The following is a 66749-nucleotide window of genomic DNA, read 5'->3' as shown; positions in this document are numbered from 1 at the left end:
GAAAAAAAGAAAAATAAAATAGTTTTTTTAAAAGTTTTGGCCAATTCTTTTAAAGTAGGTTAATCTCAAGGAAGGTCAAAGGTAAAGTTCTTGGTATTCAATAAGGTCTTTAAATTAATTATGAGTAGTGAAAGCCCTTCCTTCCCTGGATGCCCAAAGGTTTTTTTTAAAAAGAAATTGATATGTCAAGATTAATTTGAAGGTTTTGGTATAATGAAGTTTTTTAAAAACATTAAATTTGCAGAAAATGTCCTGTGTAAACTTTAATTGGGCAAATAAAATTTTTAAAAATTTCCAGAAAATTAAAAATTTTCAAGGCAAAAATTAAATTTTACCGAAAGGTCTTGTAAGGTAAATAGTTGAAAAACCCACAAAGATCAAAAGTTATGGGCAAGGTTAAAGTTCTTGAAAAACCAGACGAGGGGAGTCAGGACAGTTCAGTTTGGCGTCAGATTAGTTAATAAGGACAGCAGCAGAATTAACGACAAAAGTATAATGAAATTGATTTACGGGGTTACTAAATACTTCATGTTATTTTATGCTAAAAATGACAAAAATTTTTATTTTTTAAAAAAAGGGAAGCCAGTTTTCTAAAATTCTAAATACTTTATTTCTTTGTTAAATTTGGGACAAACAATTTATTTGTTAAAAACACGGGGGAATTACGTTGTATAGTTATGGAAACAAAGCTTTGTCCATTTAAATGCATAAGATATGCTGCTCGTTTTCTTTACTCTTGAAGCGTTGGTGTTCTAAACTAGACAAATACTACATTTTATTACACATTTTTTTTCAAAGTTAACAACAAACCCTTAAATAAGTTCCTAATCTTTGTATTTTGTTCATAACAACATTTTTTTTACCCCTTATTACATGATCCTAGATTGAGGTTAGCCACTTTGTTCGAAGAAGAATGTAAACATGTATCTGGCGTAAACGTTGGTATTCATTCAACGATTGGTCAGTTGCTTTTGGTAAGATCCTCTGTGTGCATTTATAACAAAAAGCCATATATAAGGCTTACAAAGGTTTGTCATTGTAGATGATATTACACCTATTCATTAACCCGCCTATCGGTCACTAGTGAGCTTTAATTTTCGCCTTAAAGTATAATTAGATATATAATTTGTTATTTTACCCCCCCCCCCCACCCCCTTTAGCCACCATTTTCTGTTTAAAATCACGAAGGTCCTTCAGAAAGGTCTGGAAACACATTTTTACAGGACAAACAGACTATAGCAATTTTCTGTTAACTGCCAATTTTTTTTATAAAACCGGTTCTACCCTTGAAGCTTTGAATAGGTCAACCTTAACCACGTGCCTTGAATTTAAATACAATAACATTGGTAGGGGTGATTATGCCTAGAATATCAAAACATAAACGGGTCAGGCCACTAGATTTTCTGACTCTGAATAAATTTGCATGTAAATTAGATAATATGTTTACTTTACCTACTGCTGAATGAGCCGCAATGCATTGTGGGCTACTACAAGTACCTAGCTGTGTTGAAAATTAAAGGCAACTTGGATTGTGCCTTTGAAAATTATTTTAAATTTTTTTTTTAGATTTGTGAAAGAAATGTTTAAAATGATATATAATTTTCTTTTTTTAAGGCTATATTTACAAAATTTGCTTTATGAAGCCTTATATCAACTTATAATACATCAGCCTAGTATACCATTGTTCAAAGAGACGTATAAGTGCTATCATGTCATAAAACATTGAGTTTTTTCACGTGATATACGTGTACATAGCTTTAGCAGGCAGTATATAGGTCCTTGGATTTAGACAGCAGGAGAAAGTGTGAAATTTTATTTTACCCCTCAATATTATCAGAAAGTGTTTTATGTATATGCAAAAGTAAAGCGTTTGTACTGTATTGAAGTAACTGTTAATACTAATTAAAACCAACTCCAATATTAAATTTGAGCATGGAGTAGTGTCTTTAGAGTATAATCTTTCAATTTCGGTCTAATAAATTGAAAAAGAACTTAAGTTTTCCGGTTACGAGTTAAATTTTGTGTAGTTACAGTGGCTGGAACATTATTGTTGACAAACCAATCTAAAGAATCGTTCGTGTATCGTGAGTGATCGTTCGTGTAATGTGCAAGATCATTCGTGTATCAGACTCAATCATCGTCAATTGAGATCGTGCGTTTAAAATCGTGTAAATTTCGTTTTTTAAGTTTTAATGGGAATATTATTTGTAAAATAAACATTTCCCTTGTTTGTTTTTCTTAATTTATTAATTAAAATTTAAATAAAATGAAAAAGGCGCAATTTACATAATAGAATGCAGAACGAACTAATAATCGCCCGTAAGCAAGCACAATAGTAAGTCTTACAATACTAACTTGTCAAATAGCGCGATCAATATTGTGATAAACCGTACTTAATCTTTAACGCCTTTTTAAAAAATCTGATTTTAATTATTATTTTACTTCTTATTGTGGTCAAGATAATCGTGAAATCAAATAATTGAAAATAAATATATTTTTTTTACAAAGAAATAAACATTTCTCAATGCTTACATAACTAGTTAGTTTATAAATATACATAAAATACACGGCATGGTTTTCGGGAGTTTTGATTATCATGTTTATCTCTTTAGTCTATTTGTAATAAATTAAAGTTGAATAATTGACAAGTTTATCAGACATTGAATCATTGGAAACATAAATAAAATTTGTAATTATGATTTAAGTCATTCCATGCTGCCATTTTTGCAAAAAGTATCCCCCCTTTTTGCATATCATGATATCCAATTCAATCAAATAATACGACCCACATACATGTACATGTGAACGAACAAAATCCTTTTTTTTTTCGGAGAATTACCTTAGAAATAATTATTTTTAATCTAAAATATTAAGTCTTGCATATTTTAGTAACGGAAATATCAGTTTTTTTTTTTCTTCAAAGTCTATGAAATATTATTGATAATTCTTTGAAATCTTAAATATTTCGTTTTGAAAAAATGATTCCTAAATATTTTGAACTAGTTTAAGTGAAGAATCGTGCGTTTGCGTTAATAATCGTGTAAGATCGTGTAACGTGTAGAATCGTGAACGTGAAAGATCGTTCATGTAACAGGTTTAATCGTGCGTTAATCGTACGGAATCGTTCATGTAACGTGATCGTTCGTGTAAGTTGTCAACAATAACGTTCTAGCCACTGTAACCGACGAAAACCACATGTAGCCATTGAATCGTAAACACGTGGTAGACTGTTATGCTTTGGGACTCTTTCCTTGATTGGAGAACGGGTGTGACAAAGACATCGTCAGTGTTGAAAAATTCCTTCCCTATAAGGTAGTGGTCTTGACCTGTGAAAGTTAAATAGTGGAGCAATTTTTTTAAATTTATTCATCAAATATTAAGAGGCAGTCCACTGAAAATCATTGCAAAATCATTGCACATTGCTGTCATGGATTTTTTTATGATTTTTTGCATATAGACTTATTAAAGTTTTTCACATGACAACATCAAAAAAATTTTTAGTGCTCCACTAGTCCTATTTTTGGTAAGTGCTCAATTTTAAGTGCAAAAAAGTCAACATGGGGGTTAAAAAATTACTACATTTTTATTTTGTTTTATATGTACCAGATACGCAAAAACTTGATGTGTCTATCAATATTATTTATACCATAGACTCTTATCTTTAATTTAAGAAATGAATAAAACTCCAATTTATATTTCTTTAGAAAAAATTATGTGTTCCAAAATTGAGTTTAGCAAGTAAATTTTTGAATTCATTATCCAATTTTCATTACGTTATAAAACCCAACACATTACAATGACAGATTTTTTCTCTCATGTTATAATGAATACAAGGTACAAACATTTGAGTCACTCAATAAAATTAGTGGGCACCCGTATATTGAAAGAAATAAAAGGAGTAAAATTAACCTACGTTTTACAATTTTTACAATTAAACCTATCCCATGGAATTTTATAAAGAAGGATATACTATAATTGTAATGTTAAATTTGGCTTATTTTTAAATTTGGGCCAAAAAATTACTTGACTTATTTTTTTACATGTCTCATGGTTGGCAGTTGTCTTTAGTTTTATAACTTTACACATTTTGCATTATTTTCAATCGGGTATCGGTTTAGATTAGTTGCATCGGATCAGTTTTTACCGTAAAACTAGAAATATTCCTTAAAATTTGATTCTGCATTTAATGTATCAGAAAAAAAATTATGCTTGTTATACCCACACTTTCTAAGAAAGTTCGGGTATATTGTTGTTACTCATGTCCGTCCGTCTGTCCGTCCGTCCGTCTGTCCATCCGTCCGTCCGTCTGTCACACTTTTCTTCCCTGAACTCCTCTTACATTTTACACAGTAGCCTAATCATCTTTTGGGAGATGGTTGGTGGTGTCATGCAGATGTGCAGTAAGGTTTCGGAATGTTGATTTTGCCCCGGGGAGTCAAATGGGGGTCAAAAAATGATGTTTTTTTTATGCAAAAAGCCCTGTCTTCCCTGAACTCCTCTACATTTTACACAGTAGCCTAATCATCTTTTGGGAGATGGTTGGTGGTGTCATGTAGATGTGCAGTAAGGTTTCGGAATTTTGATTTTGCCCCGGGGGGTCAAATGGGGGAAAAAATGACGTTTTTTATGCAAAAAGCCCTGTCTTCCCTGGACTCCTCTTACATTTTACACAGTAGCCTAATCATCTTTTGGGAGATGGTTGGTGGTGTCATGTAGATGTGCAGTAATGTTTCGGAATTTTGATATTTCCCCGGGGGTCAAATGGGGGTCGAAAAATGATGTTTTTTATGCAAAAAGCCCCGTTTTCCCTGAACTCCTCTAACATTTTACAGTAGCCTAATCATCTTTTGGGAGATGGATAGTGGTGTCATGTAAATGTGCAGTAAGGTTTTGGAATTTTGATTTTGCCCCTGGGGGGTCAAAGGGGGTCGAAAAATGACGTTTTTTATGCAAAAAGCCCCGTCTTCCCTGAACTCCTCTTACATTTTACACAGTAGCCTGATCATTACTTGGGAGATGGTTGGTGGTGTCATGTAGATGTACAGTAAGGTTTTGGAATGTTGATTTTGCCCCGGGGGAGAAATGGTGTCGAGAATGATATTTTAAAAAGTGAGGTCAAGGTCAAAGGAAAATTCAAGGTCAAAATAGAGTTAGATGTATTAATAGCTCTTAGCAGTATTGTCAGCATATGAAGTTTGATATAAATATTTCTAGAATTGTTTATTCAAAACTGGTCTAGACATTAATTTTAGAAAAGTGAGGTCAAGGTCACAGGAAAGGTCAAGGTAAAAAAGAGTGAAGCATTGTAAAGCTTACATCAGTATGTATCATCATGTGAAGTTTCATTACACAACTTGAATGGTTTCTTTAAAATAAAGCTAAACACTAATTTAAAGAAAAGTTAAGTGAAGGTCAAAAGAAAAGTCAAAGTCAAAAAATATTGCTGCAGTTGGATATTTACATCAGTATGCATCAACATATGAACTTTGATAAAAATATCTGGAAATTTTCTTTGGGCCCAATGGAAAGACAGATGGAAGGGTGGAGGACGGATATGTCAAAAACTATACATGCATTCCTAATATGGTGTGGCATAAAAAACTTGAATCTACATTATATGAGCATGTTTCCGTCTATCAAGATTATACAAGCAAATTCAAAGAATTGTGGTCCTCTGCTTTCTGTGTTTAAGTGAATAAGAATGCATAATTTATGGCAGATTGTGTGTCAAATATGCACCCCTATCATATATCAATTTTTGAAAATTGGGTCAAAGGGGAAAAATCATATCATGCTCTGAAACATTTTGTTGCAGTTAATGTACATGTCAAATATGAAAGTCCTATCTCTTTTGAATCAAAAGTTATATATACAATATAATATTTTTGAAAAGTAGGTTAAACTTCTAGGTCAAGGTCACAGAGTCAAAAGTCATGATATATTTAGAAAAGTCTTTTCACATGTAATAAACATGTATAATTTGAATGCCCTTTCTTTTCTCTTTCAAAATGATCAATTTAAAATGTTATTTTTTGGAAAGTAGGTAAAACTTAAAAAATCATAGTATATAAGAAAGTTTTGTGGTTATGTGCATGTGAAATATGAAAGCACTATCTCTGACATTCAAAAGTTATGACCAAGGTTAAATTTATTGTGACAGATGCACATACTAGCTGTCAATAAGATGGACAGACTGAAAGACAAATGAGATTTAGTGTCCCCTCCCTTTCCCCAAAATGGGGGAGCAAGAATGCCCTTGCTGTTCTTGAGAAGAAGATTTATGATGGAAAAAATCCCCTGCAAATTTCTTAACGCAAATCAATATTGTGTTTTTATGTCATTTTGTTTGTTGTTAAACATCCCTCTCAGGAATTTTTCACTCATATGGAGACACCACCATTTGAAAAATAATAGGACAAGTTAGATTTGAGGTCAACATTCATTTTAGGAGTTTTCAACCATTAAGATGTAAAGAAATATTAACTGAATCCTGCCCTCAACCCCTTCCCAGACCCTTGTATGTTCATGTATGCAAAAAAATGTTTATACAAATAGTTTAATGTGGTCCATCTCTGAATGATTCTCATTCCTAATTCTAGGAAGATATGTTGACACAAAATCATAAATAAAAATGTCAAGTAATCTTATCATTGATGCACTTTAATTTAATGCAGTCATATTGTGAACATTTCCAGCTCATTAGGAGAGTGGGGGATACCTCTTTAGGGGTTCATAACCTTTATACCATTAAATTTACATAACATAATAACACAAGAAACAATATTTTGTATAGTCAAATGGAAAAAGTTTCCTACTATTTAAGAGTCACATGATCATTTGTCATTACAGGGACAGGGAAGTGGATTGGGAGATCGCCCCCTCAGCACCCCCCCTGTCCCCCGGAATTTGCAGGGGTGTAATATATACTGGAGGAAATAAAAATGACTTTGGATGCCCTAAGTGTCCCTCCACCCTAGAAAACAGACCCAACCATAACTTCTTTTTTTCTTGCTTCTCAAGGAAATTCTCATCCGGAACCCACCCACCCCCCGTCCCTCCAGAAAAAAAAAAATTCTGGATCTTGTAACGAAATGTAACGTTGATAACGGGGATAACTCTTCAGAATGTGAAATTTGTCTATTGTAGCATCGGATGACCTTTGATCCTTTAAACTTTAACCTAACCGTTTGCATTTCAGACTATTTTACCCAAATCTATACCAAAACTTGTACTTACCGATTGTTATTATTTAGGCCCTGTCATCTTCATGAAATATAATCCAGTTAAAACACAAAATGAAATAATTCCTACCGACATATATGCAAATATGCACACTAGTATCCTACTGCACGTGCAGTGAAATCTAAAATGATAATGCCAATGGTAAAACTAGTACTTAAGTTGGGTACGTGACGCAAGCCCAATCAATCGGATCACCTCGCCGTTTTCCGTCGCACGCTAGAAAAAAATTTTCTAGCGTGCGACGGAAAAGGGCGAGGTGATGCCGATTGAAGCCCGAATGTGATGCAGGTGTTCAGATACATGTATAGTGCAAGAACAAATTGAAAATTATCATTTACAAAGATGTTTTATTTGTAGCTTTGCAATCTAGGCCTATTTGCAAACATAGACAAATAAGGTGTGTTCGTGTGTGTGTGTTGATGGGAGACGGGTGGGGGTTGACTATTAAATTGATTGTGTATATGGCGGCTTTCAAGAAGTTTCTGCCTTATCAAATATAAATAAACTTTGCAAATATTGAAAAATTAATTAAAAACGCTTAACACTAATTTGAATAATATTATTTGTTGTTAATCTATATGAGAAAATAGATTTAAAAAGTTCCAATTATGTGCCAAATCCCCCCCCCCCTTATCAAACCTAATTTACATCATTAATTTAATTCTGTAGTTTAATTTCCGACTGGTAATGAATTAAGAATATGAAATACCTATAAAATGAAGGCCCATGGGTCTATATGGTCACTAGCTGCAGATCTGTAGCGTTATGGTTTTATATATTAGTCTTCGACTGCAGATCCTGTAATGCAAAAAAGGTGCAATTTACGGCACAATCTTTTTTGCGCATTGAGGGGGAATTTCTCCACTTTCCAGCACCGGTCAATAAACTACTTTTCACTCCCTGAATTCTAGGCACATTATTTAACTAATTCGCATATTTTATCCATCTCCCAACCCTTTATAGTCGTCTCTACAAGTGATAAACTCGCTTGATTAAAATTATTTGTTAGATTGCTGAAAATTAACTTCAAGCGAGTTTATTGCCTGTAGAGATTACTATAAATGGCTGGGAGGTGGACAAAATATACATATTGGCCGAGAGAATGTGTCTAAAATTAGGGAGTGAAAGGTAGTTGATTGACTAATGCTAGAAAGTGGAGAAATTCTGCCCAAAAGTGCTAAAAAAATATTGCGCGTAAATTGCACCTCTTTTGCATATCGGGATCTGTAGCGTTATGATCAAAGACAAATATATAAAGCCAGATCTGCAGCTACATGGTCACCTGAGCATATTATGCTCAATTTGATGAATACATGTATTATGTAAATTATTGAATTATATTGACTTTTTCCTTGGTAAAGCCTAATATGAAGAAGTGTGCATTTAGAGGCAAACACCTTAGTGCGGGTATTATTGTCTCATGACAGCATCTAGTCTTTTATTTCTGTTCAGTTAGTCAACTGTTTTAAAATTATTTTATCCATGAATTCAAATGTTTATACAATGTTTTTAAAATACTAATGTCTTTTACGTACATGAAGATTACAATCATGTATAACATCTGTTCGATTTTTTGATACTCGGTATTAAAAAAACAAGTATTTGTACATGCATTATGCAACAACTGAGAGTAAACAGCATATCTTTATAAAATATCTTATTTGCAACTGAAGTTTTTTTTAATTCTCTGTGAATTAAAGAGTTAAATTCTGTGAAAATATACTTGCACGTACATAAATGCAGAAAATATTAAAAGTGCACAGTCTCGGCTTCATCCAAATTTTTTAAACCTGTCATTTATAAAAGCCGTTTTCCCATATTTTCATCTTATAAAATTTAATTTTATATTAATAAGAAAATAAGTTTATCCATATATAGTATCATTATTTAAGAGCCTACAAATCGCAAGCAAAAAGCTTGGGCGGGGGCGGGGGCGGGGAGGTGGGGGTGGGCAAGGCGGCATATTAAAAAAACAACTTTCGTTTAATAATGGGAAACATTTTAGAATTGGCCAACATGGTCACATGTTTTAACTTCATATTGAATGTAAGTATGTTATTGTTTCAATCACCAAATTAAAAAAAAACCAAACAAAAACAATACAAAACAAAAAAATACACCCACGAAATCTCCCGTTTTAGTGGCAAATTGAAGTGGGGAGTTCAACAGTAATTTTCCTCAATAAATATTTTAAATCTTATTTTTCATTTTTTTAATAAAATGTTTTAATCGTACTGCGGATCGTTTGCATAGATAAATATAATCAAGTTTTTCTTTTTTTTTCTTTTTTCTTTTTTTTTTTTTTTTTACAAAAAGCATGAAATAAACATCTCAACTCCGTTGACTTCAATTAAATGTTGCATAAATCTAAAATATTCATCTTTCCTTGGTAATCAGAAGAAAACAAAATCTCTCATGAGTTCACATTCCAATTTTATAAGAAATATTCAATATAAACAATTAATTATTTTTACGCATAGCCTAGTAAATCAGTTTAGAAAATTAGTTCTCGGACATGTACAACATTACTTATCAAAAGGAACTTCTAGATGAGACGTCGCCCGTGAAAAAATCACATTTAAATAAAAATATCTGAAAATGTAACATGTAGGATAATGCACTCTGAAGAGTAATCATGGTAATTGAAAAGAAAAAGAGAAATTATTTATTTTTAATTGTTTTATTTGCGCTTTTATGCAAAGAATTTACAAACATCTTTGGAAAACTTGTACGAGGGTTGATCCAAAAGTAATGTCACAACTTGGATAAAATTGCTATAAATCGACGTAAAGCAACAAAATTATACATGATGAAAGCTTTATTTATCTCAAATCAGACATAACAAAAATTCAAAGGAACATGATGTTTACTTTCCAAAATATCGGATTTTAAACAATGTGCGTTTATGGTAGTCGCCGCACCTAAATATAACGTCATATGACGGATACGCACCGTCATACTTTTAAGCGTTTCCCTTCGTTTCATTAAAAAAATATTTGTAACTCGCAAACACTTTCACCAGTTTCACTTTTTTAAGAGTTCTCGGTACCATTATACACTCACTCGTTTCATTATTAAGCCCTCTGTCAAAATTATTTGAACAGTAGCAAAGACAAACTTAGAAATTCACATGTGCATGCCACTCTATACGTCTGTCTTTTTTGACGTCAGACACCATTAAACGTTTCCGTCCGATTTCCTATCTTTCGGTCTTTTTGTCCTCTGCTGATCATTCAGTGACCAATAACCCGCCCAAAATTGCAGAAATTGCTAATTAAGATGTCTCTTATTTAGATTCTTTATTCTGTAAGTCTGATTAATTAATGTTATTGTCTCCTGAGATGATTCCCATATTTAGAAGCAACAAATGCATTACAAGTCGTCGAGCCGTTTTTTCCCATTTGGACAATCCTTTTGTTCAATTCAACAGAGTAAAACAACAATGTTTGTGATCACAAATACCAATGCCGTCATTTAATTTTCAATTAAAGACTAGAAAATGGCGTGTCATTAAAAACGCGTCTTTTAAAAAATTTAGAGATTAAGTGCTTTTTTAGAATCTTATGTGTTTGTCTTTTTCATTCTAAAAAATACACTTTAAAACGTGACGTTCCGTTGTGACGCGGCGACACCCCCTATGCTCTATGTTTTAAACATCTATAAAATAAATTCAAATAAACATTATTAAATTAAAATTTCAATGTTAATTAGATTTATATCTGTGCATCTTTTGGTATATTGTTTTTGATACTATGACGCCAAATATAAAAGATATGAACACTGTGACATTACTTTTGGATCAACCCTCGTAACAATTTAATTGTGACGCAATATTATTCAGGTATATGACGTCACTGATACATCAATGGAAACGTGGATTCAACCTGAATAATACTGCCATCTTAATCTAAATATTATGTTTGGAGGCGAAAATGAATTCTAATTTGAAAATAAAGTAGTAATTTTTTGTTTAATAATGTATTTTTGTGTATATATTCTAGATATTGCACTAGGATTTCGATAGTAAGATATTTAGAAGATTTACCGATGCCACGCGAGATAACTCTTACATCGCAAAATTTCATAAAAACGTCCATATATTTTGACAGAAAACTATCAAAAGTGTTTTGCCCACCAATTTTATTTTTGAAACTGAAAGATGAAATATTTATAGATTTAGTTCAGCATGAATAATATTCCTGATAAATATGTATTGGAAATTACAGTTCGTTGTTTCTGACCTAAATTCAATGGTTTATATAGGGGAATAAGAACACAAAACAAAGGAATATTTTACTAAATAAGAAATTTTCAAAAAAATCTTAGATTACATTATTCCATTTGGACTACATTGATATTGTTTTCAATAAAATAAAATTTCAAATATTCACACATTCGATGTGCCGCCTATTAATACAATCCTGCCTGATTTTCGGCGGACTGTCTCTTAATTCATGAATAACTTTTGTTCTTTTTTGTAGAAAAATACAAGCAGTTGTCATCTGAGGAACGCGCTGCTTTATTTCTCCTCCTCTGTAGCAATAACAATACCTTTATTTTAGAAAACAAAAGAACAATAAAAGAAAAATTATATGAAGTTTGTGGGACAAAATACGATTCAAAGAACATATTTGAGAGTATTCAAGCATTGCAATTGAAAGGATTCGTATCCATTGAGAAAGAAAAAGTGACATTTACTTCAGATTGTGTACAAGACGAGACAATGTTTGATTATTTACACACATGTTGGGAGAAGAGCAAAATCAATGACCAGGACGAGGACATTAAGAGGCTATTACTTAATGTGTCACTAGAGAGTTCTGCAAAGTATTTTAGGTCGGAAAATTTCAATGGAAAAGGGAAATTTGTTCGCTTTTCCTTATCTCCTTCTTTTGGAAAAATGACCAGTTATAAGGATTTTTTTACCAGAATTATTTCTAAGCTTGGAAGAGAAATACTCATTCATGACATCTTGGATGATAAATCATTGCATTCAACTATTTCAGGCCAGTGTAAGTACCCAGCCTTTTCTTTTCATGTTATCTCTTTCTTTCTCACTCTCTTGAAATATTCAGAAATATCTTTAAAATCATCTTTTTCAAGAATAACAGCATCAGAATGAATAGAAGAATAAAAAATTATTACTATTAAAATGTAAATCATAAGTTGTTCACCCCTTCCGCATCAATAGGGGATCAAAGGCTAAGATGGGTTGATTACGGTATTTAGCAATGTAGGGATCCTGGTTTAAAGTTGGAATTGGTTAAATGTATCTCAAGATTCACATAATGTAAATATATAGAAAAATAATTTCTTCTTCATAGCTGAACTTGCAAGCCATGTTAGTTAGAGCGAAAAATCCCACTTTGCATAGATTTAGCAACCTATAAAATAATAATACATGTTTTGGGACAAAACATAAATCTGTTTGTTTAACTAATTTTTTTCTAAATAATGGGATTTAGATGCCCGAATTCGGTACTTAGAGTACTTGAGAAAGGGAAAAACACTCATATATAGAGCACGGGCAATGATAGTTGGTTGTGCGGGAGCTGGAAAAACAACTTTATTAGAAAGACTGCAAGGAACATCACTGGAAGATATACAGAAAATCAAGTCTACTGTGGGACTAGATGTGCACAATGATATTTTTGTAGTACTGGAAAAAGAAGGAAAACTGGAAGGTGAAAAATATTATATATGCATGACAAATCAGTTGTGTTAATAGAGAATTCCCACGAAAAATTAAAATCCAGGCTTTTTGATATCATTGACAGCTGCTTCTTCAATGCAAATGGAACTTGTAATCTACTTACCTCGTCATTGGTCATTTGCAAAATTATTTTGGTAAAACAGATTATGATTGCACTAATAAGTACTCTGAAGTTGACATCAAGAAGATGCTTGAGTTTCTGATTGACAATATCTATGTCGTTTTTGGAGACAAGGTATTCCAACAGTCTATTAGAATTCACATGGGTACAAATTGTGCTCCATTATTAGCAGACTTATTTTTATATTAATATGAAGCAGAATTTACGCAAAATCTTATGCGTGAAAGAAGAAAACACTTGCTGTGGCATTCAACTCGACATTTAGATATATCGACGACGTATTGTCAATTAATAACGGTAATTTCCATTCTTACGTCGATACGATATATCCTAGTGAGCTTGAGATAAAAGATACCACAGAGTCCGACACTTCTGTTTCATACTTGGATATTTAACTTAAAAAAGACATTAATGGTAATCTAACAACCAAGCTTTATGATAAACGTGATGACTTTAACTTTTCTATCGTTACTTATGCAGTAATTTACCTTCATCACCTGCATACGGAGTAAATATATCTCGGTTGATTCGATGCGCAAGAGCATGCTCTACTTATGAACAATTTCTAATACGAGGTAAATTATTGACAAGCAAGTTGACGAAACAAGAATATCAGCAGTCATTATTTCGTTAGTTCTATGGTCGATACAATGACCTTGTCAGCAAATAAAGTTTATCATTGAGTCAAATGCTCACTGACGTTTTTCATACCAATTGTTAGTCCATTATTTATACACTGAATTGACGACGGATTTTCCCCGTTATGTCCTGATCATGACAAGGAGCACACGATGGTTGTGATCGGTCAGCAGGGGATGCTCACCCCTCCATGGCACCTGATCCCACCTTTGATGTTTCGGGGGTCCCTGTGCGCTCTGCTCTTATTTTGTATTGGTATATGGACTTTGAGAATGAATATTGTTCGTTATCTCTATATCATTCTACAAGCATTTCATTAACAATGAATATTGAAGAAATCAATTTACACACCCCTCCCCAAAAAGAAACCTTTCGATATACTAATATCATATTTACTTTACCATTTATACATGTCTCTGTATAAGTTACTGAGGTTTTTTTTTAATCATATCAAGATAAAAAGACTTAAATTGCAACTGACATTAAAACTAAATAAATTTGTTACCTTTTTTAATTTTATAGTTGCTATGCGTAAATGCGATCCTGCAATCCATATAAAAGAAAATGTTCCAGTTGACGATGCAGAAAAGATAGAGGAGAAAAGACTTCTAAGCATCCTGGATTTCGGAGGACAGTGTATGTATTACGCCTGTCATCAAATCTACCTCAGCAAACGAGCGTTCTAAATTTTGGTAATTGACATGTCTAAAGACCTGGAAGATGTCATAGATGAAGAGCTTTGCGATCAAAAGGATACTATGTTCTCAAAATGGAGCCACAAGGGTAAGAAAAATCTTCAAATAAAATAACAAACCTGAGTGTGAATTTTTAGTTTTATTTGCGGTGAATTAAAAAATAATGACCATATTTGAAATATTTCGAAAATTTCAACTATCCACAGCATATTTTTATTCTTATCATCATAATGTACCTGCATTCCTGTAAAGATTTCTGAAGTTGCAGTAGTATACTCCCAGCCAATAGAAACGCAACACCCACAATTTAGGGTGAAAATTATATACGGTGTATAACTATGTACCAAGAAAGTTGAGATATCTTCTACTTTGCCAAATCAGTTATTTAACGATTGAATGGATTTCTTTCTATTACCGAAAGTTGCTTTTTAGCCCTCTTAACAGCATTCACAATTTTGCATTTTTTATAGAATTTTAAAAATATTTTGGGTTTTCAAGGTTTTGAGGCTGTTACTCATATATATTATACTAAAATCCCAGGAAAAAATCCTTTTTCTTTACCAGATGACTGATAGCAAGAAGGAAGGGTGTTTTAAGAGTTATTTTACCTTCTTAACTTGAATGATAACATTAAAAATGAATATATTTGGGTAAAAAGTGAATTTACAAAAACATTGATGCTTTTTTAAACATTAAATGTTATTTTAAGACCTTAGAAAGAAACAAATACTCGGTAACTCTAAAACATCCCCTTCCTACCATTTAATTAAAAGGTGCTAGTCCGCCATATACAACAAATGCAGCCCGATTTCTACCATGCATTTTGTTTATTTATGTCTTAATCTGAGCGAAATTAATATTCTTGGGCATTTTTGATGCATGTTTTTCAGACACTGCGGTCGAATTTTCTCTAACTTTGCTTAGTGTAGCAACTCTTGGACTGCCGGTCAAGAAACTTTCATTTATATATTTTTTCACACATGAGCCTAATGAGTCGTTATATAGTGTAGATTTGCATCTAAAGCTTTTTTTTCTTTTTTTTGAGAATTTCCAGCATTAGAAATGAACATCAGTCATTTTGAGGAAATATAGGCATCACATCCGGTAAAGAAAAAAAAAATCCCCCGGGATTTTAGTACAATATTTATGATTAACAGGTACAAAACCTTGAAAAACTAAAATATTGTTAGAAATTCTATTAAAAATGCAAAATTTTGATTTCTGTTAGGAGGGCTAAAAAAACTTCCGGTAATATAAAGAAATTCATTCAACCTTTAAATAAACGATTTGGCAAAGTTAAAGATGTACTAACTTCTGCGGTACATATTTATAACCCGTATATAATTTTCACTCTAAAATTAGACTGGGAGTATTACAATCGTGAAAAAAAGTATTAAATATGTGTTGGAAAAGTGCCATGTTATATTTTCCTTGTTAATTTTTATTTCTACCGTAGCGATTTTTTTTTTATTATCTTTTTTTTTTGTTCACATACATGAAGTTTGAAAAATGTCCACCATCTGACTGGTCTAGTGAAACTATAAAAGGTTTTAATTTTTCAATTCCTAATACCTCTAAAACTGCCAAACTGCGGTATATACATGTATCTACGAAAATTGATTAAGTGTATATAAAAATAACAATGTATAAATTTTTAGTATATGTTTTTAGTATATATTCTTGGTAAAATATCAAAGGACCTTTTAGATACTGAATTTAGTCATGCACCATTCTTCAGCTTCATAAATTGTTTACGAAGTTGAAAAATTGTGACATACACTGTACCTCAGGTCATCGCACTGTTTCCGTCTTTGTTTTGTTTTTCTGAACCAAAGGCTCAAAAAAGCTAATGCTATGGCCATTTTTGTGGTGTGCGTTATATGTAACTTTTTAGAATATGGGCCATAACTCAATAACCTATTGGCCAATCATTGTCAAATTTGTCACAGCGTATCCTTGGCCCAAGGGCTACCATTTATACCAAAAAACTAGGGTTAGGACAAACAAGGGGAAATAATCGGAAAATAAAACAAAAAGTACTGGTTGCTGAAACTCTTTTTCTCTAGATCAATCTGGCAGATTATCACCAAACACACATACAAGGATATGTTGAAGATTAAAATTTGCATTGGGGTTTTACCTGGGGTAAAGGGCATTGTCACAATGTCACTTCAAAGTTTTAAAATTACATTTTATAAAAACGTTGATATTTTGCTTATACATATCAATTACTAAAAAACTAAGATCATCAAATCTTGTAAGTTGGTGCATTGATGTAGGTGACGATGACCTTTTTTTTTTTTTTATTTTGTGAGCATTTGATTTCAAATTGATTTGGAAGTATATTTTGGACACTTTAAGGTTTATGATCACTGAAGTTTGTCAGTTGATACATCTTGAGTCCTCAAACGTCCACTAAAACGTAGGTCACTGTGACGTGCCCTGAAAATTTTATAGCTAATCTTTTCTAAAACATTTAATCGCATTTGTTCAGAAACTGAAAGGTTTACAATCATCAAAACTTGTAAGTTGGTGCATTTTTCAACCTTAAAACATATTCATGAAAAAATGGGTAACCTATTTTTTTAATTTTGCAGGCAATTGTTTTCAGATTGTTTTAATGGTATATTTTAATAGTTCAGACCTATTATTATCAAACTTTTTTAATTGATGCACCTTTCAGAAAAGGTGGCATATTTTTGACATTTTATGGTTATATATAAGTACCTCTCGGATACTAGCTAATTGGCTTAGAACAATCAAACTTTGTCAGTTGATACACCAGAATAGTAGGTCATGATGACCTACTTTTTTACCTCTTATCACTATATTAAAGTATTCTGGATACCTATTGACTTAGAATCTTCTAATTGGTCAGTTGATGCATCTTGGGTATCGAAGAATGTGGACCAAAAAGTAAGTCTTCTTGACCTACTACTGAATATCTCAAGTATTACATGTAGTACGTTTTGGCTAAGAATCATCATAAGTTGATTATCATTGACAATTACAGTGTTTCAACTAAACTGTAGGTCTTGATGACGTACATTTGTAATTTCAAGGATTTACTTATATATGCAGGATACTCAGGGGCTTCAAATAGAAGTGAAAGATTGTGCAATTTATCAGAAGAGCGATTTGAGGCCCTTGGACCTCTTGGTGTTTTTTCTTAAAAGCACATTTTTAGAGCCATTAACGTTACATATATATGGCAATCGACTTAAACTTGACCTCGTTAAGGATATCCAATTCTCAGTCAGGAAGGATAACTCCAAAAATTATTATTTTATTTGAATTCCATCAAAATGAAGCTTGAAAATCAATTTTTTTTTCATGCAGCAATTTTCATTTAATAATCTTTATAAATTCAAGGTTTTTGAAACTTGATATTTGTACCCTATAAAATGAAATAAATACAGGTTTTTAGAAATAAGATTTTCTTAAATCTAGCCTTAGATATCAATGTTTATTAGCATGATATGAAATAGGAAGTGATCTGTGGTGTCTTGCAATGAAAGCAAAAGCCTTTTACACTACGTATTATACAATGCATTACGGAAATAAAAGACAGAAAAAATCCCAAATGAGTTTGAAATCATAGCAATTTCTCTGAATACCTGGATACCTATCGTTTTTTAACCTAAAATATATTTGTTTATCAATTTGCAGTTAGAAAATGCATTGCTGATATTTCAATTCGCTTTTTCTGCAAATTTATCGCAGATTTGACAATTTTACCTATATAATATGATTAACTTTAATTTTTAAGAAATACTGTGGATAAATATTTATAACTTTGTGGATATAAAGATACTGTTATTAGTATTTTTGATTACTCAACTGCTTATTTTATAAACCTGAGGGTCGGACTACCTTAAGTGCAGATTCAATATCCCACAATTAACAACGATTAAACTAACTTCAAGTTTTGTTTCTTCATGATTTTTTATTTTTATTAAATGCAAATATATATTAAAAAAAAGAATTACCGAAAAATAACTTTCCTTTAGACCAGATACAGACTGACGCCGAAAATCAGCACTCAATAAAATAAAGTAAATGGTTTGCAAGAAAAAAAAATTGAAATAAAACTGTCATATTAAACAACCAAAACTGAATTAAAAATTTACCATTTAATGATCAGAATAATGTTTTGATTACAAACAATGAATAATAATAAAAGTACACTCAGAAATGTTTGAATTATATATAAAGAAATTTGTGAACAATATTTTTTTGCAGATTATCTTCTATTTTGGTTGAAATCTGTAAACTGTTATTGTGGAAATGAGGCCCCTGTTATTCTTGTAGCTACTCACGCAGAGGGAAAATCGGAACAGGTATTTCAATAGCTGTTTTAGTCACATGTATAAATCATTCATAAAGATTTTTGAAATCATATTTAAAACTAATCGAAGTTCACGAACAATACAGCAAACTATATATGAAACAATATTTTCAAGAAAAGGACGGAATATTACCAAGAACTTATCAAGACGTTTCCTGTGTCTTCGACGATTAAAACACACTTGTGCAGCGATAGATATTTTACATTAAGTCTTAAAAAGCATGATGCAGCATGTATTGAAAGTCTAGATGAATTAGAAAGAAGCATTGTGGAAGTAGTTATGTCACAAAAACAGTGGGGAGAAGAGATACCCCTGGATTGGGCCATATTTGAAAAATTCATTTCAGAGAAAAAAGAAACAAAGCTTCAGAAACTGGACAAATTAAAGAAATCATTTGATGAATTGCTTCCTTTAAGCAGACAGGAATTCAAAGATTTATTACGCTTTTATCATGATATTGGTGTGATTCTATATTTTTCATCAGAAGAACCAATAAAAAATGATGACCGTCAGTTTCAGTTTGGTACTGAAATAGTTATCCTGGATATTCAGTGGTTTGTCAATTCATTCAAATATGTTATAACTGATTCAAAGCAAGCCAGTTTCAATAAAGTAATTGATGCAGCCCCCACTAGAGAGGCGCTTGATACATTTACAACTACAGGAGAAATATCCGGGGCATTCTTACGAGCAATCTGGACAGTTACAAAAAATCAAACAGCAGTTGAATACAAGGATGATATGATGAAATACATGGAACGATTGGGTCTCATGGCGATAGAAGAAAAGTCAGATATATGTTTTATTCCAAGTATGAATAGAATGAAAGTCCCAAAGGATGTTAAATCAAAGATTCATTCCCGTCTTAAAAAATCACCAACTCTGTACTTCAGATTCCCTGTTTTACCTGTATTTCTCTTCTACAGACTGATTGTGTGTTGTTTAAAGTCGCAGTGGGAACCTTTGATGGACGGAAGAAAATGTATCTATATTGACACTGCTATGTTTTATTATCAAAAACACGTTTTAGTTTTAGGAGTCAGTGAGAGTTATATACAGTTGATGCTGTATAATGATGATGATCAGACGCAAGAAGAATTAATACAGAGGACCTTTGGTGATGTTAAAAGAAAAGTAATGAAAATGTTGTATTCTTTAACAAAAACATTTAACATCGACCTTCATTATGAAGTTGGATATAGCTGTACACCTATACAACGGGAACAAATGCCCCCTTCACGCACACGCAGAAGACCATGATGTTAGAACCTTAAGCATATTCTTGGTAAGAAATTCTTGTTTTATCATGGATAACAAAAGACATTTGGACCTTTATGTACTTATCATTAATTTTTTGTTTTGTTTTTTTACTTAAGGGGAGACAGGGCACATTTCACATGACTAAAAAGACATATTACATCATAATGGTGATGATATACATGTTAAACGTTGTTAAATCAACAGTTCTTGAAAAATTTTATTCTAAATTCTAAAATTGTTTTTTAAACATTTAATTTTAGAAATTATTATCAATAAAATTTTTAAAGATCTTGCCATCGTTTAGATATTGTGAAGTTGCCCAATCCACACAATTGTTTCTCTTTACCCTGCAGTATGACGTCAGTGACGTCATAGACGTAGTGTTTGAATTCTCAGTGCAGCAGATGAACTACACACACCCGTCATGATCATTTTATTTCATAATAAACGGGTCACAGTAATGTACCGTGATAAATTTCTGAAGCAGATTTTTTTTAATTATATTTTTTCGTGTTTAGTAGCAAAGATTCTCTCTATTTAGATAATTTTGAATGTTTATGTTTTTCGTGTGACGTCACAATTGATTTCCCGCCTCGGAAAATACAGACGTGAAGCGTTTTTATCATGCTTATGTCTAATTCAACTATGTCCTGTGCAATATTGACGTAAGCTTCACCCTGTGATATTTATGCAGTAAATAATTACGATGAAGGACTGACATTTAATCGTAAATTTCTTTGTGAGTTGATGCATCTTGGGTTTTCGGAGAATGTCGACCAAAAAGTAGGTCACGGTGACCTACTTTTGACATTTTATGGCTATATTTAAGTATCTCCGGTACTTATTGGCTTAGAATCATCAAACTTTGTCAGTTGATGCATCTTGGGTTTTTGGAGAGTGACGACCAAAAATTAGGTCACGGTGACCTACTTTCGATGTTTTATGGCTATTTTTAAGGATCTCCGGTACTTATTGGCTTAGAATCATCAAACTCTGTCAGTTGATGCATCTTGGGTTTTTGGAGAGTGAAGACCAAAAATTAGGTCACAGTGACCTACTTTTGACATTTTATGGCTATATTTAAGTATTTCTGGTACTTATTGGCTTAGAATCATCAAACTTTGTCAGTTGATGCATCTTGGGTTTTCGGAGAGTGACGACCAAAAATTAGGTCTCGATGACCTACTTTTGACATTTAATGGCTGTATTTACGTATCTCCGGTACTTATTGGCTTAGAATCATCAAACTTGTAGTTGATGCATCTTGGGTTTTGGAGATAACATAAAAAGTAGGTCACGATGACCTACTTTGAATATCTCAGGTATTTATTGGCTTAGAATCATCAAACTTATCAGCAGATGCATCTTTGGACTCTGAAAAATGTAACTAAAATGTAGGTCATGTTGACCTACTTTGACTTTTTATGGCTATATTTAAGTATCTCTGGTACCTATTCTTGAATCATCAAACTTTGTCAGTTGATGCATCCTGGGTTTTCGGAGAATTTTGACCAAAAAGTAGGTCACGTGACCTCTTGACTTTTTATGGCATATTTAGGTATCTTAGGTATTTATTGGCTTAGAATATTCAGACTGTGTAAGTTGATGCATTTTGGGTTTTCCAAGAATGTAGACCAAGAAGTAGTCCTAATTGGCCAAGAATCATCAAACTTTGTCAGGTGGTGAAACTTTGGTCTTAGGATACTTAGGGTTAGAGGCTTCAAATAAAAGTGATAGGTTGTACAATTTATCAGAAGAGCGATTCAAGGCCCTTGGGCCTCTTGTCTATCATATTTATCGTTTGTGCTAAAAATTCGCATTATGAACTCCGTTATGGGCCCATAAACATAAAGTATCTAAACTCCATACAAACTCAAAACAGGGCTATTTGTGGGCATATCTTTTAAATAATTCAAGAAATCCCATGACAGGACCATTTTAAAATGTTAAGTACATATTAAATTAGAAACATAATAAATTCAAAAAAATTCATTGACAGGAATTTTTTCAGCAATGGTCCTGTTCCTCCTTAAAAAAGATTCAGCTTTAATAGATTTTAACAGCATAATCTTAGGTTTCTTTGAGTCATTAAATGGGAATATTTGCTTACAAAAATGAACTGCTTTCATGAAATAATCTGATATATTACTCGCTTTTGACACTTCAAATGATGTAATCTTTCGTTCATGATCAATTTGATTAGACACAGGTTTCATGAAATGCTTATTCAGTTTGAAAATTATCACAGATCTAATACAAAAGCTGTTAGTGGGGTACAGTGTATCACATATGCGACAGAAATTTGTACAAAAGTCAATAAGGTCCGACATATTGCAAAGTTTTTCACAAGCAAAAGAATTGCTTATTTAGCTTTTTTAGCTCACCTGAGCCGAAGGCTCAAGTGAGCTTTTCTGATCACATTTTGTCCGTCGTCCGTCCGTCTGTCTGTCCGTCCGTCCGTCTGTAAAGTTTTCACATTTTCGACTTCTTTTCAAGAACCAATGGGCCAATTTTAACCAAACTTAGTACAAAGCATCCTTGGGTAAAGGGGAGTTTAAATTGTTAAAATGAATTGCCAAGTCCCCTTACAAGGGGAGATAATCAAGAAAAGACAAAAATATGGTGGGGTCATTAAAAAATCTTCTTCTCAAGAACTACTGGGCCAGGAAAGCTGAAACTTTTATGGAAGCATCCTTGGGTAGTGTACATGTGAAATTGTTAATATCTTGACCCCCGGGGGTAGGGCATGGCTACAATAGGGAATCCAAGTTTTACATAGAAATACATAGAACAAATCTTTAAAAATCTTCTTCTCAAGAACCACTGGGCCAGGAAAGCTGAAACTTATGTGGAAGCATTCCTTGGGTAGTGAAGATATTAAATTGTTGAAATCATGCCCCCCCCCCCCCCCCGGGGGTAGGGCGGGGCCATAATAGGGAATCCAAGTTTTACATAGAAATATATGAACAAATCTTTAAAAATCTTCTCCTCAAGAACCACAGGGCCAGGAAAGCTGAAACTTATGTGGAAGCATCCTTGGGTTATGAAGATATTAAATTGTTAAAATCATCCCCCCCGGGGGTGGGCGGGGCCACAATAGGGAATTAAGTTTTTACATAGATATATATAGAACAAATTTTAAAAAATCTTCTTCTCAAGAACCACTGGGCCAGGAAAGCTGAAACTTATGTGGAAGCATCCTTCGTAGTGTAGATATTAAATTGTAAAAATCATGACCCCCGGGGGTAGGGTGGGGCCACAATAGGGAATCCAAGTTTTATATAGAAATATATAGAACAAATCTTTAAAAATCTTCTTCTCAAGAACCACTGGACCAGGAAAGCTGAAGTTTATATGGAAACATCCTTTGGTAGTGTAGATATTAAATTGTTAAAATCATGACCCCGGGGGTAGGGCAATACCACAATAAGGAATCCAAGTTTTACATTGAAAAATATAGAACAAATCTTTTAAAATCTTCTTCTCAAGAACTACTGGGCAAGGAAAACTGAAACTTATATGAAAGCATCCTTGGGTAGTGTAGATTCTAAAGTTTTAAAATAAAAAAGGGAAGGGGGTTGTTGGGCATGATAGGTATAGCAAGGGTGGGAATCTGAAAGATTGCATCACCCAAGTTACTCAGTTGAGCGATGTGGCCCATGGGCCTCTTTTTTTCTTTCATAAACTCATCCTCTAAATTAATGGAAACATTTGTTGAAAACAAATATGAATACATTTTGAATTATATAGGTTCTACATTTTAGCATTGCAAAAAACTTTGAACTTTAACGTACAATCTTGGACAAATTTTACTGTGTTCTCGTTATAAGCACAAAAGACAATCGTATATTTCAAATTTTGCAAAGAATCTTTTTTTGCTTTAAATGTTCCAAATAAGATGCAGCTAGATTGTCGATTAAAGCAATGTTTACGCATTTTGATACATATTCTATTTGGAACATCTCCATTAAAAGTACTGTACAGTAAAACTCGTTTAGTACAAAACGGATAATGCGAATTCACGGATATAGCGAAGTTGTCTTGAATCCCCAGCTTTATAAATTTAACAAATTCCATATATTGATATAACGAATTACGGATATAGCGAAGTAATTTCAGAGGTCCCAGCGTCTTCGTTATAACCGAGTTTTACTGTATTTGGAGATCGCTTTTATATAAAAATAAATTGCATAGTTTTATCGCATAGGAGAAATTATTCCAACTCTTGCTATGTATACAGTATTTCATAACCGAAATTTGGAATCGAAATTTATATTCGAAACATAACCAAAGATATTATATAAAATACATGCAGTTACATGTCTTGACAGGCTTAATTACTTTTAACTTGGAAAATAGATAAAAAGTCTATTTAGATCTGCGAGAAGGCAAAAGAGGTTTGAAATCGGCTTGAAACGTCACCTAACATTAATTGAATCCTATTACCGCACAGTAAAAATAAAACCATTGATTATTTCGAAAATGCTAGTTATTGGGTCTGATTTGTCCGGGGGTTTTTACAATATATGTCACACATCTAAGAGGGCGTAATCTGAATTTTGAGCATGATATAAAAAATATCAAAAGAACTACAGGCAAGCATATTGATCTAAAATTATGATATTGCAAAATATCAGGAATATTATTAAATACCATAGAGTAACTAATGATATAATTAGTGATGTCATAATTTCAGCTGTTCTCAAAATGGCGTACAACTTGCAGCAAAAATATGTTTTAAACTTAAATCATATAAACGACATCATAACTATTGTGTCGGGTGTGATGATAAAAAAATCCAGACCAGAAATTTCTGTCTAGGTTTCATATATGAAGAATAATTATAGAGAGTTTAAATAAAATTATAACGTAAAGATGTAAGACAGTTAAATTCTGAGTCCCTACCCCTAACCCCCCCCCCCCCCCCCAAAAAAAAAAAAAAAATCAAGAAGAGATGAGAACAGCGAATAAATCATTGAGAGAACCTCACAAAAGTCAGATCTGAGTTATTGGACTTTGATTGTAACAATGCGAGTAAGTGTATCAAGTGTATTTAGAAATAATAAATTTGAATTTAGTGTGTCTGCATGCATACATGTACAAGATTTCAGCATAAAAAACCAATACTTGATATCGCGATTACTGAATTTAGCGGAACTCTCTCACGATGGAGGTAAGAGCTCTGATGGGTGTGGGCAAAGTGCTATTGAAAACAATGCATGAACGATCATTGTAGAATTTGTAAGGACAGTTAAGTAAAGAATCATGGTGTAATTTCTTGCTAAACAAAATTCTGAACCAGCCTAATCAATTTTTGAGATCCTAAATTGTTATATTTTTTACAAAGCAGACTCTTCTCGTAAAATTTTCATTGAAAATAGTCACATTTTAAAGCAAAGAAATTATTCTAAACTTTCCTTATTCAACAATCTACTATTTGGAGTTGAATTTCTGGCAAAACATTGTGCTTTCAGCATTAAATTGTTCGAATCATTCGATTGTCACTACTGTAAACAATGTCATTTGCCCCCAGAAATGTAGACTTTTCTCGACTTCCAAGCAAAAGAGCGGTAGTAAGCTAGATAACTGCGAGGTACTCATTGGTATTCGCGATAGGGCTCGAGCTGTGATTCGCCATTGTCGCCAAATGCGAATTTTTTATTTCAAAAGTAGCGAAAATAATTTTTTTAGATGTACCATACAAAAGTATGTGTAGTCCTTGCTAGCTCCTTTGTTAATTCAATGTTTACAGATAAGTACCGTTGTTTATATAATGCAGTAAGAGGTGTGAAAACTAAAACCTACATGTAGGGAATCACGTATAAGGATATGGAAATAACGAACAGTATTCAATCTCAACGTCCATTAAACAAATATACAAAACAAGAGCAGAGCAAACACGGACCTCCGAAACATCAAAGGTGGGATCAGGTGCCATGGAGGAGTGAGCATCCCCTGCTGACCGGTCACACCCGCCGTGTGCTCATTGTCATAATCAGGAAATAACGGAAAAAATCCGTAGTCAATTCAGTGTATAAATAATGGACTAACAATTGGTATGAAAAACGTCAGTCAGCATTTCATTCAATGATAAATTGTATTTGCTGACAAGGTCATTGTATCGACCATAAAACTCAGAAAATTATTACTTTAAACAAGACTGCACATATTCTTGCTTCATTAACTTATTTGCCAATAATTAACCTCGTTTTACGTTATACGTAGAGCATGCTCTTGCGTATCGAATCAACTGAGATATATATGCTCCGTATACAGGTGCTGCATAAGTAAGGGAAGTTTACAATTGTAAAGTTCAAGTCATCACGTTTATCATATAGCTTGGTTGTTAATTACCATTTGTGTCTTTTTCAAGTAAAATATCCAAGTATGAAGCAGATGTGTTGGACTCTGTGGTATCTTTTATCTCAAGCTCACCAGGATATATCGTGTCGACGTAGGAATGGAAATTATCATTATTAATTGACAATACGTCGTCGATATATCTAAATGTCGAGTTGAAGGCCACAGCAAGTGTTTTTTTCTTTTCACGCAAAAGATTTTGCATAAATTCTGCTTCAAATGAATATAAAAATAAGTCTGCTAATAAGGGAGCGCAATTTGTACCCATGGGAATTCCAATAGATTGTTGGAATACCTGGTCTCAAAAACCACATAGATATTGTCAATCAGGAAACTCAAGCATCTTTTTTGATGTCAACTTCAGAGTACTTATGTGTACAATCAGAATCTGTTTTAACAAAAAAATTTTTCAAATGACCAATGACGAGGTAAGTAAACTTACGAGTTCCATTTTTGGTCACCTGGTAACTAGGTGACCTTTGCTATCCGTTTTGTCCGTCGACGTGCGTCGTGTGTCGTGTGTTAACATTTGAACATTTTCAGCTTCTTCTCTGAAACCACTGAACCAATTTCAACCAAATTTGGTATACAGCATCTATGGGTGAAGGGGAACAAAAATTGTGAATTTCATGGTCCCCCCCCCTGGGGCCTGAGGGGTGGGGCCAAAACCACTAAATTAGTGCAATCTTTAAAAATCTTCTTCTTTACTCCTGGACATCAAGCAGGCAAACTGTTGACATGAATGTAAAGACATTTAGTCCTCTACCAAAATTGTGAAATTCATGGCCCCAGGGTCAGGGGTTCTAGTGCTAGGGCGGGGCTATATAGATTATATAGTGAAAATGCATTATTTCTTTGAAAATCTTCTTCTGCTCCTGGGTATTGAAAAAACTAAGTTAGTAAATAGTTATGATGAGCAAAAGTGCCTCTTCCAAAATTGTGAATTTTATGGCCCCAGGGTCAGGGGTTCTGGTGTTAGGGCGGGGCTCTATGAATTAAATAGTGAAAATGCATTTATTCTTTGAAAATCTTTCTCTGCTTCTGGGTATTAAATAAACTAACTAAGTACATAGTTATGATGAGCAAGAGTGCCTCTTCCAGATTTGTGAATTTTATGGCCCCGGGTCAGGGTTCTGGTGTTGGGCGGGGCTCTATGAATTAAATAGTGAAAATGCATTTATTCTTTGAAAATCTTCTTCTCTGCTTCTAAGTATTAAATAAACTAACTAAGCACATAGTTATGATGAGCAAGAGTGCCTTTTCCAAAATTGTGAATTTTATGGCCCCAGGGTCAGGGGTTCTGGTGTTAGGGCGGGGCTCTATTGATTATATAGTGAAAATGCAATTATTCTTTGAAAATCTTCTCCTCTGCTTCTGAGTATTAAATAAACTAACTAAGCACATAGTTATGATGAGCAAGAGTGCCTCTTCCAGATTTGTGAATTTTATGGCCCAGGGTTAAGGTTTCTGGCGTAAGGGGAGTGGGGGGGGGGGGGGTGGGGCTCTATTGATCATATAGTGAAAATGCATTTATTCTTTGAAAATCTTCTTTCTGCTTTTGGGTATTAAATAAACTAACTAAGCTCATAGTTATGATGAGCAAGAGTGCCTCCTATAAAATTGTGAATTTTATGCCCCTGGGTCAGAGGAGGGGGGGTACATAGTCTGCAAATAAATTAATGCTTTTAAATCTGCTCTATGGTATTAATCAACCATTTTGTTTTAAAATTTGCAAAATTTTGAAATATGTGTCCCCTGGGTAGTGTTCCTTTAGGGTGAGGTGCACAACTGGGTATAAAGTGGAAGTGGATTTTCTTTTGTTACTCTGATCTACCTCTGGGTATTAAGTAAATAGAGTAAGCATGTTAAGTTAATAATTATGATAAGCAATGGCGCCTCTTTCAAAATCGTGAATTGTGAATTTCATGGCCTCTGGTTTAATCCAAATTCAAGTGTTTGAAAGTTGTTACAAATACTAGGTGACCTATAAAGGGCCCCAGGGCCTCTTGTTGTTTAAGAAGCAGCTGTCAATGATATCAAAAAGCCTGGATTTTAATTTGTCGTGCGGAATTGTTGTGTATAAAGTTGAAAAGTCGTAAGTTTTTATGCTGTTGATTTTTGAAAGTCTTGTGATTTCAAATTGTCCAAAAGTTCTTTAGAATTTTTAAGTTTCCCCATCTGATTTACACCACTTCTTGAATATATAGTTGTACAGTACTCTTGAAGTTTTTCCTTCACTACTGTCAATATTTTAGTGAAATAAGAAAGAGGCTTGGTTGAACATATACTGGAACCTGCAATGTATCTTTGTTTGTAAGGATTCTTATGAAGTTTAATAATATATATAAGGTGTTCAAATTCATTTTGGCTCTGTGGAATATTAAAATTTTAAAATGACAGGTGATTTTGAAAAATTTTCTTCCTTAAAAGAGTAGTATATGCATAAGTGGGATTACCACTCTAGAATTAAATCCAAGTTCTTCTAAAATGCAATTAATATAATGAGCCTTACAAACGAAGACAATGTTGTTACCTGCTTTGTGGCAGGAACCAGTACGTACTGATCGTGTAATTTCTAATTTTTTTCACTTCTTTTTAAACCAGAAGGATAGATGGTTTTCATTTTCCCCCTCAATTTTTAAACGTGACTTAACATGGATTTGATACTTTTAATCCATTTGACGGGTTCAATGTCTTTTTTTTCATTTTAGCCCATCTCTGGCGTAATTTTCAACAGAATCCATAATATTTATGAAATTCTGACGCAGTTGAAGGATGGGGTTCCCTATTTTTGGCCCTTTTTAAAAATAAGTGATCTGGTCCTCATTACGAACTATATTTACGTCACCTGTAATAACGTGTCCAGCAGGACTATAGTTATGGGCGAAGAAGAACATGAACACGAAAGGGGATTTTTTTTAGATAGTGATTCCGGCCATGTAAAGTATTTTTGTAATTGAAAAGTTTGGAAGCAATGGTCGATGTATATTTGTAGGAAATACAAGGCGTAGTCTTTAACTTGAAATATGGGGGAATTAAAACTGGACCCTTTTGTGATTAAGAATATTACTAATATTTCTGCGTCAATTCCTTTATTGGCATATTGAAGTTTAAGGAAAAGACGGATTGTTTTAGCTGCATTTTCTTCCGTGAAACGTGCGGGTTTAAAAAGCCTATGATGTGCAATATCCATAATCACAGAACCGAGCCTATATTCAGGTGTGGGAAACTAAATTTGGATGTTCCTTGGTCTTTTTAAAAGCTTTTAAAAGTTTCAAAGGGACAGAGTAAAGTTTTGGGTTGAATATGATGTAGACCTAACTGTTATTTCATAAAGGGAGTAATGAATAAAAAAGACTCTGTTTGCAGGGTTTTTTGTCAACATGTCCATACTACCTTACTCTTGAGTATTGTTAAAAAGTCCCATCACATTTTCTTTTTACACTGTGGGCTTGTTAGATTTCCTACACTATCAAAATTTTCATTACATCCATGGGAAAGGCTGTCCCCAGTTTCCTAATCCCAAAATTCTTCACGTTGTCGGAAAAGGGGTACTCAAAAAAGGACTATTTGTGTGGTGATAAATCTTTTCCAGAATTCTAACTTTTTTGATAAAAAAGAATGATCAGGTGAATTAAAATGTTTATATAAAAGCTGCTGACCACCATGATTTATTTGAAATGATACCTATATTTTTTGTTAAGCGATCCCTTGGTTTCACCGACATAAATAAATACCAAAACTTTATTCCATAACAACATTAGAAGATTTGCGTTCAGATTTTCCCAAGTTTTGGGATAAAGCTTGTCCAGTAAGATTACTGGTGAAAGAAGTGTCAGTTATAAAATGCACAGGTTTTACAGTTTCGTACAGAACTTTTTAAAATGAAAACATTATGCAAAAAGGTCATCCAAATATTTGTAATGAAACTTTACACTCTTTCAATTTGGTATATATTTTTGGTTTTATACCAAAACTGGGAATTGAAACTGCCATTGACATATGTTTAATATCCCTGAGGATAATCCGAGGGACACCAAATGAACTCCTTGAATCTGTGTCCCTTTAGCTATAGGATGACGCCTTTTTATCTGGGCGACGCGCCTGCCAGTATCATTTCGTTATTATTTGCACTCCTGTATAATTCCAACACAATTTCCCCGGGGGAAATTGTCCACCAGCAGAGATACATGTTCGGTGGTTAAAATAAGGATATGGAAATAACGAACAGTATTCAAACTCAACGTCCATTAAACAAATATACAAAACAAGAAAACAAACGGACACAGTTGACTAGGTAAATACCTGGGGCAGTAAAGGGATACAAAATTCCTTGAAATAATATAATATGGATTAAACAAGGGGGGACAAAGTGTTATTAAGAGATGAAATTTGTAAATAAAAGATTTTTATCAACAAAATCAGGATCTATATAGATCGTTTTCTTTAAACTGAAAGTAGGAAAACATGACGAAAATTGTAAAGAATAGCTTCTGATTTTACCTGATTAAAATTGAAAAATGTATACATTATACCATAAACTGACAAAGAGTGAAAAAGAAATTGGTTTGGAAACAAAATTATCTTTCTAAATTACATTGAATTATTTTCAATTTCATGACCTTGCATAAACCAAGTCTCCAAGTTGTAAAAATAACCTAATTTTGATTACTTTTTAGCTCACCTGAGCTGAAAGTTCAAGTGAGCTTTTCTGATCACATTTTGTCTGTCCGTCTGTCCGTCTGTCCGTCTGTCTGTAAACTTTTCACGTTTTCGACTTCTTCTCAAGAACCGCTGGGCCAATTTCAACCAAAATTGCCACAAAGTATCCTTGGTTGAAGGGGATTCATGTTTGTTCAAATGAAGGGCCACACCTTATTCAAGGGGAGATAATTGGGAATTAATGAAAATTTGGTGGCATATTTGAAAAATCTTCTCAAGAACCACTGTGCCAGGAAAGATGAAACTTATGGGGAAACATCCTCAGGTAGTATAGATTCAAGTTTTTTCAAAAATCTTCTTCTCTAGAATGACAAAGCCATAATTCATCATATTTATATGGAAGCATGCTCAGGCAGTGTAGATTCAAATTTGTTCAAATCATGATCCCCGGTGGTAGGACAGGGCCAAAATGGCCTACCAAAATTTTGCATTGAAATATATAGGAAAATAAATCTTTTAAAATCTTCTCAGGAATAACAAGCCCATAATTCATCATATTTATATGGAAGCATGCTCAGGTAGTGAAGATTCAAATTAGTTCAAATCATGACCCCCGGGGGGTAGGGCGGGGCCAACAATGGCCAACCAAAGTTTTACATAGAAATATATAGGAAAATTTTTTAAAAAATTTTCTTCTCTAGAATGACAAAGCCATAATTCATCATATTTATATGGAAGCTGCTCAGGCAGTGTAGATTCAAATTTGTTCAAATCATGATCCCCGGTGGTAGGGCAGGGCCAAAATGGCCTCCAAAATTTTACATTGAAATATATAGGAAAATAAATCTTTTAAAATCTTCTCAGGAATGACAAGCCCATAATTCATCATATTTATATGAAAGCATGCTCAGGTAGTGTAATTCAAGTTTGTTCAAATCATCCCCCCGGGGGTGGGGGGGGGCCAAAAAGGGCCCAAACCCAAAAATTTACATAGAAATATATAGGAATATTTTATAAAAATCTTTTTCCCAAAAATGACAAAGCCATAATTTATTATATTTATATGGAAGCATGCTCAGGTAGTATAGACTCAAGTTTGTTCAAATCATAAACCCGGGGGTAGGGGGGGGGCCAAAAATGGCCGACCTAAGTTTGACATAGAAATACATAGTAAAATTTTTTAAAAAATTTTCTTCTCAAGAATGACAAAGCCATAATTCATTATATTTATATGGAAGCATGTCAAGTAGTGTAGATTCAAATTTTATTAAATCATGACCCCCAGGGGTAGGGCGGGGCCAAAATGGCCGACCAAAGTTTTTAAAGATATATATTGGGGAAAATTCTTTAAAAATCATTTTCTAAAAAATAGCAAATCCAATATTGGTCATGGGCCCTCTTTTTGATTTAAACTTTACATTAAAAAGCCATTTTCTATTTTTTCCCTACCCTTAGTGCTCAGGTGAGCGATGTGGCCCAGGGGCCTCTTGTTAATCACTTCTTTTCATAATTATTTATTGAAATGAAGAAAATTTCCATTAAAAAAAGCATATATATTTACTAGGTCTTCCCCCCCTCCCCCAAACTATAAATAAATGATATAAACAAGTGGGCATTTTTATAATTCCTACCATTTTTTTAAAAATGGATACTACGTTAAGCTTTAAACCTTGCAATTTTAAAACAATGTCTGTGATAAACAAAAAAAAAAAAAAATTGCATGTACACTTCAGGCACCAGCATCGTTTTTAAAAGGGGGGAGCAACCAGAGAAAAATTTTCCCTGTTGCTACGTGCCTGCACCTGTAGAAAATAAGATGTAAAAATCCATTTACCTTTATCACGAAAAGTGACGAAAAATATTTTTGCTCCAGTTATTATTTCGCAATTTTCGTATTGACGTTCAGAGCCGGTTAAAGTTTGCAAGATTGATTGAAAGGAAGAGCGAAAGAAGTGGACACCAACACATACTGGTAGTTCTGAAACGACACATTTATTTAAATGTCACTTTAAATAAGGAATTGATATGTACTTTAAGGGTTCTCAAAAGCCAGATATAAAGCAAGAAATATGTCTAAGTATTCTATGAAACTTACAAAATAGTGATCAGAACTATATGAGCCCAAGTCTCTTAAGTTATTGAGAACAATGTCGGGAAAACACTTGAGAGAGGAACATTTTTAGATTGGTTGCCATAGTAACTGAAATGGGGAATGTTGGATACTTCTGACTCAAGATAATAATTTTGAACATATGCTGATTCAAATGATATATAAAATGTATATATGTAGCCTTAGTTGTTATTTATCTATCTGTCTTCAGATGTGTGAAATATATTCTAAACACACTGTACATTTTTATAAGCAAAAAGATACTATTGATTTAATCGTGCATACGTAATTCTTCAAAAACTATAATTTTTTCTGTAAGTTAAGTTTATACGTACGGGAATTTTCCAATAGCCAATGTTCATTATTAGCTGTGTTTTTCGTTAGATCACGTTTACTACATAACATACATCCTAAAACAATTCCTGTTATTTTACATATACATACATGTAAATCACATTTACATGAATTGAAATGTAGTAGATTTACATATACATATGTATATCATAGTTATTATACATGTAGCACAGTTTTTGAAAGTGAGTAAGACTCTGAGCAATTAAATAAGTTTTATTTATTGCAGCCCGGAGGACTTGGCTGCACTATATATATATGTTTAAGTGTTGGTGTATTGTATTGGGTAGGGGAAGATATTCAGAATTAAATGTTTTCTAAACATTTAAAAAAAAAAGTTCTTTCCCTCTATAAATTATGAGATACACAATATATTTTCTTCCATAAAGTGAACCTGTAAAATTATACATATTCTTCATATTTAATATATAAAGTTGCTTATCATTTATTATCGAAAAAACTACAGGTCAATGTTTTAGAACATCGAATTTTTCTTATTGCATTAAAAACGTACTATACACAGTTCGTGTTATATTCATAAAGTGAAATGCATTTTTGAAAATCGGTGATAGATGTATTAGGTTTCAATATATATTTTAAGCAGCCAACATTTACTAAAGGAATTGATAAAGTTTAAAAGGGTATCGCTTTGTAGACTCATCCGATCAAAATATTTTCTCGACTCTCGTCTTTGTCATATAGACGCATGTCTTTCGCACATATCAAAGCGGTTTGATGACCAAGACTAATTTCCATTGTTTACTTTATTCATTTCCCGGGCGACAATTGATGGTTACATAATCAAATGTTTTCTTGTTTTTATTTGTAATGATATTTTGTTTATCAAGACAAAGCGATAGAAGACATAATTAAGTTTTTCATGAAAGTCAAAGATGAAATTTCGTTTGTACTAATTCCGGAAGTAAACTCACTAGCCCGATGTCATTCCTTCTTTTTTAAATATAACAATGCCCATTGAGATTGATTAAATATTGAATTAAGTATACTTATTTGTTAAGTACGTACAGCTGAAGAGTATCTCAGTTATGTTAAGGACCGATATGGAAAATATAAAACGTTTTAACAAAGTAACTGAATACGTGTAGAAACTTTAATAATGCTATCCTAATGGAGAGTACTTGGTCGTACATAGTGCTAATTACTTCGCGTTTATATAAGCTGTGTGTCACGTGATTTGTAAAAAAATAGAATTGTTAAGCTGAATAAAGGAAATGAGGATAGTGCAAGGGCATACGCTTGTTTTTGAAGGAAAAAAATTGATACACATTGAAAGATGTTTATTTTCTCTACCTTTCACAAAAGCTTAAAATTTCCACTTCGATTAAATTATGTTATAAATGAAAATAATGTGTTGCAGACCAGGGTCAGCTCCCATCAAATTTCAAAATGTTTTCCATATAAGCAATAAATATTCTATATTTCATATCAAACAAATTATCATAGTAGTTTACATGCCCTTGCACATTTGATGTACATCACGAATACGCTTATCGTTCCAGCAGTATCCTATACATCCCTTGTCCCTTTGTAGCTCCAATGCTTTAAGATAAATTCATGTTATTATATATATATATATATATATATATATATATATATATATATATATATATATATATATATATATATATATAGCACTGAGAAAATCGATTTTACAAGGAAACTTCCACCCCAGCCCGGGGTTTCACTCTCTCACCTACAGAATCTGTCTCCTAGCAGTGCAGGAACAGCGATTTAGACCGCTCGGCTATCTTGGGAAACTCAAAAACTTGCTTTCATGCCGATGGAATTGTCACAACGCTGCCCTACGCTACACGGTCATTGAGAATGGAAATGAGATACAGTTATTTGGACATTAGTTTTAAGAGGGTCGTTACCAATACATGTTGTGATGAAATTAATTTTATTTATTTTTTAACTTGCCTAGATAGCCGAGCGGTATAACGCGCTGTTCCTGCACTAATAGAAGACAGATCCCGTAGGTTGAGATATTATATATATATATATATATATATATATATATATATATATATATATATATATATATATATATATATATATATATATATATATATAATGTAGGACCTACAGTTTAAAAAGTGCAGCGCAATGGGGTGTTATTAAAAAAATCAAAATACACTAACAAAAAAACTCTAGTAGATTTATCATTGCAACTTATTTAAGTACTATCTTCTTATGACAGGAAGAGGAACGTCAAATATGGGTGAGTTCTTTTTATTTCAAATTCAAATATGCAAAGCGTATTCTTTTATACTTAAAATCAATTTTATTTTTGCATCATTTGAGCTACATGGGTTACTTATTGCTATCTGTTATAAGCTACCATCTGTCATGATATGCGTCATCTGTTCGCATTTAAACATATATTTTTATATTGTGTTTATTTCATGAGAATCACTGCCTGAGATATCAAACTATAAAAACATGTGTATTTTAATTGAAATCACGATTACGATAATTGATTATGAGAGATAACCGAAGTGTTTTCTTTCAAATCAACAATGAATGTTGCAGGAACAATTATCTAGAATGATAATGAGGATGTTGTTTACTGGATTTCATTGGGTTGATGAACGTTTTCAAAGAATAGAACTACTATGTGCACTGTTAGAAAGCGTTTTAAAAATGTTTCATGATATTTGTGAATCGATGTTATTAAATGTGGCTCAGAAAAATATTGTAAATTAAGTTATTTTACATGAAATGGCGATTTTGATAGTTTGTGTTACCGTGGTAGTGCACTACAACACCGGAGCAAATAAAACAATTTATTTGGTATTTCAATAGTCCTGGAAAACAATATTACAAGAAGGACATAGAGATAACGAACAGTATTCAATCTCAAAGTCCATAAAACAATTCGAAATTGGAGCAGAGCAAACATTGGTCTCCGCAAACATCAAGCGTTATTAACAAAAATGTTTTTCATTATCAATGATCTTTCTGTGACGAATTTTCTCGTAGGTTTAGAATAAATGAACATCTGTACAATAATGTACTTTTTACAATACTATGTGCACACTCATAACAAAGGCTATTAAGCAGTTGACGTCTTTTTGATCTCTGAGATTTGTAAAGATTAATCAACAAAGTATTACTGTAAATCACTTTTTATTCGCGAGAACTTTATTTTCGCATAATTATGCGAGACAGTGTGCTCGCGAAAATTTATTTCTCGCGTATAATAGTATTCCTTACGATTATATAGAGCAATAACCACAATTCGTGAAAATTTTGTCATGCTAATCAAGAGTCAATGACTATCTCGCGAAAATAAAAATATTTAGTGATCTACAGTATAGAGCTTTAAAATGGGGTTTGAGGGGGGGGGGGGGGGGGTTCGTGCTGGTAACATGTGGTTTGTTAAAGCTGAAGATATTCACTGGGTAGTCTGTGTGTGAGGATAAACAAGATTTTATACAATTTAGTTAATATAATACTTTCCTTGCAGCAGCTCTTATTTGATTTTATTGTTTTGTATTTTTACTTCTTATTATATAGGAAATACATGTAGGTATTTTTAATGATATGAACTTTTTTATGTCCCATTATTTTTTGTACACTTATTTCTGCTATTTCTTGTTTATTTCTTTCTCTTTATGATTATAGGAAATGGAAGAACAAAAGGAAGAATTCATAAGAGTAAGTATTTTGATCACATATTAATCCAAGCTGGGTTTCCTCTGAAAAAATGCAAAAGAGCAACAATATTATTTTTTTTCAAAATATCACTGAATGTTATTTGTACAAAAATTTAGAAAGATATAGAATGTGTTATTTATTTGATGGATGGGCATGATTACTATTCTACCTTGATTATTGCCGAGATCAAAGAAATACCGCGGACATTATTCTTCAATAAATCACTAACTTCATTCAAAAAATTAGAAAGACGTATCAAACCTAAGCAATTCAAATGCATGTTTGGCTGTAGAAAGAAATACTTGTGTAGACCACTTCGATATGTGTCGTCTTTTGCAGTATAAACACTGTGGATTACACAAAGGTGCCCATGACTGTTCCATAGCTAAGCGGGGCTATTCAATAGATCTCCCTACACATTTAAATTTAAACAACCTGATTTTAGTCCAAATAGAGCAGTAAAACAGAAATATGTAATTTAAAAATAAAACTTAATGCAACAAAAAAAATTTTAAATCGTCTGCTTTTTCACGGGGAAACAAACAAATTTCCCCTTTGGTGTTAAATGGAACATCGTAATCGAGACATGGTGACCTTATTCGTTTCTCTAAAGAGGAAACGATCAGCAGTATTTAAGTGATTTTATTAAACATGGTAGAATAAAGATAAAGTCCTTGTTGTCGTGAATGATGCAGAATAAACACCTCGGTCTCCAAATGTTGTTTGAAATATAAAAACCTCATCTTTTCTTTCTTAAACAACATTTCTGACCCTGGAAGTTATCCTGAACATTTACCAAAACGGGCATCATTTCTTTAAAAATGTGATAGACGCTGTAGAAAAATTAAAATTGTAGTAGTTTTATGATATTTTGGAACACGCAAGGATTAAAAAGAATAACAAATAGCAACTGAGCAGCTGTAAAATAAGGTGGTTTTTCAAGTATATGTCGTTGAAAAAGAGTTCGTCTAGTCCCAAATTTTAGTTAACTATTTCCGAGTTAAGGTAATTTGGTTGATTTTAAGTCATTTTGTATAATATTGCTTTCTTTTCCAAATTCTTGGCCATAGCCAAGCCCTTGGAGTAAAATGTTATGAACCAAATGTTATAAACCAAATAAAAGCATTCCAATTGTATTGTGTGAAAGATTCGTAACATGCTTGTTTACTCTACCGTGGCAATATTAAACTATATTTTTTCTTCCACCAATGGACTTACATATGTACATGTACTGGAATAAAAGGTTAAAATATTGCGTTTGAACAAGGCAGGGTTTGATTTTCCTTAGCAAAAAAAACCATATACGTGTAAAATACACTAGCATTATAGAAGACAATAGTATAATATTTAAGATGTAAGCTATAGTTTACTTAGATGGTAGAATTTTTATTATAATAAATAAAAATTTTAACTATAAACTTCAAATTGTGAACTTTAAAAAAAAATCTCCCATTAACAAAAATTTAAGAAATTCAAAGCCAATCTTGACTTTTCTACCATTTTTGCCTTTGCAAATTATCAAGTCAATTACATGTTTAAAAAGATAAATCCATAGGGAATCGCCGGAAGTTCAGATTTTACTTTTAATTCATTCTGGACTTCATTTTTGTTTAGATTTGAAATTCATTAAGCTTTATTTAATGCTAAAACTTGCATTTTTCAATTCTGTCCTTCTCATTTGAAACTTCTTATTTGTTATTTATCTAAAATAACTCAGAGATATTTGTCGGACAAAAAAGGGGGTAGAAGAATTTAAATGCATTAAGACCACTTTTTATCAATCATGCTACAAACACAATAAATTAATTATTTCATTATCAGTGCATTTATTGTGACAGAATTTTTTGTAAATTTCAGCAAAATAAACATCGGTGCAGTGATGTACATTTTTTTTTTCAAAACTGAAAATATGAGGACTCACCAATGTATACTAGGCTGTTCAGTTATTAACTCTTTGTAATGTCTGTCTGAAAGTGTTAAATATTCATATTCAAAACAAGGGAGTAGTTGGTGTGGATTGTTAATCCTGACGATATACACTGGCCGGTTTCTGCGTGAGGATAAACCATCTTACAAACAACTAGATTTGACAGAGCATTAAATTATTTCCTCTCTTTACTTCTTTGGATTGTATTGGAAGAGGATGGGGTGGTGGTAGGATGTGGGGGTTTTTTAAACTTTTAAAATATTCACTGGATAGTCCGTGTATGAGGATAAACAAGTTTTTAAACAACGTATTTGATACAATACTTTCTTTACAGAAGCTCTATTTGATTTGTTTGTTTTGTATTTTTACTTCTTATTACATAGGGAATAGGTATTTTTAATGAAAAATCTCCTTTCTTTTGTCCCATAATTTTTGTACACTTATTTCTGTTATTTGTTGTTTTTATATTTATCTTTATCATTATAGGATGTAGAAGAATTGGAAAAAGTAAGTATGTTGATCACATATTAATCTAAGCTGTTTTCCATTGCAATAATGCGAGATATCAACATTTTTTTTAAACAACACTAAATGTTGCACGTACAAAAAAGATATAGAAGGTATTATTTATTGGATGGCTGGGCATGATTACCTAACATGTGATGCACGCTGTAGAAAAACTGAAATTGTAATAGTATTAGGAAACATTGTAAAATGCAAGGATTAATAAGATTTAAAAAAGGCACTTACAGTACCTGGCCATAAGTGAGTCATAATTTTATTTTTCCACTGTATATTTAACTAAAAATGCATTTTTCTAAAATACTATTCCAGTTTTATTTGTTGCTCATTTTTTATGACTAAAACACCATAAAATGCAGAATTCTGTGTAGTTTTTTCATATTATTTCAAAATGATTTTATCTTTAGGCATGAGAGTGAAATCACAGGTCAAGTGCAAAATAGAAATTTTAAGACCTCAATTAGTTAAGAAATCTTAGTAATTTGAGGTTAGAAATTTTTCTCTTGACAATTTTTTAATTTATTCCTAATGATTTGTGTATCATTTTTATTATCATTTTAAAGCAAGAAAATTTGAATAATTTTGCATAATTAAGTGAAAAAATCACAAAAATTAATCTAAAATTGACTACAAAGCAAGGTTTTATAAAAATTGGTTTTCAATGAAAAATATAGCGTAAAAATGCAATTATGACTCACTTATGGCCACATACTGTAAGTAGCTGTAAAATAACGTGGTTGTTAATTTTTATGTCGTTGAAAAGATGTTCGCCTAGTTTTTATCAGTCCAACTATTTGCGAATTTTAACTAATTTGGTTAGTTCTAAAGACATTTAGTATAATACTGTTTTCCTTTTCATATTTTTTTCCTTTGCGCCAAGAGTAAAATGTTATAAACCGAATAAAAACATTCCCCATTGTTTTGTCTGACAAATTTGATAACATGATTGTTTAGTCTACCGTGGCAATATTTAACATTATTTTTTTTTCTCTTCCGACAATAGACTGTACATACGAGGGTTGTATAAAAAATTCGCGGATAAGTCCTACTGTGAGCGCGCTATTTCAATGAAACCGGTTAAACTCCATAAATAAAAACTGTACCTATTTTCCAAAAAATATACAAAGATTTGGTGTTTTAATTTCCGGTGATACTTAAAAAATATACAGCTATTTCAGTTTGATAAAACATGCTTTACGGTGCATGCTTTGTTTTATCACGTTCACATTAGAAAGAGCGTTTCTCTGGAGTTCGAAAAAGAGTAGGCTCACTGGGGGCCGCCAGAGAAACCAAAAACTTTCAAAAACCGATTTAAACTAATGGTCCGCCGAAACATGACTGAAAAATTGCCGACTCGGCGTTAAACAATATTCAATCAATCAATCACTTCACAAAGACATGTTATTGATATTAAGAATTGCAATGTTGTAGCGCAAAATGCCTAATGATATTTTGCCAGTCGCTACAGTATTCATGAAACGTTACTTGACGAAATTTTGAATTAAATTAGAGGGTATATTACTGTTTTATAACAATTTATAAATTATCAACACGTAAAAATTAAGCCAAGAATGGGAAAGTCATTGAACGTAATGAAGCACCGAGCTACTAAATATTATGTGTGCATACATGGAAATGTCTAAATAGATACTAAAATGCTTCTAGATGCTGCTGAAATTGCCTTTAAGTACAAAGGACAAAAGTATTCCAAAGGTAGTAGCTTTATAAGAATGGAAGGATTATCATTTTCAATGATCAACTCCTGAGATATCCCAGTCACACACTAATCTTGCTTATTGCATGGACGTTGAAACAACATTTAAGGTATCCTCATTTTACAAGAAAGACTCTCTAAATATGAGACTCAAATATTATTAAAAATTTGTTGATTTCTGTTTTATATATGAATATTCAGAATATATTTTGCAAAAAAAAAAAAAAAAAAAAAAAAAAAAAATTAAAACATATTTTTGGTTTAAGCTTTATTAATTTATTCTTAAAAGACATCATTTCTAATCAGAATGAAAATCGAACCATATATTAACACCGTAATTTAAATAAATCAAAATTTTAATATCAAGAGATTCTCAAAATTTGTTCATGTAGTCGTGTTTACAGTTTTGTTTAAGAGTTATGTTAATGTTGCATTTATCAAATACATGAATATCAAGTAATAATAAATATACACCTTGAATTGTTTATATCCATAGGTTGTAGATAACTGAGAATGTTTTATTGTTTGTTTATTGCAGTATTTTGTGGAATTATCCTCATAGAGATATTTTAAGATATAAAAACAGTAAAAATACTTTATTGCAAAGTCTCGAAGTTACAATCTTTACCTTTTGTACACCCGTTATTTATGTTTGTTGGGCAGTTTCCATGAAATCATAGCACTATCAAAAGACTTTTAGATATTAAAATGTTTCCTTAAATATCATGCAAACAATATGCACGCTCAGTAAAAGAAATTGTGTACAAAGGATTTAAATATCGTTGGACAAAAATGTCATTGATTCATGATTGAAGAAGTTCATAATCAATAAATGTATATCCATAAATGTAAAAGCATATAAATTTGTTCAACACAATGACGATATGGCACCAAGAAAAGGTAATATTATCATTGAAAAGTACAAAGAAAAAAACAAACATTTTAAAGAGACAAAAAAAAACAAACAAACAAAACAGACAAAAAACAAACAAACAAAAGAGACAAAACAAAAAACAAAAACAAAAAAACCTAGGCAGGTTTGTTACCGTCCTAGTCTTTTTTGATTCGTCTCTCTCATCTATTTTCTGATATATTAACTCATTTATACCACCTGTGTAACTGAGATTGAATTATTTCTAATTATTTCTTATATGAATGACAGTATCTGAAGCAAAGAGCAAAGTGTTGAAAGAATTCATGATTTTCTTGGTCCTGAATCTACACCTGATTTAATTGAGGACATATCAGGATAATGCGATTTCAATGTCATGGTCATGTCGGCATATAAAAAAGCGCATGTTTTTCAATGAGTGTGAAAAATAGTTCAATCTTGGAAAATAAGCTTCTACATAGTGATAGCAGAACATTACTATCTACGAAAAGTTGAAATAATCTTTTATAATACAATTTAGCTGTAAGTTGGCCTTTATTTTCTATTTACATGTAAGTAAAATACCCGGTATCCAAATATTAATCAGATGTTGCAGATTCTATGGTTCTTTAATTTAAATGTTGGAAAATGGTTTGAGTGAAACTTTTCTGGAAAAACATTTAGTATAGGTCCAAGATAATCCCAAGACCCCTTATCTATTCTATATTTGTGTCAAAGTAATGTTAAATGTGTCTTATGAATTTTGTGAAAGTTGTCTTCGATAACGCGTAAGTCCGTGGGAATTTCCTAAGCCCTCTTTACAATTTTCTACGTATTTTTATTTGCCATACTGCAACTTGCATGTAATTAAAGCAGATTGAGCAGTGAGGGAGCTTTATCGTGCCAGCATCTATCGTGACACCGGTCTCGATTTATACAATTTCATCCGAAGGACCGGTCTCCACCTCCCATATTAGATGCGAACCGTCTATGTAAGGATCAACACGTTACTCTACGACTTTAGAGCAGACATTATAACCACTAGAATACATGGATAGTTATATACAAATAATAAATTATGAATCAAATTTTAAGGGTTTTGTTTTAATTTTTAAGGGTTCTCCACACCATATGATTTGTGACGTATATAGAAAAAATACTTTTCTCCCCCGGTTTTTAGAAGTAAGTTTGAGCACTGACGAATTGCCTGGTACCGTTTGTAAGAAAGTCTTTCGAACGCTTTAGAGATAAAAGGTATTGTCAAGGGCAAAGTATGCAGTACATTGAGAGCGACACCCTAAACATAAAAAAATTGAAAAAAAAACACATGGCATGATTAAGGTACACCAACCCTCAGCCAGGAAGGACAACTCTTTAGATTACAATTTAATTTAGAAAGTCTTTAAACGAAGCTTGGAAATTAAAAATCTTCTCATGCAACAATTTTCAGTGTGCTTCAAGGTTCTTTGAAATTCTCAGAAAGGTCTTATTAGGTCTTTCCACCTTTCTGTGGAAAGACCTCTTGAAATGCTTATGTTTTTTATTTTATTTCTCACCTTATGTTTTGACACCGTTAGACTTATCGAAAAGCTTTAGAGTTCATGATACTGGATATTTAAAGTTATTCCGAAAAATGACCCCCCATGTTTTCACTTAGACCCCTTATGCAGTTATTGCCCCTTTAACCGTAAAGCTTGTTATCGCTACTCCTCAGAAACCGAAAACCGTAGAGATATAAAACCTTCACCATTGTCTTCAACTAATTTAGGAGACTTTTCAATCTATTCATTGCGAAAGTTTTCTTTGACCCCTTCTATGAGTAACTGCCCCTGGAATTTTATAAATTTTACAAAAAATTAAAAATTTTCAAAACGAAAAGTCGTAGAGACATGAAACCAACTGCATAAAATTCAATGACCTTTCGCCTTCAAATTCATTTCAAGGTCAAAGGTCATTTCAAATAGGAGAAATAAAGTTCTCTTAATAGCTCTTATGTCCTTAAACATATACGATCTATCTTATGTCTTTAATATGTACTTTTGAAACTCTTTAGAAGATATAAATCTTGGCCCCTAAGATTGACCCTTTTAAAAGTTGTTGCTCCTTGTGCTAAAAATCCTTGTTATCGCTACTCCTCTGAAACCGTAAATCGTAAAGATATGAAACCTTCATCAATGGCTTTGCCTAATTATGGGGACTCTTCAATCTATTCATTGCGAAAGCATTCGGTGACCCCTTCAATGAGTTATTGCCCCTGAAACTTTTTGAATATTACAAATAATTAAAAATATTCAGAACGACAAGTCGTAGAGACATGGGACCAACTGCATAAGATTTATTGACCTTTGACCTTCAAATTCATGTAAAGGTCAAAGGTCAAGGTCATTCCAAAATTGGAAAATTTAGCTCTTTTTATATCTCTTTTGTCTTTTAACATATACTTAATGTCTATGCATTATTAATATGTACTCTTAAAACTGTTTCAAAGATTTCACTCTTGTCCCCTAATATTAACCCTTTTAAAAGTTATTGCCCCTTGTGCGAAAAACCTTGTTATCGCTACTCCCCCGAAACCGTAGACTGTAGAGACACCAAACCTTCACTAATATCTTAAGGGTCTTTAGGCCTTACTTCACTGTATAAGTGCAAATGGATCTGATGACCCCTTGTATGAGTTATTGCCCTTTAAGTTCTTTGTACTTACTATTAAACCTTATAACTTGAAAACTATAAGTCATAGAAGCATGGGGACAACTGCATTGTGACCCTTGACCTTTGACCTTGAATATTTTTTAAGGTCAAAGGTCAAGGTCATTCATTTTTTTTTTTTTAATTTTCATTTTTTTCTATGCTTTAAGAGAGTTCTGGTTTCTTTTTCATGGAATTTAATTTTTAGGAGTCAGGTATAAAACAAATTTAAAATTCAAAGAAGGTGGAAAGACCTCTTATTGTTCTGTGAACAATAAGTCTCCTAGTTAAAGTTAGAAATTTTTATCCCGAAAAAGCATTTTTAGATACCAATGCCTATTAACATGATATGAAATTAGAGGTGATTTATGAAGCTTTGCAAAGAATCTTGAAGCACATTGAGAGGCATATAATGAAAATTGTTGCATGAAAATATTTAATTTTCAAGCTAAATTCAAGGAATTTTTGAATTAAAATATAAATTGAAGAGTTGTCCTTCTTGACTAAGGAGTGACCGATAGAAAAAGATGTTCGTTTTTTTTCTTAAAAAAAGAAGGACAATGGACTTGATTTATGTTACATAATAATTCGTAAATACTGGTGCCGCTATGACGAGAACTTCAAGGTTATTTATACTTTCAGGCTAATCAACACACTGCCATATGATCGTCAACACTCAACAGAGTCTGTTTTGAAAGTTGATATTTTTGCACTTATTTGAGCGTTTCAATAATACATTGTGTGTTTAAAATAGGTTACATATTAAAATAGTATGCGTTTCTAGTTTTCCTTTATTATATCTGTCCAGTTCATTAGCCAATAATGATTAACTATTGTCTGGTGACATACACGGAGCCTTGCGAAAGTTTTGGGTGCCGCTGTAAAGACGAATAATGACCCCCATCGAATAATGACCGTAAAAAAAAAGACCATACCCGTAGAAAAAAGTCCTTTTTTGTAGAAAAAGTGTCCTAGGGGTCATTATTTTATATGTTAGTCCAATAAAAAATTGACCCCCGTTGAAAAATGACCCCCTTTAAAGTGAAAAGAGATTCTTTAATTGTCAAGTAAATAAAATTTATTTTTAATATTCCTCCTTATTGTGATTGCTTAAAGAAAGATATTAGACTTGTCTTTATAAATCAAAGTATGCAACAATCAGGTTCCAATACTCTTTAAAAGAAAAAATAAATTTTTCTTTCATTTCAACTTTTAGCTTGTATAAGATTGGCAAGTCCTATTTGACAATGAAAGAGGAGGATAAATTAACCCCCCCCCCAAAAAAAAATGAAAAGCAAAAATATAAATAAATCTCTATACCTTTCAATAATACTGAAAGAGGCTCTAGATAAAATATTGAAATGAAGTTAAGCCTTCACACAAGATCTATCATATCATAATTTACTTCGCCATGATTAAAGCATACTTTAAATGTTGGTGGGGGTATATTTGAAAGTATTGTGGCAAAGTAACAGTTGAAAATTAGTAGAATAGTAGATTATTTTAAGCTTATTTTTAGTCCTTCTTTATAGAAAAATAAAGGTATGTAAGTTTTTTTGTTGCTTTTGTTCATAAGCGACTTCCTCTTAAATAAGATAAGGGGATTGGGTGGGTATAACACCAAAAATATGCTCTGTAAAGCTATAGGCTAGTGTAAAATACACATTCTAATGCAAAAATAATATACATAGATACTAGTACTCTCATACTTCACAAATGGTTTATCGGTTGTAAACTATAGTTGACGGAGTTTAAATATGTTAACAACTTTAATCTATATTTTTAAGATAAACCATATTAATATAATTATGTTTCACAACCGTAAAGGCTATTCAACACTGAAAACAATCATTTGCGTGTGCTAAATATAGATTATCTGATAAATACAGTTTCACGATTTGTAAACTATAGTTTACAAACCGTTAACTCATAGTTAACGACCTGATAAATATAGTTTCACGATTTTTGGAACTATGATAACAACTCTTAACTATAATTTACGATTGTAAACTATAGTTAACAAACGTGAATCTATGTTTATCAACAAAATCTATTGTTAACGCTTATTACAGACAGATAAACTTAGACTATCATTCGTAAACTATAGTTAACAACCATTGAATATAGTTTTAGATTAATGAAAACTGTGCTTAAAGAATCGGTAACTATACTAACGAATTGTTAACTATAGTTTACAGTCGAAAACCTAGTTTATCAAATGTGAAACTAGGTTTATCTCAATCTTATACGCCCGTCTTTAGACGGGATGTATTATGTTATACACAAAAGTCGTGTCCGTCTGACCTCCGTCCGTCTGTCCGTCCGTCCGTTGTTAGCTTTTCTCGTGTCCGGATCATAACTTTAATACTATAAGGCCTAGAGTTATCAAACTTTGTCAGCTGATACATCTTGGGTAGAAGGTGTGTTGCGCACAAAAAGTAGGTCGCTCTGACCTATAATTAAAAAGTTACAGCCAAATATGGAAAAATCCTGTCCGGTTCATAACTAGAAAACTATTAGACTTAGAATCATCAAACTTGGCCAGTTTATGCATCTTAGGTAGAAGGTGTGTCGCGTCCTATTTCAAGGTCACCGTGACCTTTAATTTAAGTGGAATTTTTAAAAAAAAATGTCTTTTTTTCTATTCATTTACACATTCAAAAAAATGTAAAACTATTGCACTAAACCTATTAGAAAAATGTTAAATTAAAAAAATACTTATTTTTTTAGCATATACTTGACAGCAATCTATAACAAATATATTGTATATTAGAGAAATTCCACTACTCCCATGAGTCTAATTATCAAGCACTGGTCAAGGAGAATTTTGATAACAGAAAATTGCATGTCAAATTAGAGAGAGAAATTAATGAGTATAGTGTGAGGAGTAGCTGTAAGAGCATCGGTGCTATCTATATCCCTTGAGTATTGGGCCAAATGGGTAAGCCTTTTGGATTAAAAATAGCTCTTCTTGGCTAGCCAAACTTTTAAAATGAATTTGATGAGAAGTAATTAAAACTAATTTGATATTACATAATATTGTGAATTTAAAAATTAATTTTATGGGGGTAGGGGTTGAATCTTTGTCCATATGAATTGCATATTAACAATTAACTGTCTGACATTAAATCTAAAAAAAAAATCATTGATGTTTTATATGTTTTAAAAATGTTTTATGGTAGATAGTGCAGATCCAATTATCTTTTGGGAGTAATGAGTAGACAAGCGTCCAGTTAAAGATTAATTATTGTGTTCAATGTAGGAAGGCTAGCTGAATGTCTCTTTCATTACTTCAGAGCATGGTCTTAATTGTCTCCTTCGGGAATTAGACAGAGGAACTGTTGGTCAGTTTATATTTGATGGCCAGCCTTTTATTTCCAAAATTAATTGGGTATAGATTAAGTTGTGAAGATTAATTTGATATTGTTTAATATGATAGGCATTTGGCAAGGTATAGAAATCTATGAATGATGCAATATTTGTTATAATTAATGCCTACATCACATGAGATGGATAAACAAATTATTTTAACTAAAGGTGTATAACAATCATTGAAATCTTAAAATCAAGGTTGACATGATTTTCCTGCACTTTTAACTGTTTAAGATACATTATAATTGTAATTGTTTGACGGGCGTATCATGCTGTGGCGTGGCACTTTATTGTGAATTTGGCGTGCCATATATATAATAATATGTGATACTGCTGATTTTTTCTGTCAGTACGATGATTCCCACCATCGAAAAACAATGTTTACCTAACCCTTTAGGCTCGATAAATCTGTACTCCTTTAGATTCTGAATCATCGTATTGACCTTAAAATATAGCTATAATCGTATGTTATGAGATCAACATATCATCAATATATTCCAAATAAGCTCAGGTGAGCATTTTGGCAAATATGCTTCTTTGTCTATTTTTTTTGCCCCTTAAAAATATCAGCTATAATCCACAGGGAGTCATTTTTCTACAAGGGTCATTTCTCTTCACGTGGGTTCTGCAAATTTTTAGGGTGGTGACACTTTTTCTACGGGCAAAAGGTCATTTTACATCTAATAATTGACCGGTCATTATTCGATGGGGTTCATAATTCGTCTTTAAATCGGAAATTCACTCTTTTACTTTTAATTCAACTGAACTTTTTTTTTGTTTAGTTTTGAATAGGGGTGAGACGATACACACATCTTGCGATACGATACGTATCTCGATATATTGGCACGATACGATACGTATCTCAATATTATGATAAATTATAAAACTATTCCAAAGAATAAGTATTTCCATTTTTTTGTCTTGACAAATTATTCTATATCAAATCATGTTAACTTTGCTTTGAAATTAATACTTGAAGTTCATCAATTTTATTGACTAAAACTTTACAAAACAATAATACATGTGCTACATACTATTATTACTATTCAAAATTTATTTACAAATAGTTGTGTAGTTCATCAGAGAACACTGACTGAAAATTCATTTAAAAACATCGATCATATTTACATTATTTTAATTCATTGCTGAAAGTGTGTCGCCAAGTTGAGATTAAAAAAAAACGTCGATGGACTAACAATGCATAATATCAAATGTTCTGGAAACGATATTTACTGTGTATAGAACGCATTTCATACTGAACTTTTCTTGTCCAATCTCCCAAGCAAGCTTAAAAGTGAAACATTTAACCCCTAATCAACGACTCATTAGTTCTAAAGTGTGTTTTCAATATCAAAATAATCTCTTCGCTTCGTTCACGCCGCCATCTGGACATTTATTTTCATTTTCAATTTTTGGATAGGTCGTTCGTGTATCGTTTGGTACCGATATTTGAATGCTTGTATTGTAAACCGTATCTTGTAGGAAAATATCGGTATGTATCGGTGTATCGGTATATCGTCCCACCCACAATGATAAGACATATTTTTAATCTAAGTTTGTTTTTGTCTATAAAAATAAGAGATAGCAACATTTTTTTGCATGTACAAGAATTTAGAAAGATATAGAATGTAAAAAGAATTGAAACGACGTTCGTCTAGTCACTTTCAGTTCAACTTTTTGCGAAAAAAGTTAACTTGGTTAATTCTAAATTCATTCAGTATAATTTCCCTAGAGCCCCCCCCCCCCCCCAAATAAAAAAAAATATTATAAACCAAACAATAACATTCCAAAATCACAAATTCATTAACATGATTGTTCACTCCACCGTTACAACATTTATCTGAATTGTTTTCTTTCGAAAATAGACTGTACATATGTATCATTACTGTAATGAAAGGTTCAAAAATTGCTTTTGAACAAGTTGTGGTTTGATCTACCATAGCAAAAAAAAAACATGTACGTGTAAAACACACTAGTATAAAAGAAGACAATAATGTTATATTTGAATTGAACATATTTTATTGACAAAGTCAAAAGGATCAGACACAAGTTCAGAAACTAGATAGTCCTCTCCTGATATAACATTTTGTGAAATTGCCAAAGTAAAACAAACATATATACATATGGTCTACTATATACAATGTATACAATGTAGCAAATAGAAAGGAATAAATTCTTTAAATATACAAATATAATTTGAGATGGTGAGGAAAAAATAAAAAAGTAAACTTATTTTGAAAAACGACCACATTCATTTAAGAAAGTTTGAATAGTCTTGAAAAGTTCAGCATTTTGTTTAAAAGTTAGAGAATCATCGCCCCATAGCATTAAATGTACATCTATAATATGTAAATAATTTAATGTTAATATTTTACAAACAAAAAACAGATGATATGTATCTTCTAGTAGTCCACAAGAACAATTAGGACTGGTTATTAGGTTACAGCGATATAAATCAGACTTTAAAATACAATTGTGTCTTAATCTTGTATGAATTATGTTCAAAAACCTTTTTCCATAAGAAAAATGTTATATTTAAGATAGTTATCTATAATTTACTTACATGGTAGAATTTTTACTATAGTAAAAGAAAGTATTTTAGCAATGAACGTCAAATTTTGAAATTTAATAAAAAGAAATGTCATTAACATATCCATAAAAATCAAAGCAAATTCTGACTGATCTACTTTTCCCTTTCAAAAATATCAAGTAAGTTACATGTCTATAACCTCTATCAGTAACATTTTTTTTTTAAATTGATAATAATAGGTAATCAATAAAGGGGACAGTAAGGTTTCACTTGAGGGTAAAAAATTAATGTCTTTATTTTGGCCCAAAATTGTTTTTTCTAAAAAGTAGATTATCTCAAGGATCTGAAACATAAACAGTTTTGTGAAATTCATATTGAAAGTATGTTTTTTACAAGCTGATAATGACCTAATTTACACAGGTTACGGACACTACAAGTGTTATTGTTTTTGAAATAAATATTGAAAACTGTTTATAAACTTTAATTTTTTCAACTGCTCACAAACAAACAGCATAGAAAAATACAAAATATGGAAAAAAGTTGTACAAAGAAAGGCTGCATCATACTTTTAAATGAAAACAGTTCTTACTTCATTCATTTTTGTTTAAAATGGTAGTATTTCAATTTATGTTAACTCTTTAAAACCAATATGAATAAAGAAAGAACTATTTATAAATAACATTTTTTCATGCCTTTGTTGAAATATAAATACTTCCATTAAAATAGAAAATGTTTTTATTTTTATTACTTTCTAAAATAATTTGATAGCTTCATTAAGTTACGGACACTACAAAACCCAAATATTTATGATTGGCTTTTGGTTTGTGGTAAAAGAAAAACATTGTAAAAACTGAACTATTACAAATCAGATTTAAATGATTATTAAATACAAAATGCATGAAAATTAGCTACTGTTTCAAGTAAAAACAATTCACTCGCAGAACTAATGCCAATAGTAAAAAATCCAGTTAAAGAAATCCTGAAACTTCCTTTTTTCACGTAACTATATAACTGAAGTGCAGAAGAAAAGTTCTCTAATTCATTAAAGTTTTATGAGAACTATTTAGAATATAGGTACACTGATCAACACAAGTCAATTAACCAAATTAAAGGGTTACGGACACTACACAATGCTTAGATTTTTCACAGGCTTGAGGATGAAATTTTTGTTTTTCAGCCCTTTTCCTGACTTTTTTTCAGGATTTTATTTGTTGTTTCTGATTCTCACGATTTTTTTTATTCTTCAGATCCTAACTTCGTCTGATAAAAGCATACCATAACCAATATACTTTGAATAAATATATACACATGTAACTTTATCCAGGTGTTATGTGAAAGTAGAAACGTCAAACCTTGAGGAATAAAGCTCACTTATATTTCTTTAATTATTTTTTATTCTAACAGTTAAATATACAATAATTTATCTGAAATTGGTGTAATTTTAGTTGTTTTCTTTTTTGAATTTTTTTGTAGTGTCCGTAACCAAATTACTTCCCTATTGTTTAGCATTTTGAATGCAAATTTACTCGCATTTAACACATTTAAAGATATTACCTACTAAGCAACTAGACAATTGAAGCAATATATTACAGGAAATATGGATTATGTAACTCGTGATAATAATTTTTAACTATTTTTATGTCATTTTGGGTGTCCAGTCATTATTTTAAGTACTAGTAGTAAAGAAAAAAACCACCTAATCTAAAAGAATTCCAGCCAATAAACACCTATTTATCTCTAGATTCAATAATACACTGGTTCAAAAATTTATCTGTAAATTTTTTTAAAAAAGTAAAGATATTCATTTTTCAACTTTTGGGTTATGGACAATACACTATACAAGTTATTTAAAATAGGATGAAACTTAACCTTAAATAGAGGAATTCTAACAAGATTTTCTTAAATGTAACACCAGTTGACTTAAACAATAAAAAATAATGAAATGCTAATTGACTTAAATCCTAGGATGTCAATAGCATCTGCCAATATCGAGGTGATGTAACACCAATGATCTATATGGAATGATGCAATCTGGGTTTCCCAAATTAGTTGCATTATCAAAATGAGGGAGAAAATAAAGTACATTGATTAACTTGTTAAACAAACCTCTGACCTTTGTGAATATACTAGCATTAGTGTTTTAACACAGCCTGTTTCAAACTGCCTCAAGTACAGGTTACGGACACTACAGGATTTTGTAGTGTCCGTAACCACATTTGTGATCATAACAGAGAAACAGTGGTGATGATCAGGAAAATTACAAACATCTCAGCATTTATATGAAATGCCTCTCTAGAAAATTTGTTAATATATTTATTGAGCCTTCCAATATCACAGAATTTTAAGTGGTTACGGACAATACAGTGTTTTGTAAAAACTTAATTTTCCACATTAAAACATGATGAAATTTCTTTACAATGGTTACATAACCCAACTTTTTTTCTGTAAGTAACAGAGCAATTTTAGACATAAATCTGAAAAATTAAATAATATGGACATTATTTTTATTGGGCAGAATGAGGGGGGTAAAATTATGTGAAAAATGGATAACATTGCACCCCTGTTATATTTTCCTTCATATCTTCAAAAGTTGCTATTCAATTCTTAAAATTCAAGCACCAAAATAATTTGTAAAGTAACTTCTAAAGTCTGATTATGATCATTGGCATGAAAATGTATGATATTTAATTATATCAATTGAAAAAATGCTGTAATTTCAAAGCGCAACCGCCTAACGCTGTAAAATAGTCATTTTTGGGATACATTTCTTGCATTTACTTAAATTCAAAGAAAATAACATTTCTTAAAATCATGTATAACAATGTGGTATTCTAAATGCGCCCTATATTGTGTTTCACCCGAATAGATAAATCCAAAGGGAATCGCCGAAATTTCAATCTTTTACTTTTAATTCATTCAGGACTTCATTTTTGCTTTGATTTGAAATATAATATGCTTATTAAGGTCTTCCGTCTTCACGGAAGACCTTATAGTGATTCTACTGTTTCTTCTTATTATTATTAAGGTCTTCCGTCTTCATGGAAGACCTTATAGTGATTCTACTGTTTCTTATTATTATTAAGGTCTTCCGTCTTCACGAAGACTTATGGATGTACTGAATTCTTTTTATTATTTTTTTGACTTTCTAATTTTGTGTGCGCGAATTTTTCAGAAAATATGTGCTGTAACATAAACTTGATCTATCTGAGCGATTTTTTGAAAATTCCTATCTGGTGCCAAGTTATGGACATTTTCTGAAATTAAAATGACATTTTGTCCGTGGTTAATCTCAAGAACGGTAAAAGATATCAAGATGAAACTATCAGGGATTATAGATCGTGATAGATACTATCCAGGACGCGACCTTTTGTTCGTCGTCAATACTTCCTGTCGTTAGGAGATGCAAATTGAAAAAAGCGTATTTTCTAACTTTTTTGTTTTTCAATATTTTTCATTTATTTTTGGAATGTTAATAGAGACCCTTCTATTGATGTGTACTATATAAGTTGTTTGAATATTGGGTAATCTGAACTCTAGATATTAATATTTGAAAATCTGAAGCAGACCCAAGATGGCGGCTGTCTCTGTCAACTCCGCCATTTCGCGAGGTTTATGGAGGCAGCTGAGCGTTTGACTAAATGATACATGAAAAGAAAAAAAACTACATGGACTTTCACCTATTAGTAAGCTGCAATTCACTGACAATCCTAAAACTTAATTTCCGTTTTACTGCTTTAGTGTTATTGGGGTAGATACGTGTGTGCAATGTGTTAAATTTACTTTCTTAGCGTCGAAATAAAATAAAGGCGATAAGAAGTTGTTTAATTTAATATTTAATTTCATTTAAGCTATCACAACTTTTTGATAGATCAGTCCAAAGGATAGGCACGAATATTTACTCGTGGTGTTTTTCGCCAGATTATGAATAGTGGCCCGCCTTTTATGATTCTTAGACAGGTGTACTGTTGCAGGTGTAATGTATGCATAACTATATTTAGAGTAGTATTCAAAATTTATTAGTTTTTCACAAACGTAACCACTGTGTTTCCCATGCATACTTGAGTCATATTAAACTAATAAAAAAGACAGAAATAAGAAAACCTTTTTTTAAATAAGATCGTCTAATGGAGTTAATATTAACATTCTTTTCTCAAAGATATTTAAAGTTGAACATTGAACATAAATGAAATCTGATTCCTTGACCGTCGTATGACGAGACATGTCTTTCATCGAACCATTTCTACCTTTTCATGAAGGTGTAAAGAATCGGGTTAGTTCACTTTGGGGATAAACGGGTAATTAAAAAAAAGTTAAAAATGATTACCATTTCACTTCTTTTGTGTTTACTTACTGTTAAATATATTTTCTAAACCTCGAAATTTAGGCTTAAAGAACGTTCCTTTTTCTTTATTCTATTGAAGCTATCACACCTATTTAATGAAACATTCCAAAGAAAAGGCGCGCAGTTAACCTGTGGCGTTTGGCGCGAAATTATAAATTGTGGCGCGCCTTTCGTGATTCTTAGACAGGTGTATTGTTGAAGAAGTATATTCAAGTACATTTAGAGCAGTGGACTCAAACGCGTAATTTAAGCGTGTTGGGAATAAAGAGGAAAAAAGCGCGTTGGATTTTCACGCTGGCGACCTGGATTCAATCCCCTTTGTGACCTAATTTTTTTTATCACTTTTTAGGCTCAATTTTAGGTTCTTTTCCTGAAACGGACGGAAGACCTCTCGTTGCTTGCAACGAGATCGTTTCTAGTTATTATTTCCGTCTTCATTATTTTTCCGTTTCTTACTTTTTATTATTTTTTTTCCAAATTTTGTGCACGCGATTTCTCGAAGACTACTGGGTGGAATTACATGAAATTTACAGAAATTATGTATTGTTATGTGAAGTTATTTTTTCCGAGAGATTTTTTGAAAATTCGCTTCTGGTGCCAAGTTACGGGACATTTTCTGATTTTAAAATGACATTTTGTCTACGGTTAATCTCAAGAACGGTAGAAGATATAAATGTGAAACTTTCAGGGATTATAGATCGTGATATTTGCTATCCAGGACGCGACCTTTCGTTCGTCGTCAGTACTTCCGGTCGTTAGGACAAGCGAATTAAAAAAAATGTATTTTCTAACTTTTTTGTTTTTCAATATTTTTCATTTATTTTTGGAATCTTAATAGAGACCTTTCTATTGATGCTTACTATATAATTTTTTTGAATATTTATAAATATAAACTCTAGATATTAGCATTTGAAAATCTGAAGCGAGTCCAATATGGCGGCTGTCTCTGTCCACTCCGACATTTCGCAATAGGGGTTTATGGAGGCAGCCGAGCGTTTGCTTAAACGAAAGTAACATAAGGATAAATGAAATATAAAGGTATACTTTGATTGTCACGTCGTACTTACGTAACAAACTTAAATTTAATCCAAGGTCTATAATCAAAAGAACGTTGGTTTTGGTTAGTTGTCAAAGAAAAGAAAGGACTACAAGTGCAAATGAAATACGAAATCCAGTATTTTTGTTTTGCACGACGGAAAAACAGATCGTATATCATAGTTATAAGAAATAGTTTTTCAAAAAACAATATCGATGTATATCTGAAGTATAAAGCTTAACTATTGTTTTCCCATGCACACTTGTGTGATTATACAAACAGAAGAGAAAAATAAAAAAATCATATTTTAATAGATCGTTTAATGGAGTTTATATTTACATTCTTTTCTCAAAGATATTTAAAGCTATTGAACATAAATGGCATCTTGTTCCTTGACCGTCGTAGGTCGAGACATTTTTTTTCAGCGAACCATTTCTACCTTTTCAGTAAAGTGTAACTAATCGGGATAGTTCACTTTGGGGATAAACGGGAAATTTAAAATAGTTAAAAATGATAACTTTTTCACGTCATTAGTGTTACTTACCTATATACGATATAGAATATGTACAATGTGTTAAATATACTGTCTAAACCTCGAAATTTAGTCTATAAGAACGTTCTTTTTTTCTTAATTTCATTAAAGCTGTCACACCTATTTAATGGAACATTCCAAAGAAAAGGCGCGAAGATTTACTCGTGGCGTTTGGCGCGAAATTATGGATAGTGGCGCGCCTTTCAATGTTCTTAGACACGTGTATTGTTGAAGAAGTATATACAAAAACATTCTGAGCAGTTGACCCAGTAGCGTTATTTAAGCGCGTTGGGAATAAAAAGAGAAAAAAGCGCGTTGGATTTTTACGCTGGTGACCTGGACCTCCTCTTTGTGGCAATTTTTTTTAATCACTTTTCAGCTCGATTTTCGAGGGTTTTTTTTTCCTGAAAGCCGCTTCATCCGAAACAGGCACATATTATCTTAAACAATAAAAGAATGTCATTACATAGATAATATATAAAAATTAATAATAAGATTGATTTAATTGTTTATTACAACGATCCTTACATGGAAATCATAGACCAAAAACCTTGGTGACAAACAGCAGTTCCTGACGGGAAGTTTTTGGAAGATCTGTTTTGAAGTCAACTTTTATCGGTTATATCTATTTATGAAGAGAATTCAACACCAGAGTATTTTTTTTCCATCAGTAGAATCCTAAGTCACAATATATCTTTTAAAAAATTAAGAAATTAACTGAATATAATCCATAGTAATTTTTATATTAATATGCATATTTACAGAATAAAGGAAAATCAGCTATTTTTAATTTTTTTTATAAAAAAGGGAGTTTAGTAACGAGGGCTAAAATAATGCCCGTGTACACTTTGTTGCAAAAAAAATTCTCTTTATGGGTTTATTCTTCATGAGTTATACATGTAAGCGATAAATTTAATTTTTCGAAGGTGATTTAACGCAATGTAAACAAGGGATTATTTTTTGTGTGACCTAACAAAAATTATTTTTTTAAACTTTTGAATTTTGATATCTTTAAAAAGAAAAAGACTTTGGGGATATAATTTGACAAAAGTTGAAATAATTTATGGACAATTATTTTTCAAAAAGAAAAACGAATATATTTTTTTAGCGATTAGAATCGGACCAAGCGGCTTGAATCGGACGGAAGACCTCTCGTTGCTCGCAACGAGATCGTTTGTAGTTATCATTATTATTCTTTTTATTATTTTTTTTGACTTTCTAATTTTGTGCACGCGATTTCTCGAAGACTACTGGATGGAATGCCGAGAAATTTTCAGAACTGATGTGTAGTAACATGAATTTTATATATCCGGGAGATTTTTTTGAAATTCGCTTCCGGTGCCAAGTTATGGACAATTTTCTGAAAATAAAATGACATTTTGTCCACGATTAAAATCAAAAACGGTAAAAGATATCAGCATGAAACTTTCAGGGATTATAGATCGTGATATATACTATCCAGGACGCGACTTTTTGTTACGTCGTCGATACTTCCTGTCGTTAGGAGAAGTTAAATTAAAAAATCGCATTTTCTAACATTTTTGTTTTTCAATATTTTTTATTTATTTTTGGAATGATAATAGAGACCCTTTGATTGATGCTTACTATATAAGTTGTTTGGATATTGGTTAGTCTGAATTCTAGATATTAACATTTGAAAATCTGAAGCGGGACCAAAATGGCGGATGTCTCTGTCAACTCCGCCATTTCGGGAGTAGGGGTTTATGGAGGCAGCTGAGCCTTTGATTAAACGATTCTGACATAAGGATACATGAAATGTAAAAAATTACTTCGACTCTCACGTAGTAGTGAAATGGTTGGAGTAGTTACCTCCCGTTACTTGTTTATATTATAATAGATAATCAATGTAAATATTGTAATTAATTTGTCAATTGACAAAAGAATTATACAAGTATTATTGATAAATGATGTTCTGTTAGAAAATAATAATGGTGTTGCCAAAAGAAAGGCAGTCTGTTGTATTTTATCAATATGATATCTGATAACTTATGATCATTGATTAAGTTGAGGTACAAGGGGGCAGTACAGCCAATTGGCTTGTGTCTTCACTTTGGTACAGAAACCATTTAGTGTATCGATCAAATCGAATTGTGCAAAGTTGCCGTAGTCAGTGACTAGTTAAAATATAGCTGTGTGACGTTAGCTATAGGTTTGTCATTAGGACAGAGAAGCTCTTACATGTACAAAGTTAAATACTGTGTAAGTATATTTTAGCTACTTGGCTAGAGTTATATAGGCAACTTGGTAAGCAGTAAGACACCAGGCAGGTGTTAAAGGCTAAATCAAGAGGCACCAGGCAGGTGGCTGTTGACTTATATAGTCAGTTGTATAGTGAGGCAATTGTCATATGGCACCAGGCAGGTGCCGGTATTAACTGAAGATATATAATTGTACAAAGCACTTAGGTCATTTGATTTAAAGACACCAGGCAGGTGTCATATTATTATCTGTATATATTGTATTCAATCATATCCCCAGTAAAACTTGGTAATCCGAGCACGGACCTATTGACCGCTCAGGTCCGACACGTTACAGTAGTAAGTTGCAATTGAGTGTCAATCTTAAAACTTAATTTCCGTTTCACTGCTTTAGTGTAACTGGCTAGATACGATATGTAATGTGTATAATGTGTTAAATATACTTTCTTAACGTCGAAATAAAATAAAGGCGCTAAGAATGTTTAATTTTTAAAATTTAATTGAAGCTATCATACCTATTCAATAGATCAGTCCAAAGAAAAGGAGTGAAATATTTACTCATGGCGTTATGAATGCTTTTTTACAATTCTTATACAGGTGAATTGTTGCAAAAGTATACACAAGTATGATTAGAGCAGTACTCCCAAGAGCTTAATGGTTAGCGCGTTGGGGATAAAAAAGTTAAAAAAAAAAAGCGCATTCACGTTGGCGACATGGGTTCAATCCTCCTTGTGACAAAAATTTTGAATCTCTTTTCAGCTCGATTTTACGTGGGTTTCTTTTCCTAAAACGGACGGAAGACCTCTCGTTGCTCGCAACGAGATCGTATCTAGTTATATTGCTAATAATTAAATTTTTTCAATTTTTCCTGTGAAACTTCTCATTTGTATTTTAATTAAAATAAATGAGATTTTTGCCGGACAAAAAGGAAATAGGTATTTTTATTGATATAAACTCCTTTTCTATGTTAAATATAAATATTTTTATACTTATTTCTGCCATTTTGTAATTTTATCTTTCTCTTTATTATTATAGAAACTGGTAAAACAGATAAGAGTAAGTATTTTGATGACATATTAATCTAAGCTGGTTTTTCTCTGTAATGATAAGAGATAGCAACAATTTTCTTTTTTTTTTTCAAAACAACACTGAATGTTGCATGTACAAAAATTTAGAAAGATATATAATGTATGATTTATTGCATGTATGGGCATGATTACAAAATTGTGAGGCACGCTGTAGAAAATTTGAAATTGTAATAGTTATATATATATATATAGGAACATGCAAGGACTAAATACATGTAGAATGAAAATATGACCTGAGCAGCTATAAATTAAGGCGGTTTTTCATTTTTATGTCGTTGAAAAAGGCGTTCGTCTAGTCACTTTCCGTCCAACTATTTGCGAATTTAAGTTAATTTGGTTAATTCTAAAGTCATTTAGTATAATACATTGTTTTCTTTTTCCAAATTCTCTTCCTTAGTGCCAGGCGCTCTACAAAATGTTATAAACCAAATAAAAACATTCCATTGTTTTGTCTGACAGGTTTGACAGCATGTTTGTTTACTCTACCGTGGCAATATTTAACAATATTTTTTTTCTTACGACAATAGACAGTACATATGTACCTGTACTCTAATGAAAGGTTAAAATGTTGCGTTTGAACAAGGTGTGGTTTGATCTACCTTAGCGAAAAAAACCATATACGTGTAAAACAAACTAGTATAATAGAAGACAATGTATAATATTTAAGATAGGTAGCTATATTTACTTAGATGGTACAATTTTTATTATAATAAATCAAAAAAACCTAACTTTAAACTTCAAATTGTGAACTTTGATAAAAAAAAATCTCTCATTAACAAACCCATGAAAATCAAAGAAAATCTTAACTTATGTACCATTTTTTTCTTAGAAAGGACAAGGTAGGGTAAGACCAGTATTTGGCCCCCGAATTTGGGTGTCTTTCAGAATGATCCAACAGTTTATCCTCGAAAACCTGTTTTCACCCCTGCCACAAAATGAGTACTGGTTTTAAGATTAAGAATATACAGAGGTCACAGTGAGGTCAGGAAATAGGTCAATTTTCGAAATTTCTCATTTTTATGCAAATTTTCACTAATTTTACAGCACATTTTCTTTTGGAAAACATAGAGCACACGCTTGCCTATCTACCAAATTTATATATTTTATACACTAGTATCAGATGTGGTTTATGTGCAAAAATCTCAGATAGGCAAGCGTGTGCTCTATCTTTTCCGAAGAGAAAAATGTCTCAAATATAATGAAATTCCACCAGAAATGAGGAAATTCGGGAAAATGTCCTATTTCTGAACCCTCTAGTGGCTTCCATGTAGCCTTTGAATTAAAATTAGTGCTTGTCTTAAAGTAAGCATCATTTTAACTTCTTAACTACAAACTATCACAGTTTTATCAGTGTTCTGATTTTTATATCAAAAATTCGGCTGTTATCCTATCTTGTCCTTATCAAGTCAATTATATGTATTTAACAGTTATAAATTTTTAAAAAGATAAATCTATAGGAAATCGCGGGGAATTCACTCTTTTATATTAAATTTATTCTGGACTTCATTTTTGTTTAGATTTGAAATTTAATAAGCTTTATAGTTTTTAAAAAAAGATAAATCCATAGGGAATCGCCGAAAATTCACTCTTGTACTTAATTCATTCTGGACTAACTTTTTGTTTAGATTTGAAAATAAATAAGCGTTATATATTGCTAAAAGTGGCATTTTTCAATTCTATCCTTCTCATATGTAACTTCTTATTTGTTATTTATTCAAAATAACTGAGAGATGTTTGTCGGACAAGAAAGGGAGTAGAAGAATTTGAATGCTTTAAGACCACTTTTTATCAAGCATTCTATTAATACAATGAATTAATTATTGCATTATCAGCGTATTTATTGTAACAGAATTTGTCGTAAATTTCGGCCAAAATAAACATTGGAACAATGATGTACATTTTTTCAAAACTAAATATTATGAGGATTCACCAATGAATACTAGGCTGTTCAGTAATTAACGTCTTTGTAATGACTGAAAGTGTTAAGTATTCATATTCAGTACAAGGGTATAGTTTGTGTGGTCGATATACATCGTATATCCTTTCGATATACACAGTCCGGTTTCTGCGTGAGAATAAACAGTCTTGCAAACAACTAGAATTGACAGAGCATTGAATTATTTCTTCTCTTTACTTCTTTGGATTGCATTGGAAGAGGATGGGGTGGTTGTAGGATGTGAGTTGGTAAAGCAGACGATATTCACTGAATGTGTGAGGATAAACAAGATTTCAAACAGCTCTATTTGATTTTTTTTTGTTCTATATTTTTACTTATCATTTAGGAAATAGGTATCTTTAATGATATAAACTCCTTTTTTATGACCCATTATTTTTCATAACCTTATTTCTGCTATTTGTTGTTTATATCTTTCTCTTTATGATAATAGGTAACGGTAGAACAATTAAAAGAACGTAAAAGAGTAAGTATTTTGATCACATATTCATCTAAGCTTGTTTTCCATTGTAATAATGAGATAGCATCAAGTTTCTTTTTTCAGAACAACACTGAATGTTACATGTACACAAATTTAAAAAGATATAGAATGTATTATTTTTTGAATGGATGGGCATGACTACCAAACATGTAATGCACGCTGTAGAAAATTTGAAATTGTAATAATTTTATGATATTTTAGAACACGCAAGAATTAAATAGAATATAAATATAAGCTGTTATCACAAGATAAAACACATTCAGGTTTAATGGTTTAATGATGGCTCATATCTATAGCTCCTTAATGACGGTTTAATGGTTGTCTTTAGGTAACATGTACACCACCATTTAAGGTAATTCCACGCTCCTATGATGTCATAGGTTTTTGCAAAAACTGTAATATGTTTAAATTCATACCTAATAAAACAATATCTCTTGGAAGAATGCTTTACAATAGGTGTAATGATAAATATTGTTAAGTTAAAGAATTAAAAAAATGCATATTATTTTTCTATATTTAATCAATTATTCATTCTTTAAAAATGTTTACAAGGGCAATAACTCCTTCTAAGGTCTCTTCATTCATGCATTTGCTTTATTCTAAAATAGTTTCCCTGATATTCACAATTTAAAAGTATCTTTCAAGTAGGAAGTATTTAAGAACACTCAGCATCAGAATTATGCATTTTAACCAGTTTTTACATATTTTCATAATACTGTTACAAAAAAATGTGCGATTTTTTTTATGTTTACATACACTTCTGTTTATTTATGTTTTGCATCTTAAATAATATGGTGACCTATACATTTTTTGCAATAATTGAAAAGTTTAAAGTATATTAAATAAAAATAAATGCAGTTTTTGTACTTTGAACCTATAAAATTGTGAAGGTGGAATCACCTTAATTACCATGCTTAAATGTAGCTTAATGGTGGCTTACAGGTCTTTAATGGTAGCTGTTAGACCACAAGGAGGAATGGGACCCTTCGTTGAAAAAAAAAATCCCGCCCATGAATTCAAACCGCTCTTTTCAGAGTTTGTATGGAGTTTCGATACTTCATGTTTACGGGCCCATAACGGGTCCATAATGCGAATTTTTCCGCACAAACGATATTAAGATTGATAACACTATATACTCAAATATTTCAGATTATTCATAGTGTTTAAATTATCTGAAAGCAATTATTTTAATTTTTTTATACTGTATTTGGGTGGGATAATTTCTGCTTTTTTCAAGGCAGCATCAACGACAAAAACCTTATTTGAAAAAAATTCTGTCAATGAATATTTCTAAATTCATGATTGAATGTCATTCTTTCATCATTTACTGCATAAATTTGGTAGGGTGAAGCTTACCTCAATATCACACAGGACATCGTTGAATTAGACGTAAGCATGATAAAAACGCTTCCCGTTCGTATTTCCGAGTGCGGGAAATCAATTCTGACGTCACACGAAAACATAAACATTCACAATTATCTAAATAGAGAGAATATCTGCTACTAAACACTATAAAGTATTAATTAAAAAAAATCTGCTTCAGAAATTCATCACGATACATTGACTGTGACCTGTATATTAAAAATATAAATGATCATGACGGGTGTGTGTACTTGATCTCGCTGCTCTGAGAATTCAAACACTACGTATATGACGTATCTGACGTCATACTGCAGTGGAAAGAGAAACAAATGTGTTGATTGGGTAACTTCAAAATATGTAAATGATGGCGAGATCTTTAAAATTTTATTAAATAATAACTTCTAAAATTAAATGTTTAAAAAACAATTTTAGAATATAGAATAAAATTACACAAGAACTGTTGATTTTAACAACGTTTAACTTGTATATCATCGCCGATTATGATGTAATATTTTTTTTTGTCATGTGACATGTGTCCTGTCTCCCCTTAAGTCACCATTAAGCTATCTTAAGCAACACGTACAGGTGCTTAATGTCCAAACTCCATTAAGATAAGATTCTTCTCATATTTCTAATATTTAAAAATTAATGAAATTTTCACAGAATCAAGAAGAAAATATCACTAAGTGATGGTATAAAGGAGATTAAATTTGACCGTTTTATATTAGAGGCTAGGTCAGGTCAATGTCATTACCTTTTCCCTGGACATTAAGAATAAAAAAAAACTGTTGTAAATAACGTGATATCTACTTCTATTTCAAAAGTTTAAAGATTGTTCTTTTTGCATAAAAACATATTACTCTATCGGGTCTATAGCATGATATTACCAAATTTACATAAAAAATTAACTTAACTGGATTTGGGCTATTCCGATTTTTCTCTGTTTTTCCTAATTTTTTTAGGATATATTAGTTATTTTCATATGCTTTCTATATTTAACTTTTTCTTATTTTCACATATAATAAAGTAGTCTAATAAATGTACAAAATGATACAAAAACAAAAAGTTTTGATCGTTTACTAAGAGCGAAAAAAATACTTTTTATGGATTTTTGGCTCAAATCTGCACATTGATAGGAGGCGTTTAAAAGCTAATAAGGCTCTAGTTTGTTTGAAAAATCATATTTATTTGATATATTTTGAAAGTTTAATCCCTCATTATTCATTTAACTTACATTTGAAAATTTCTCCAAGTCTTCGATTGTGTAAAAATTATAACTAAATTCATTGTTCTATTATAATTTTGAGAGGCAGAAAAGAAGATATTTTCATACGCCACCATTCCGCCAAAAATATAGTCCCTGCTAGTTTTCAAACGCAGTTTACCATATCTTTTTTAAGTTGTACAATTGTGATGAGGAAAGAAAAATATGGTCTTTAAAATTCTTTGAATGTTTCATGTAGTCAGAAACCAGAGAAGACTCCTACCTTAAGCTACCATTACACAGTCGATATTACTGTTTTTGTGAGTGACAAATTATTTTTATAGTAATGTGTTACCTTAAATAATAAATTTCGAGTTCACATAATATTATATCTTAATTTGGTAAAAATAAGGAAAAAGAACGAAATTCAAAATTTATTAAAAAAAAAAAAATAAAAAACGCCACAAACAGGGCGCGAACCCAATTCCTTTAACCTAGATGACAATTGCCTTTCCATTAGGCTTTCACCGTTCTTGGTTCTAAAGGGAAAAAAACCCTTTATTTTTCATAAAATTTGTTTGGGCGTGTAAAAGTATATATTTTGTTGAAAGTTTCCAAAGCCTTGAATTGATTTATCAATCAAAAAATAAACAATGATATTTATGGATCTTTTCAAAGGGCTTAAATCACATTAATATTTCTAAATCGTTGATTATGGCTTTAAGGACATTGGCAAGGTTCCTGACTTTAGTATAGAATTTTTGAAGAATTCTTGAGCAGGTGTAATGGTATGAAACGTTTTATATTCTGGTATATTTAACCCACCAAGCCACCCTCTCTTTTAAGATTTTGTCAAATCAATGCTTTTACAGTTCTCAATGCATTTCCTATGTAAAATGTTCATAAAAAGTACCTACATAATTTTTTACCATAATTTTTTTCCAAAACCCATTTATTTCAGAATGTTTATGTAATATATACATTATTGTATCCTCATTTTGAATGATATCTAGATACCATGACTGAAAATGTAAATTTAGAAACATGACACAGATCTGCCAACACTGTTCTTTATTTTAGAGTTACTTCCCTTAACATCTAATTTGTATATGGATTCATAAACTGCTCAACTATTTCCGTTAATTATGTAATTTACCTTACTGGAAACAAATTATCATAAAACAATGGTATGGATTTGTTTTTAATATATGTTTGCAGTTACTAAAGGTTGCTTCCTTAGCACGATCTTATACAGTTATAGGAGCTACTAGCAATAAACACATGTATCTTTGTCCAGTATAACCACGGTAAATCAAGTTACTTAAACAATAAAATGGTTTCTTTGTTTGTTGTTACTGGAATGAACGGAAGCAGCTGTTGCAGAAAAAATACATAACCCGCGTAAGCGGGTTATGTTAATTTTTTCTGCAATAGCTGCGACCGTTCATTCCAGTAACAACAAAGAAAGAAAGACATTTTATTGTTTATATTTATATCTGTTTAAATAATCAATTAAAGTAGGATTAAAAAGATTAATTATTGTATTAATGATGCGAACGTCTTTATACGTTTCATTGATGGAACAGCCACTGATTAAGAAATCTGTACAGGCGACCTGCCTACTGTAGTTTATGCAGTGATGAACGCAATGGGGTTTCTTAAGAAATAAAGGAGAAAATATTCATTGGATGTAAATATAGCCTGATGAACACTGTTTACTGCCT

General features: G+C 31.8%; 1 protein-coding gene across 1 annotated transcript; it reads left to right on the top strand.

Moving 5' to 3' along the window:
* The first annotated feature begins 12733 nt into the window (after positions 1-12733).
* On the top strand, positions 12734-20019 carry LOC134251534 (uncharacterized). The gene is made up of 4 exons (XM_062733944.1): positions 12734-12926; positions 14238-14498; positions 18653-18750; positions 18874-20019. The coding sequence occupies exons 2-4, from the start codon at positions 14417-14419 to the stop codon at positions 20017-20019; spliced, it is 1326 nt and encodes a 441-aa protein (XP_062589928.1). The 5' UTR covers positions 12734-12926; positions 14238-14416.
* Positions 20020-66749: the final 46730 nt, after the last annotated feature.

Source organism: Saccostrea cucullata, unplaced genomic scaffold (assembly GCF_032062105.1).
Source record: "Saccostrea cucullata isolate Sc308-1 unplaced genomic scaffold, CSIRO_AGI_Scuc_v1 ctg1476, whole genome shotgun sequence".
Classification (NCBI taxonomy): domain Eukaryota; kingdom Metazoa; phylum Mollusca; class Bivalvia; order Ostreida; family Ostreidae; genus Saccostrea; species Saccostrea cuccullata.
Note: the sequence above shows the minus strand (reverse complement) of the source record. Positions and strands in the feature narration are given on the sequence as shown.

What these genes read in the sequence shown, in the direction of transcription:
- LOC134251534 (XM_062733944.1), top strand. Translation starts at nt 14,417, where the DNA reads ATGTCTAAAGACCTGGAAGATGTCATAGATGAAGAGCTTTGCGATCAA. An exon ending in CTCAAAATGGAGCCACAAGG is followed by an intron (nt 14,499 to 18,652) that starts GTAAGAAAAATC and finishes ATTTTTTTGCAG; the next exon opens with ATTATCTTCTATTTTGGTTG. An exon ending in CAGAGGGAAAATCGGAACAG is followed by an intron (nt 18,751 to 18,873) that starts GTATTTCAATAG and finishes AATATTTTCAAG; the next exon opens with AAAAGGACGGAATATTACCA.